Genomic DNA, 72089 nt, shown 5'->3' with positions numbered 1-72089 from the left:
CCTTTTCTTGAAACTAGTGGTCTTGTCAACCATCAACACTTGATGTTTTTCTTGATTTCTACCTTCGTCGATTTCAGCATCACGAAGAGCTTGGGAATCGTTTCCGTTATCCCTTGCATATTATAGTTCATCACGAAGTTCTAATAACTTGGTGATAGTGCGTAGAGAATTCTGTCAATCACTATCTTATCTGGAAGATTAACTCCCACTTGATTCAAGTGATTGTAGTACTCAGACATTCTGAGCACATGCTCACTAGCTGAGCAATTCTCCTCCATCTTGTAGGCAAAATATTGTCAGAGGTCAAATACCTCTCAACACGGGCATGAGTATGAAATACCAATTTCAACTCTTGGAACATCTTATATGTTCCATGGCGTTTCAAAACATTTTTGAAGTCCTGGTTCTAAGCCGTAAAGCATGGTGCACTAAACTATCAAGTAGTCATCATACCGAGCTTTTGTCAAACGTTCATAACGTCTGCATCCGCTCCTGCAATAGGTATGTCACCTAGCGGTGCATCAAGGACATAATTCTTCTATGCAGCAATGAGGATAATCCTCAGATCACGGATCCAATCCGCATCATTGCTACTAACATCTTTCAACTCAATTTTCTCTAGGAACATATCAAAATAAAATAGGGGAGCTAAACGCGAGCTATTGATCTACAACATAGATATGCTAATACTACCAGGACTAAGTTCATGATAAATTAAAGTTCAGTTAATCAAATTATTAAAGAACTCCCACTTAGATAGACATCCCTCTAATCCTCTAAGTGATCACGTGATCCATATCAACTAAACCATGTCCGATCATCACGTGAGATGGAGTAGTTTCAATGGTGAACATCACTATGTTGATCATATCTACTATATGATTCACGCTCGACCTTTCGGTTTTAGTGTTCCGAGGCCATATCTGTTATATGCTAGGCTCGTCAAGCTTAACCTGAGTATTCCGCGTGTGCAACTGTTTTGCACCCGTTGTATTTGAACGTAGAGCCTATCACACCCGATCATCACGTGGTGTCTCAGCACGAAGAACTTTCGCAACGGTGCATACTCGGGGAGAACACTTATACTTTGATAATTTAGTGAGGGATCATCTTATAATGCTACCGTCAATCAAAGCAAGATAAGATGCATAAAAGATAAACATCACATGCAATCAATATAAGTGATATGATATGGCCATCATCATCTTGTGCTTGTGATCTCCATCTCCGAAGCACCGTCATGATCACCATCGTCACCTGCGCGACACCTTGATCTTCATCGTAGCATCGTTGTCGTCTCGCCAATCTTATGCTTCTACGACTATCGCTACTGCTTAGTGATAAAGTAAAGCATTACAGGGCGATTGCATTGCATACAATAAAGCGACAACCATATGGCTCCTACCAGTTGTCGATAACTCGGTTACAAAACATGATCATCTCATACAATAAAATTTAGCATCATGTCTTGACCATATCACATCACAACATGCCCTGCAAAAACAAGTTAGACGTCCTCTACTTTGTTGTTGCAAATTTTACGTGGCTGCTACGGGCTTAGCAAGAACCGTTCTTACCTACGCATCAAAACCACAACGATAGTTTGTCAAGTTGGTGTTGTTTTGACCTTCGCAAGGACCGGGTGTAGCCACACTCGGTTCAACAAAAGTTGGAGAAACTAACACCCGCCAGCCACCTGTGTGCAAAGCAGGTCGGTAGAACCAGTCTCGCGTAAGCGTACGCGTACTGTCGGTCCGGGCCGCTTCATCCAACAATACCGCCGAACCAAAGTATGACATGCTGGTAAGCAGTATGACTTATATCGCCCACAACTCACTTGTGTTCTACTCATGCATATAACATCAATGCATAAAACCTGGCTCGGATGCCACTGTTGGGGAACGTGGTAATTTCAAAAAAAATCCTACGCACACGCAAGATCATGGTGATGCATAGCAACGAGAGGGGAGAGTGTTGTCCACGTACCCTCGTAGACCGAAAGCGGAAGCGTTAGCACAACGCGGTTGATGTAGTCGTACGTCTTCACGATCCGACCGATCAAGTACCAAACGCACGGCACCTCCGAGTTCAGCACACGTTCAGCCCGATGACGTCCCTCGAACACCGATCCAGCCGAGTTTTGAGGGAGAGTTTCATCAGCACGACGGCGTGGTGACGATGATGATGTTATACCAACGCAGGGCTTCACCTCAGCACCGCTACAGTATTATCAAGGTGGACTATGGTGGAGGGGGGCACCGCACATGGCTAAAAGATCAATAGATTAATTGTTGTGTCTCCAAGGGGTGCCCCCTCCACGTATATAAAGGAGTGGAGGAGGGGGAGGTGTGCCTAGCCAGGAGGGGAGCGCCAGGTGGAGTCCTACTCCCACCGGGAGTAGGACTTCCTCCCTTTTCCTAGTTGGATTAGGAGTGGAGGGGGAAAGAAGAGGGAGAGAGGAAGGAAAGGGGGGGTGCCGCCCCCCTCTCCTTGTCCTATTCGGACTAGGGCGGAGGGGCGCGCGGCCCTTCCCTGGCCGTCTCTCCTCTTCTCCACAAAGGCCCACTATGGCCCATTAAGCCCCCGAGGGGTTCTGGTAACCCCTCGGTACTCCGGTAAAATCCCGATTTCACCCGGAACACTTCCGATATCCAAATATAGGCTTCCAATATATCAATCTTCATGTCTCGACCATTTCGAGACTCCTCATCATGTCCGTGATCACATCCGGGACTCCGAACAACCTTCGGTACATCAAAACATATAACTCATAATATAACTGTCATCGAAACGTTAAGCGTGCGGACCCTACGGGTTCGAGAACTATGTAGACATGACCGAGACACGTCTCCGGTCAATAACCAATAGCAAAACCTGGATGCTCATATTGGCTCCCACATATTCTATGAAGTTCTTTATCGGTCAGACCGCATAACAACATACGTTGTTCCCTTTGTCATCGGTATGTTACTTGCCCGAGATTCGATCGTCGGTATCTCAATACCTAGTTCAATCTCGTTACCGGCAAGTCTCTTTACTCGTTCTGTAATACACCATCCCGCAACTAACTCATTAGTTGCAATGCTTGCAAGGCTTATAGTGATGTGCATTACCGAGTGGGCCCAGAGATACCTCTCCGACAATCGGAGTGACAAATCCTAATCTCGAAATACGCCAACCCAACAAGTACCTTCGGAGACACCTGTAGAGCACCTTTATAATCACCCAGTTACGTTGTGACGTTTGGTAGCACACAAAGTGTTCCTCCGGTAAACGGGAGTTGCATAATCTCATAGTCATAGGAACATGTATAAGTCATGAAGAAAGCAATAGCAGAATACTAAACGATCGTGTGCTAAGCTAATGGAATGGGTCAAGTCAATCACATCATTCTCCTAATGATGTGATCCCGTTAATCAAATGACAACTCATGTCTATGGTTAGGAAACATAACCATCTTTGATCAACGAGCTAGTCAAGTAGAGGCATACTAGTGACACTTTCTTTGTCTGTGTATTCACACAAGTATTATGTCTCCGGTTAATACAATTCTAGGATGAATAATAAACATTTATCATGATATAAGGAAATAAATAATAACTTTATTATTGCCTCTAGGGCATATTTCCTTCAGCTCTTTCACCGAAACTTCCGACCAATGGCAGCGGGAGTGGTTTTACGTCACGGAACCCCGTGGTACCAAGTGGGCAGCTATACCTGCGTTCCGATCTGGCCCTCCGTTACAGCTTGCATCATGGATTAACAACGGGCTGGACTGGGGATCAATTGACGAAGTGCAGACTCTATAGAGCCGCATCCGAAGCCTCCTTGAGAAGGACATCGATCTTATCAACGTGATTCAAGTAATGTTAGTCCGCCGGACCCTGCCGTGCCAGCGACGGCCTCTCCGCCTGTGGGAGTTTAATCCGGAAGGGCCACGGACACTTCAACACTTCTTCGGTACAACGCACAAAGGAATGTGGAAGTTATTTTTCGGGACACAAAAACAGTGGCCAGACACCACCGAGGACATCGGCCTCGACTGCAACCATCCGGATACCTCGGTAAGCGCTCGACGCCCGAACAATTTCAAATCCGGTACGCCATAGTATGATACTGAGCCAACTATCTCCTTTCAGGGCTGGATAAAGAAAGCGGAGTGAATTAGGTGTTCGGCCCCCCTTTCCGAAGACTCAGCAAATCCTGTGCTAACCAGGATGCTGGCCCCGTCACCGTACAAGGTGCCCGTGAAGGAGGACAGGGCAGAGAGTGGGAAGACCAAAGGTGGCCTCCATTCCGAAGGTACGTCAGACACTGTGCCCGAGGAGATCAAAGTTCCCCCGCCCGAAGACAAAAGTGAAGGAGAAGCCAACATCCCTTCTCCCCATGGTAAGAAAACGGTCGTGATAACCCACAAGTATAGGGGATCAATAGTAGCCTCTTTCGATAAGTAAGAGTGTCGAACCCAACGAGGAGCTAAAGGTAGAACAAATATTCCCTCAAGTTCTATCGACCACCGATACAACTCTACGCACGCTTGACGTTCGCTTTACCTAGAACAAGTATAAAACTAGAAGTACTTTGTAGGTGTTTTTGGATAGGTTTGCAAGATAATAAAGAGCGCGTAAATAAAAACTAGGGGTTGTTTAGATAAAGACACAAAAAAGTAAATATAGCGAGTGTGGAAAAGTGGTGGTAGGAGTTGCGAAATTGTCCCTAAGCAATTGACTACTTTACTAGACCGATAGCAAGTTTTATGTGGGAGACGCCACTGCTAGCATGTCGTCCCTGACTTGGAATTCTATGCACTTATGATTGGAACTATTAGCAAGCATCCGCAACTACTAACGTTCATTAAGGTAAAACCCAACCATAGCATTAAGATATATTGGTCCCCCTTCAATCCCGTATGCATCAATTTCTATGCTAGGTAGAAGATTCTGTCACTCTTGCCCTCCAAAACATAGTCCTATCAACATACAACTAACCCTATGGTGTGATCCACGCGCGCGCTCATATGATGGGCACCAAAAGATAGCAACATAACCACAAGCAAATTAAATCAACCATAGCAATTCATCAACCACCGCTAGGACAACGATAATCTACTCAGACATCATAGGATGGCAACACATCATTGGATAATAATATGAAGCATAAAGCACCATGTTCAAGTAGAGGGTACAGCGGGTTGCGGGAGAGTGGACTGCTGTAGATAGAGGGGGGAAGGTGATGGAGATGTTGGTGAAGATGGCGTAGGTGTTGGTGTAGATCGCGGTGATGATGATGGTGGCCACGGCAGCGTTCCAGCGCCACCGGAAGAGAGGCGAGAGGGGCCCCCTTCTTCTTCTTCTTCTTCCTTGACCTCCTCCCTAGATGGGAGAAGGGTTTCCCCTCTGGTCCTTGGCCTCCATGGCATGGGAGGGGCGAGAGCCCCTCCGAGATTGGATCTGTCTCTCTGTCTCTCTCTGTTTCTGCGTTCTGGTATTCTGCCCTTTCACCGTTTCGTATATATATGGAGATCCGTAACTCCGATTGGATTGAAACCTTCGCCCAGATTTTTCTTCGAAAATTAGCTTTCTTGCGGGGGGCCACGAGGGTCAGGGGCGCGCCCCCCTGCCTCGTGCCCCCCTCGGGCACCGTCTCGCGTTGATTCTTCTTCCCATATTCTCCAAATATTCCAAAAATATTCTCCGTCCTTTTTTTTCTCGTTTGGATTCCGTTTGATATGGGGTTTCTGCAAAACATAAAACATGCAACAAACAGGAACTGGCACTGGGCACTGGATCAATATGTTAGTCCCAAAAATAATATAAAAAGTTGCCAAAAAGTATATGAAAGTTGTATAATATTGGCATGGAACAATCAAAAATTATAGATACGACGGAGACGTATCAGCATCCCCAAGCTTAATTCCTGCTCGTCCTCGAGTAGGTAAATGATAAAAAAGATAATTTTTGATGTGGAATGCTACCTAGCATAATCTTGATCATGTATCTAATCATGGCATGAATATTAAGACACGAGTGATTCAAAGAAATAGTCTATCATTTGACATAAAAACAATAATACTTCAAGCCTACTAATAAAGCAATCATGTCTTTTCAAAATAACATGGCCAAAGAAAGTTATCCCTACAAAATCATATAGTCTGGCTATGCTCCATCTTCACCACACGAAATATTCACATCATGCACAAGCCCGATGACAAGCCAAGCAATTGTTTCATACTTTTGACATTATCAAACCTTTTCAACTTTCACGCAATACATGAGCGTGAGCCATGGACATAGCACTATAGGTGGAATAGAATATGATGGTGGAGGTTGTGTGGAGAAGGCAAAAAGGGAGAAAGTCTCACATCGACGCGGCTAATCAATGGGCTATGGAGATGCCCATCAATTGATGTCAATGCGAGGAGTAGGGACTGCCATGCAACGGATGCACTAAGAGCTATAAGTGTATGAAAGCTCAAACTGGAAACTAAGTGGGTGTGCATCCAACTTGCTTGCTCATGAAGACCTCGGGCATTTGAGGAAGCCCATCATCGGAATATACAAGCCAAGTTCTATAATGAAAATTCCCACTAGTATATGAAAGTGATAACTCAAGAGACTCTCTATATGAAGAACATGGTGCTACTATGAAGCACAAGTGTGGTAAAAGGATAGTAACATTGCCCCTTCTCTCTTTTTATCTCATTTTTTTATTATTTTCTCTTTTTTTTGGTGGGCTTCTTTGGCCTCTTTTTTTATTTGGGCTTCCTTGGCCTCTTTTATTTTGATAACCTCACATGGGACAATGTTCTAATAATGATGATCATCACACTTTTATTTACTTACAACTCAATATTACAACTCGATATCTAGAACAAAGATATGACTCTATATGAATGCCTCCGGCGGTGTACCGGGATGTGCAATGATCTAGCGTAGCAATGACATCAAAAAACGGACAAGCCATGAAAACATCATGCTAGCTATCTTACGATCATGCAAAGCAATATGACAATAAATGCTCAAGTCATGTATATGATGATGACGGAAGTTGCATGGCAATATATCTCGGAATGGCTATGGAAATGCCATGATAGGTAGGTATGGTGGCTATTTTGAGGAAGATATAATGAGGCTTATGTGTGATAGAGCGTATCGTATCACGGGGTTTGGATGCACCGGCGAAGTTTGCACCAACTCTCGAGGTGAGAAAGGGCAATGCACAGTACCGAAGAGGCTAGCAATGATGGAAGGGTGAGAGTGCGTATAATCCATGGACTCAACATTAGTCATAAAGAACTCACATACTTATTGCAAAAATCTATAAGTCATCGAAACAAAGTACTATGCGCATGCTCCTAGGGGGATAGATTGGTAGGAAAAGACCATCGCTCGTCCCCGACCGCCACTCATAAGGAAGACAATCAATAAATAGATCATGCTCCGACTTCATCACATAACGGTTCACCATACGTGCATGCTACAGGAATCACAAACTTCAACACAAGTATTTCTACTAATCCACAACTACCCACTAGCATTACTCTAATATCACCATCTTTATATCGCAAAACTATTGCAAGGAATCAAACATATCATATTCAGTGATCTACAAGTTTTATGTAGGATTTTATGACTAACCATGTGAATGACCAATTCCTGTCATCTCGCTAAATAGATATAAGTGAAGCAAGAGAGTTTAATTCTTTCTACAAAAGATATGCCCACGCTCTAACAAATATAAGTGAAGCAAAAGAGCATTCTACAAATGGCGGTTTTCTATGTGAAGAGAAACAGACAATCCAAACTTCAAATGATATAAGTGAAGCACATGAAGCATTCTATAAAGCCATACTCAAAAGATATAAGTGAAGTGCATAGAGCATTCTATAAATCAACCAAGGACTATCTCATACCAGCATGGTGCATAAAATAAAAATGAAAACTAAATGCAAAAGACGCTCCAAGATTTGCACATATCGCATGAACGAAACGAATCCGAAAACATACCGATACTTGTTGAAGAAAGATGGGATGCCTTCCGGGGCATCCCCAAGCTTAGACGCTTGAGTCTCCTTGAATATTTACTTGGGGTGCCTTGGGCATCCCCAAGATTGAGCTCTTGCCTCTCTTCCTTCTTCTCACATCGAGACCTTCTCGATCATCGAACACTTCATCCACACAAAACTTCAACAGAAAACTCGGTAAGATCCGTTAGTATAATAAAGCAAATTACTACTCTAAGTACTGTTGCAAACCAATTCATATTTTTTGGCATTGTAGCTACTGTAATATAACTTTTCCATGGCTTAATCCACTGATATAAATCGATAGTTTCATCAAAACAAGCAAACTATGCATCAAAAACAGAATCTGTCTAAAACAGAACAGTCTGTAATAATCTGAACATTCACCATACTTATGGTACTTGAAAAATTATCCCAAAATTAGGAAAAATAAACAATTTGTATATAAAGACAGTGAAAAAAGAATCAGGACCGTTTGACGTTCCAGTGAAAAATTAAAAATCGCGCACTACAGCCAAAGTTTCTGTCCTGCACTGCACAAACCAACAAGCATTGTAAACATCCTAAAGGCAAACCTTGGCACATTATTTTTATAATTCAATGGAATTGTACAAGGGGATAATTATTTTTGTTGAAAAGTTTCTGTAATTAAGATTCACAAAGTTTCCATGGGCATGAACAAAGTTCAAGGACGCCCCCCACTTTCACAATGCTCGTCTATCTAACTTTCACTTTCCTTTTTGAAAAGTTTTGGGTTCCCCTCTTTATTTTTATTTTGTTTTTATACTATATAAAAGCACACAACAGAAATAAATGGCTCTCTAAAACTTCCGTGTTGTCTCCCTGGCAGCGCTTTCTTTAAAGCCATTAAGCTAGGCATATAGTGCTCAAGTAGTGAATCCACCCGGATCCCAAGGTATATCAAAGCCAATTTTAATTAGCAATGATTTGGCATTTAATAGTGAGCACAAAGTAACATATATCATGTAATGACGAAGTCTAACTCTCTTCCTATGCATCGGCATGTCATAAAAGAATAATTCATGCACACAAAGTAAAGGCCAATGCATAGTATAAACAGTTTCTTGCAATTTTATCATGTTGGAAACATAGAGAGGCGGAGATGTAGTTCCTCTCTCATAATAATTGCAAGTAGGAGCAGCAAGCACATGCATATTATATTCATCAAAATCATCATGTGCAACGGTAAAAGGCAACCCATCAATATAATCCTTAATAAGGGTAAACTTCTCCGATATAGTATAATCGGGAGAATTCAAAAAGATAATAGGAATATCATGCGTGGGTGAAATAGCAACAATTTCATGTTTAACATAAGGAACTATAGCAAGTTCATCTCCATCAGCATAATTCATATTGGCATCTTGGCCACAAGCATAGCAAGCATCATCAAAAAGGGATATTTCAAGAGAATCAACGGGATCATAACAGTCATCATAGCAATCATCCTTTGCTAAGCACGAAGGGAATTTAAACAATGTATGAGTTGAAGAGTTACTCTCATTAGAAGGTGGGCACGGGTGATCAATCCGCTCTTCCTCCTTTTGTTCTTCGCTCTCCTCCTCATCTTTTTCATCCAATGAGCTCGCAGTTTCATCAATTTCTTCTTCCATAGACTCCTGCAAAATATTAGTCTCTTCTTGGGCAGCGGAGACTTTCTCAATAAATGCATCAATATCGGAATTGAATTCATAATTGGCATAGCAATATTTAAGGATAGCTAAATTTTCAGGTCTATAAACAACATCATAAAGATTTTCAAACTCTTTGAACATAGATTCAATTTCATAAGCACCCATAAAAGCAACAAATTCTTCTATTTGTTCCACATCATAGTAATCATATATACCTATAGCATAAGAAGCCAAGGTTTCATTATCATTAAATTCACATGAAAAGGGAAGGTGCGGAGCCTTCATCCTAGAGCAACAAGTATAATCATATCTCAAGCATAGTTGCTTAGCATACCAATGCAACATATGGATTTGATCTCATAATAGTTTCCCTTTTTGAGTCAAGCGGTAATCCCTAAAGTATTCACGTTGATCCAACGTGTTTCCCATAAAGTAGTACATAATATCTTTCACATAACGAGCATCGAGGGTTTTAGGAGGTTCCCCATCTCCATGAGTAGCATGTACACCTAATTTTTTTGGTATTTCGTGTTCCATGTCCATAACTAAAGATAAAGAACAACTAAGAACAGCAAATAAAAATTACTTAGTGATAAAGCAAACAAGCACACACGAGAATATTCACCGCATGCTATAACTCCCCGGCAACGGCGCCAGAAAAAGGTCTTGATAACCCACAAGTATAGGGGATCAATTGTAGCCTCTTTCGATAAGTAAGAGTGTCGAACCCAACGAGGAGCTAAAGGTAGAACAAATATTCCCTCAAGTTCTATCGACCACCGATACAACTCTACGCACGCTTGACGTTTGCTTTACGTAGAACAAGTATAAAACTAGAAGTACTTTGTAGGTGTTTTTGGATAGGTTTGCAAGATAATAAAGAGCGCGTAAATAAAAACTAGGGGCTGTTTAGATAAAGACACAAAAAAGTAAATATAGAGAGTGTGGAAAAGTGGTGGTAGGAGTTGCGAAATTGTCCCTAAGCAATTGACTACTTTACTAGACCGATAGCAAGTTTTATGTGGGAGAGGCCACTACTAGCATGTCGTCCCTGACTTGGAATTCTATGCACTTATGATTGGAACTATTAGCAAGCATCCGCAACTACTAACGTTCATTAAGGTAAAACCCAACCATAGCATTAAGATATATTGGTCCCCCTTCAATCCCGTATGCATCAATTTCTATGCTAGGTAGAAGCTTCTGTCACTCTTGCCCTCCAATACATAGTCCTATCAACATACAACTAACCCTATGGTGTGATCCACGCGCACGCTCATATGATGGGCACCAAAGGACAGCAACATAACCACAAGCAAATTAAATCAATCATAGCAATTCATCAACCACCGATAGGACAACGAAAATCTACTCAGACATCATAGGATGGCAACACATCATTAGATAATAATATGAAGCATAAAGCACCATGTTCAAGTAGAGGGTACAGTGGGTTGCGGGAGAGTGGACCGCTGTAGATAAAGGGGGGAAGGTGATGGAGATGTTGGTGAAGATGGCGTAGGTGTTGGTGTAGATCGCGGTGATGATGGTGGTGGCCACGGCAGCGTTCCGGCGCCACCAGAAGAGAGGGGGAGAGGGGCCCCCTTCTTATTCTTCTTCCTTGACCTCCTCCCTAGATGGGAGAAGGGTTTCCCCTCTGGTCCTTGGCCTCCATGGCATGGGAGGGGCGAGAGCCCCTCCGAGATTGGATCTGTCTCTCTGTCTCTCTCTGTTTCTGCGTTCTGGTATTCTGCCCTTTCACCGTTTCATATATATGGAGATCCGTAACTCCGATTGGATTGAAACCTTTGCCCAGATTTTTCTCCGAAAATTAGCTTTCTTGCGGCCAAAGTAGAGCAGCAACCGCCTTACAGGGGGCCCACGAGGGTCAGGGGCGCGCCCAGGGGGTGGGGCGCACCCCCCTGCCTCGTGCCCCCCTCGGGCACCGTCTCGCGTTGATTCTTCTTCCCATATTCTCCAAATATTCCAAAAATATTCTCCGTCCGTTTTTATCCCATTTGGATTCCGTTTGATATGGGGTTTCTGCGAAACATAAAACATGCAACAAACAGGAACTGGCACTGGGCACTGGATCAATATGTTAGTCCCAAAAATAATATAAAAAGTTGCCAAAAAGTATATGAAAGTTGTATAATATTGGCATGGAACAATCAAAAATTATAGATACGACGGAGACGTATCAGGCCGCCTCAGAAGGTTGGGAGGAGAAGGCTCCCAAGAGGGGCAAGATGCCACAGTCGGGCGGCTCGGGTTTCGAAGATGACATTGCCGCACTGTTCCACGGTGAGGACAAGCCTATAGCCAAATCGTAAGTAAACAGGGGTGTTTTAAACATAGCCCATTCTTTTCCTGTTACCAAGGTAATATCTAGAATATATATGTTTGCAGTTCGGCACACAACTTTCTTCAACAATCCTCCTCGGGAGATCTTCTCCCGGAGATGATGGAAAGCGAGACGCCTCCATCGGCCTCCCCGCCCAACAAGGCGGACGACTTAGAGGTGTCGTCCCGGAGGGTCTCTCTCGTTCAAGAAGTTGGTGCGAGGGATGATGACGACATTACCCGAAGGTGACGCTTCGGTTGCCCAGGGTTCGGGGGCCAACAATAAAGGCCCCGGACTATCCGGTTTACAGCCGGAGGCGACTCTAGGGGCGAATAAATGGATCCCTTCAGAGGAAGGCCACACTCATACAGCGGCTTCCGGAGATCAAGAAGCGTCGGATACCTTGACGAACATACTGCGACAAGCGTCCATCTCAGAGGAACATCGTACCTTGATGGGTACGGTGGTTGAGAGGGTTCTGTCCGCAAAAAGCGGGTTGAATGAAGCCTTCAGGAGCCTGCTAAGAGGCTTCGAGGTTTGTAATGTGATGCTTTCGATTGTGCTTTATTCGCAAAATGCACCTGTGTATAGATAGTAGCCCCTGAGACTCTGGTTGGCTTCCCAAGGGAGGCGATCAGAGGATCAAAAGAGGATATGCTCAGGAAATAATATGATCAATTGAAACACAGGTTGTCACCTCTCTGGCGTCCGCCCGGACTACAGAAGTTGCCGATCTACAGCGGAAGCTTGATGTGGCGGGAGATGACCTTACGCTTATCAACAGGCGTCTTGACGAGTCGCAAGGTATGTATATGGGGCAGTCATTACATGCATGTGCTTGTAATGTAAGCATGACGCTAAAGATTATATACTGAGATATGCATGACTGCAGATGGTGCCGCCGTAGTTGAGATCCTTCGGGCTGAGCTAGCCCGGGCTAAGGAGCAGGCTCGGTTTCGTAATGCGGCTGCCGAAAAGGCATCTGCCGAGTTGAAGGCCGAACAGGCTACTCATCGCCAATACGAGGAGAAAATATCCATGATGGCGCGTGAGCTAAAGGATGCCGATGGCCGCTGCGAATCCCTCGAGAAGGATAATAAAGCCAAAACAGCTGATCTAAACAAGGCTTTACGAGAGGCGAAAGAAGCGTGGTCCGAGTCTAGAGCGGCCCGGGAGGAGATCCGGCAAGCTGGGGAGATCGCGGCTGGTAAGCCCTTTTATTACAAACTAAGTTCGGCGATCCGAATTATGCCCCTCTTAATCAAGTGTGGAGTTCTCCAGACGCATTATTGGACTTGTCAAAGAGTGCTTCCGACGCGGCGCAGTTTTACCAAGCGCAAGAAGGGTATGCAACGGAGAAGCTTTTCTGGTCACAATTCAGTGTGTCAAAGCGCCCACTGTTGCTGAACGAACAGATGGCCCAATGGGCCGAGCTCCACAGACTGTCCGGTTCTGCCATGAAGGACATCGTGGTCGGGTTGCAGCCGACCGAGCCAATTCCGGACAGTTATTTTGGTTTGGTGCGGCGACTTGTTGATGGGTGCCACGTGCCGACATCGTTAAGCGGTCAGCGTGCATTGAAGGTGCACGGATGGCCTTTGCCCGTGTCAAGACATACTGGGCGAAGATGAAGGCCACCGATGTTGCAGCGAAGAGTCCACCCAAGGGCAAGGACCATCATGCACCAGAGCATTATTTCGAGGATGTCTTAGAGGGTGCCCGCTTGATAGAGGGTCAATGCTCGAAAAACATGATATTCGAGTGAAATGTATGGAAATTTGTAAAATACAATATTGTAATAAGGCTATTTTCTTTTTAGTTTTGCCTAAAACTTTTTGTTCCTCCTGTGCGGCTGTTTTTGTATAAAGTGAAAGTTTTCCAGTCGTCGGCTTCAGCCCCCTCATATAAAGTACGGGGGTGTTTGGTAAAGCATTTGATCACTCTTAACCCAACGTCTTGGTCCATTAAGGAGGTGTCAATGTGACGAACTAGGCAATCGGACTATAGGGAGTTAACACTTTCACTTAGCCATAGAATTTTTATGGTGGGTCTACGATATAGCCCCTGGTATGTACGCGGCTTTATTCCAATACGGGGCATTACATATATGACCTGAAGAGAACGTCCTTCGTAGAATACGGAGGGAATCGCGAAAGATTCTGATAAGTCATCGAGTGGTTGACCAGCTCTCGCCGCATCATGACAGTCAATTTTCGGCTTTCTCTACTGAGGTGCTTGACCAGATAAACCGGAAGCACAATCGCAGTAGTTCTCCCTTTACTACCCTAGCCGATAGAGCGGAACGTAAGGTAGAAAGCACAGGAGCCGGGCAACCCAACTATTGACCCAAGACATGATTCGGAGCTGATGCATATAAGGCCAAACTCGTGACGCCGAAGTATGCTATAAAGCTGTTCAGACTTGTCGGCAACTCATTTGTTCCCATACCGAGCCCCTGGCAAGTTATGCCGAGGTGTGTGTGAAACGACCAAAGGGGCAAAATTCAGTTCTTTAGAAAAAAGCGAATATTGAATACGGATTATGTTCACTGGGACCTGAGTGATATGCCAATCATTATTTTATGGATAACAACGCCACAACCCTGGCTATTTGACATGCCAGGGTCGAAGGCTGAGGAAAAAGGCACTTTACACGCTCGAAATAGAGAGTGCGGTCTACAAAAAGTTATTTTGGACCTCCTGTCGCACGTCTGCGCCACCTTTCCTCGATAAAGGGACTCCTTGACAGGAATATCCCTTGGGTGAGTGTATGAACCCGAACTCCGATGGAGTCCGTGAGATGACCAGCTTTTGAGCCACCTATGGGAAGGATAATAAAAAAAGAAGAAAGATTAGTTAGAAAAAGGGGAGGGGGTGATGAGGGTACTTGTAGGCCCGTTCGTGTTGTGCTTCCGCCGATGCCCAGGGTATTTTAAGTGCATAATTATGTATGCGCGGTACAAACTTCGCAGGTATATTAGGCATACGGCAGAAGCCGAACTGCTAGTCCAGTTTGGACATTGATCGGTCCTGCTGAATGGAGACCAGCGGCTTAATGGCCGACGAGGTATGCGGTTTGATAGGGCCGCTATGTACTTCGGCTGAGGTAGCTGTAGTATGATCTTCTGTACGGAGGGGGCGTTCCGTGTGCTCCCTTGTAGGGGTGTGTGTCGCGTATACCATGTTCACCGTTTTTACTTTGGGGGGAAACTGCTTCTGACCCCCGGTGTTTGGTTGGTGAGTCTCTTCATCGTCGCTGTCGTCGGGCGGTCTCTTCCCTTGTGTTCGGCATTTAACTTGCCAGCATGTTTGAAGACCCAACAGCTTCTGTTGGTGTGATTAGCTGGTTTATTGGGGTGGCCATGAATCTGGCAGGGCCTATCCAATATCTTATCTAAATTGGATGGTCCGTCTCTATTTGCCGTAAATGGCCTTCTCCGTTGACCGGGTTTGGGGCCGCTGAATCCGGCGTTGACCGCTGTGTCGTGCGTTCCCTCATTATTATTATGAAGTTTGTGTTTATTGCGTCATGGCTTCCCATTGCCGTCTCGAGCCTCGAAAGTGCCCGGATCGCTGGCGCTGTTGCTTCTACGAGCGAGCCAGCTATCTTCTCCCGCGCAAAAGCGGGTTATCAGAGTGGTAAGGGCTGACATGGATTTTGGTTTTTCCTGACCGAGGTGGCGGGCGAGCCACTCGTCCCGGACGCTGTGTTTGAAGGCCGCTAGGGCTTCCACGTCCGAACAATCTATGATTTGGTTCTTTTTAACTATGAACCTAGTCCAGAGCTTCCTGGCAGACTCTCCAGGCTGCTGGACGATGTGACTTAAGTCATTGGCATCTGGTGGCCCGACATATGTACCTTGGAAGTTGTCGCGGAAGGCGTCTTCCAGATCCTCCCAGCTACCAATAGAGTTTTCAGGCAGACTGTTTAACCAGTACCGAGCTGGTCCTTTGAGTTTTAGCGGGAGGTATTTGATGGCATGGAGATCATCACCCCGGGCCATATGGATGTGGAGAAGGAAATCCTCAATCCATACCGCGGGGTTCGTTGTCCCATCATATGATTCGATGTTCACGGGTTTAAACCCTTCTGGGAAGTCATGGTCCATTACTTCATCAGTGAAGCAGAGTGGGTGTGCGGCGCCTCTATATTGGGCCACATCGCGACGTAGCTCCGATGGAGTCCGTCTGCGGTTTTCGGCCCTGGTGTGACTAGGCTTGTCACGTTCGAATAGGTAGCCGTCGTCGCGTGTCGAGGCACGTCCTCGCGATCCATGGATCGATATGGTATGTTCTGCTCTACTGTCCAGGTCCTGCCGAAGGTCATATGTATAACCCCGAGCTATTTTATCTCTGTTTTTACATTTAGGTGGGGCGGGCTGCTGTTCGGCTTGAGCTGCCGCTTTATCCTGACCGCGTGGTGGTCGGTCAGCCGCATTGTCCCGACCGCGTGGTACAGGCTCCGGCGCCTCCTCATTGAACTGAGGTAGCAATTTGCGCTTCGGGTAACTCTTGGCTAGGCGCTTGAGGCTGTATTATTCGGCTGCCAGGATATCTGTCCATCTATCGTTGAGCAGATCTTGGTCAGCTTGAAGCTGATGCTGCTTCTTTTTCAGGCTCCTTGAAGTGGCTATTAGCCGGCGCTTAAACGCTCCTGCTCGAGAGGTTCCCCAGGCACGATGAAATCCTCGTTGCCGAGGCTCTCCTCATCCTTGGAGAGCGGAAGATAATTACTATCCCCCGAGTCTTTGTGTATGGCCTGTTCATCGGGGCTAACGTGCCCGCCTTCCCGTTCATCCTGTTCGGAAGTCGCCTCAACAGGATCTGCATTGTCTTCGGCATCGTTCGGAGTATTGTTTTCTCCCGTGCCGGTATTGCTGTTTTTTGCACGACGTGACTTAGAGCGGCGCTGCTGACGCCGGCGCATAGGCTGTGTCTCAGGAGGTTTATCCTCGACTGGATCCTCTTTATCATCGTCGTTAGGTTTTTTAGGTGTATCCACCATGTACACATCGTATGAAGAGGTGGCCGTCCAACGTCCGGTAAACGGCGGGTTTTGGCCCTGCTCCTCATCGGCATCGTCGTCCATACCGTCGATGTCTTCGGAGCCGTAATCGAGCATGTCGGTTAAGTCCTCGATAGTGGCTATTAAGTGGGTGGTGGGTGGGTAGCGAAGTTCCCCGTCATCAACCTCCAGTTCGAACCGGATAGAATTCGGTTGTGAGTCCCCCGCTAAGGATAGGTTTTTTAATGAGTTTAGCACGTCGCCCAAAGGCGAGTGCCAGAAGATGTCCGCGGCGCTGAATTCGACGATCGGTGACTGATCAAGCTCGACGTACGCGGGTGCACGTGGTTCAGAACTTATAGCCGGAAACAAGTCCGAGGTTCCGGTGACACAGATATCACGCGAGGTTAGGTCTGTGTGCGGCTCCCACGCCGCAGAGTCTGCGGCTTCGTGGCGGGGTTGAGCTTCCCGTCCTTGGATGGTGTGATCTGCTCCGGATCTAAGGCCAGAGCAGTTACAGGTGCAATTTCCTGGTTATGGTCCAATGACAGATTTAAGTCATGTTCATCGCAATGACAGGGAGCGGCTGCCGTGGTCTCGAATCCGTCGAAGATCAAGTCTCCACGGATATCCGCGACATAATTCAAGCTCCCGATTCTGACCTGATGGCCAGGGGCGTAGCTGTCGATCAGCTCCAGATGGCCAAGCGAGTTGGCCCGCAGTGCGAAGCCGCCGAATACGAAGATTTGTCCCGGGGGGAAGATTTCCCCTTGGACAGCATCATTGTTGACGATTGAAGGAGCCATCAAACCTTTTGGGGACGGCACAGTGGAACTCTCAATGAAAGCACCAATGTCAGTGTCAAAACCGGCGGATCTCGGGTAGGGGGTCCCGAACTGTGCGTCTAAGGTCGATGGTAACAGGAGACAGGGGACACAATGTTTACCCAGGTTTGGGCCCTCTCTATGGAGGTAATACCCTACTTCCTGCTTGATTGATCTTGATGAATATGAGTGTTACAAGAGTTGATCTACCACGAGATCGCAATGGCTAAAACCCTAGAAGTCTAGCCTATATGACTACGATGATGAGTATTCGGCCCTACGAGCCTAACCCTCCGGTTTATATAGACACCGCAGGGATCTAGGGTTACATAAAGTCGGTTACAGAGAAAGGAATCTTCATATTTGGTCGCCAAGCTTGCCTTCCATGCCAAGGAGAGTCCCATCCAGACACGGGTAGAGTCTTCGGTCTTCGTATCTTCACAGCCCATCAGTCTGGCCCATGTCAAACAGGCCGGATGCCCGAGGACCCCTTAGTCCAGGACTCCCTCAATGGGTCTGCAACATTTAGATCCATATGTATCTTGCAAATCTCTATGTCTCCCTCCTTGACTTGATCGTGGATGGAATTGAAGCGTCTCTCGATGTGCTTGGTTCTTTTGTGAAATCTGGATTCCTTTGCCAAGGCAATTGCACCAGTATTGTCACATAAGATTTTCATTGGACCCGATGCACTAGGTATGACACCTAGATCGGATATGAACTCCTTCATCCATACTCTTGCTGCTTCCGAAGCAGCTATGTACTCCGCTTCACACGTAGATCCCGCCACGACGCTTTGCTTAGAACTGCACCAACTTATAGCTCCACCGTTCAATATAAATACGTATCCGGTTTGTGACTTAGAGTCATCCGGATTCGTGTCAAAGCTTGCATTGACGTAACCATTTACGACGAGCTCTTTGTCACCTCCATAAACGAGAAACATATCCTTAGTCCTTTTCAGGTATTTCAGGATGTTCTTGACCGATGTCCAGTGATCCACTCCTGGATTACTTTGGTACCTCCCTGCTAAACTAATAGCAAGGCACACATCAGGTCTGGTACACAGCATTGCATATATGATAGAACCTATGGCTGAAGCATCGGGAATGACTTTCATTTTCTCTCTATCTTCTGCGGTGGTCGGGCATTGAGTCTGACTCAACTTCACACCTTGTAACACAAGCAAGAACCCTTTCTTTGCTTGATCCATTTTGAACTTCTTCAAAACTTTGTCAATGTATGTGCTTTGTGAAAGTCCAATTAAGCGTCTTGATCTATCTCTATAGATCTTGATGCCCAATATATAAGCAGCTTCACCGAGGTCTTTCATTGAAAAACTCTTATTCAAGTATCCTTTTATGCTATCCAGAAATTCTATATCATTTCCAATCAACAACATGTCATCCACATATAATATTAGAAATACTACAGAGCTCCCACTCACTTTCTTGTAAATACAGGCTTCTCCAAAAGTCTGTATAAAACCATATGCTTTGATCACACTATCAAAATGTTTATTCCAACTCCGAGATGCTTGCACAAGTCCATAGATGGATCGCTGGAGCTTGCACACTTTGTTAGCATCCTTTGGATTGATAAAACCTTCGGGTTGCATCATATACAACTCTTCTTCCAGAAATCCATTCAGGAATGCAGTCTTTACATCCATTTGCCAAATTTCATAATCATAAAATGCAGCAATTGCTAACATGATTCGGACGGACTTAAGCATCGCTACGGGTGAGAAGGTCTCATCGTAGTCAACTCCTTGAACTTGTCGAAAACCTTTCGCAACAAGTCGAGCTTTGTAGACAGTAACATTACCATCAGCGTCAGTCTTCTTCTTGAAGATCCATTTATTCTCGATGGCTTGCCGATCATCGGGCAAGTCAACCAAAGTCCACACTTTGTTCTCATACATGGATCCCATCTCAGATTCCATGGCCTCAGCCATTTCGCGGAATCTGGGCTCATCATCGCTACCTCATAGTTCGTAGGTTCATCATGGTCAAGTAACATGACCTCCAGAACTGGATTACCGTACCACTCTAGTGCGGATCTTACTCTGGTTGACCTACGAGGTCCAGTAGTAACTTGATCTGAAGTTACATGATCATCATCATTAGCTTCCTCACTAATTGGTGTAGTAGTCACAGGAATTGATTTCTGTGATGAACTACTTTCCAATAAGGGAGCAGGTACAGTTACCTCATCAAGTTTCTACTTTCCTCCCACTCACTTCTTTCGAGAGAAACTCCTTCTCTAGAAAGGCTCCATTTTTAGCAATGAATGTCTTGCCTTCGGATCTGTGATAGAAGGTGTCCCCAACAGTCTCCTTTGGGTATCCTATGAAGACACATTTCTCCGATTTGGGTTCAAGCTTATCAGGTTGAAGTTTTTTCACATAAGCATCGCACTCCCAAACTTTAAGAAACGACAACTTGGGTTTCTTGCCAAACCACAGTTCATAAGGTGTCGTCTCAACGGATTTAGATGGTGCCCTATTTAACGTGAATGCATCTGTCTCTAAAGCGTAACCCCAAAATGATAGCGGTAAATCAGTAAGAGACATCATAGATCGCACCATATCTAATAAAGTACGATTATGACGTTCGGACACACCATTATGCTGTGGTGTTCCGGGTGGCGTGAGTTGCGAAACTATTCCAGTTTGTTTCAAATGAAGACCAAACTCATAACTCAAATATTCTCCTCCACGATCAGATCACAGAAACTTTATTTTCTTGTTACGATGATTTTCCACTTCACTCTGAAATTCTTTGAACTTTTCAAATGTTTCATACTTATGTTTCATTAAATGGATATACACATATCTTCTTAAATCATCTATGAAGGTCAGAAAATAACGATACCCGCCGCGAGCCACAATATTCATCGGACCACATACATCAGTATGTATGATTTCCAACAAATCTGTTGCTCGCTCCATTCTTCCGGAGAACGGAGTTTTAGTCATCTTGCCCATGAGGCATGGTTCGCAAGTACCAAGTGATTCATAATCATGTGATTCCAAAAGTCCATCAGTATGGAGTTTCTTCATGCGCTTTACACCAATATGACCCAAACGGCAGTGCCACAAATAAGTTGCACTATCATTATCAACTCTGCATGTTTTGGCTTCAATATTATGAATATGTGTGTCACTACTATCGAGATTCAACAAAAATAGACCACGCTTCAAGTGTGAATGACCATAAAAGATATTACTCATATAAATAGAACAAACATTATTCTCGGGTTTAAATGAATAACCGTCTCGCATCAAACAAGATCCAGATATAATGTTCATGCTTAAAGCTGGCGCCAAATAACAATTATTTAGGTCTAAAACTAATCCCGAAGGTAGATGTAGAGGTCGCGTGCCCATGGCGATCACATCGACTTTGGAACCATTTCCCACGTGCATCGTCACCTCGTCCTTAGCCAATATTCGCTTAATCCGTAGTCCCTGTTTCGAGTTGCAAATATTAGCAACAGAACCAGTATCAAATACCCAGGTACTACTGCGAGCATTAGTGAGGTACACATCAATAACATGTATATCACATATACCTTTGTTCACCTTGCCATCCTTCTTATCCGCCAAATACTTGGGGTAGTTCCGCTTCCAATGACCAGTCCCTTTGCAGTAGAAGCACTCAGTCTCAGGCTTAGGTCCAGAGTTGGGCTTCTTCACTTGAGCAGCAACTTGCTTGCCGTTCTTCTTGAAGTTCCCCTTCTTCCCTTTACCCTTTTTCTTGAAACTGGTGGTCTTGTTGACCATCAACACTTGATGCACCTTCTTGATTTCTACCTCCGCAGCCTTTAGCATTGCGAAGAGCTCGGGAATCATCTTATCCATCCCTTGCATGTTATAGTTCATCATGAAGCTTTTGTAGCTTGGAAGCAGTGATTGAAGAACTCTGTCAATGACACACTATCAACCAGAAGATTAACTCCCAGCTGAGTCAAGAGATTATGATACCCAAACATTTTGAGTATATGCTCACTGACAGAACTATTCTCCTCCATTTTGTAGCTATAGAACTTATTGGAGACTTCATATCTCTCAATCCGGGCATTTGCTTGAAATATTAACTTCAACTCCTAGAACATCTCATATGCTCCATGACGTTCAAAACGTCGTTGAAGTCCCGGTTCTAAGTCGTAAAACATGGCACACTAAACTATCGAGTAGTCATTAGCTTTGCTCTGCCAGACGTTCACAACGTCCGGCATTGCTCCTGCAGCGGGTCTTGCACCTAGCGGTGCTTCCAGGACGTAATTCTTTTGTGCAGCAATGAGGATAATCCTCAAGTTATGGACCCAGTCCGTGTAGTTGCTACCATCATCTTTCAACTTAGCTTTCTCTAGGAACGCATTAAAATTCAAAGGAACAGTAGCACGGGCCATTGATCTACAACAACATAGACATGCAAAATACTATCAGGTACTAAGTTCATGATAAATTAAAGTTCAATTAATCATATTACTTAATAACTCCCACTTAGATAGACATCCCTCTAATCATCTAAGTGATCACGTGATCCAAATCAACTAAACCATGTCCGATCATCACGTGAGATGGAGTAGTTTCAATGGTGAACATCACTATGTTGATCATATCTACTATATGACTCACGCTCGACCTTTCGGTCTCAGTGTTCCGAGGCCATATCTGCATATGCTAGGCTCGTCAAGTTTAACCCGAGTATTCTCGTGTGCAAAACTGGCTTGCACCCGTTGTATGTGAACGTAGAGCTTATCACACCCGATCATCACGTGGTGTCTCGGCACGACGAACTTTCGCAACGGTGCATACTCAGGGAGAACACTTGAACCTTGAAATTTAGTGAGAGATCATCCTATAATGCTACCGCCGAACTAAGCAAAATAAGATGCATAAAGGATAAACATCACATGCAATCAATATAAGTGACATGATATGGCCACCATCATCTTGTGCCTTTGATCTCCATCTCCAAAGCACCGTCATGATCACCATCGTCACCGGCGCGACACCTTGATCTCCATCGTAGCATCGTTGCCGTCTCGCCAACTATTTCTTCTACGACTATCGCTACCGCTTAGTGACAAAGTAAAAACAATTACAGGGTGATTGCATTGCATACAATAAAGCGACAACCATATCGCTCCTGCCAGTTGCCGATAACTCTGTTACAAAACATGATCATCTCATACAATAAAATTTAGCATCATGTCTTGACCATATCACATCACAACATGCCCTGCAAAAAACAAGTTAGATGTCCTCTACTTTGTTGTTGCATGTTTTACGTGGCTGCTACGGGCTGAGCAAGAACCGTTCTTACCTACGCATCAAAACCACAACGATTTTTCGTCAAGTGTGTTGTTTTAACCTTCAACAAGGACCGGGCGTAGCCACACTCGATTCAACTAAAGTTGGAGAAACTGACACCCGCCAGCCACCTATGTGCAAAGCACGTCCGTAGAACCAGTCTCGCGTAAGCGTACGCGTAATGTCGGTCCAGGCCGCTTCATCCAACAGTACCGCCGAATCAAAGTATGACATGCTGGTAAGCAGTATGACTATTATCGCCCACAACTCTTTGTGTTCTACTCGTGCATATAACATCTATGCATAGACCTCGCTTGGATGCCAATGTTGGGAAACGCAGTAATTTCAAAAAAATTCCTATGCACACGCAAGATCCATCTAGGTGATGCATAGCAACGAGAGGGGAGAGTGTTGTCCACGTACCCTCGTAGACCGAAAGCGGAAGCATTATGACAACGTGGTTGATGTAGTCGTACGTCTTCAGGATCCGACTGATCCTAGTATCGAAAGTACAACACCTCCGCGATCTGCACACGTTCAGCTCGGTGACGTCCCACGAACTCTAGATCCAGCTGAGTGTCGAGGGAGAGCTTCATCAGCACGACGGCGTGATGACGGTAATGATGAAGTTACCGACGCAGGGCTTCGCCTAAACACTACAACGATATGACCGAGGTGGAAATCTGTGGAGGGGGCACCGCACATGGCTAAACAATCAACTTGTGTGTCTATGGGGTGCCCCCTCCCCCATATATAAAGGAGGGGAGGAGGAGGCCGGCCGGCCCTAGAGGGCGCACCAAGTGGGGAGGAATCCTCCTCCTAGTAGTAGGATTCCTCCTTTCCTAGTCCTACCAGGAGAGGGAAGGAAGGAGAGGGGGAGGGAGAGGGAAAGAGGGGCCGCGCCCCCTTCCCCTAGTCCAATTCGGACTCCCTTGGGGGGGCGCCACCTCCTGGCTGCTGCCCTCTCTCTCCCCTAAAGCCCACTAAGGGCCCAATAACTTCCGGGAGGGTTACGATAACCCTCCGGCACTCCGGTTTTATCCAAAACCTCCCGGAACACTTCCGGTGTCCGAACATAACCGTCCAATATATCAATCTTTATGTCTCGACCATTTAGAGACTCCTCGTCATGTCCGTGATCACATCCGGGACTCTGAACTACCTTCGGTACATCAAAACACATAAACTCATAATACCGATCGTCACCGAACGTTAAGCGTGCGGACCCTATGGGTTCGAGAACTATGTAGACATGACCGAGACTCATCTCCGGTCAATAACCAATAGTGGAACCTGGATGCTCCTATTGGTTCCTACATATTCTACGAAGATCTTTATCGGTCAAACCGCATAACAACATACGTTGTTCCCTTTGTCATCGGTATGTTACTTGCCCGAGATTCGATCGTCGGTATCTTAATACCTAGTTCAATCTCGTTATCGGCAAGTCTCTTTACTCATTCTGTAATGCATCATCCCGCAACTAACTCATTAGTCACATTGCTTGCAAGGCTTATAGTGATGTGTATTACCGAGAGGGCCCAGAGATACCTCTCCAACAATCGGAGTGACAAAGCCTAATCTCGATCTATGCCAACTCAACAAATACCATCGGAGACACCTGTAGAGCATCTTTATAATCACCCAGTTACGTTGTGACGTTTGATAGCACACAAAGTGTTCCTCCGGTATTCGGGAGTTGCATAATCTCATAGTCATATGAACATGTATAAGTCATGAAGAAAGCAATAGTAACAAACTAAACGATCAAGTGCTAAGCTAACGGAATGGGTCAAGTCAATCACATCATTCACTAATGATGTGATCCCGTTAATCAAATGACAACTGATGTCTATGGCTAGGAAACTTAACCATCTTTGATTCAACGAGCTAGTCAAGTAGAGGCATACTAGTGACACTCTGTTTGTCTATGTATTCACACATGTACTAAGTTTCCGGTTAATACAATTCTAACATGAATAATAAACATTTATCATGATATAAGGAAATATAAATAACAACTTTATTATTGCCTCTATGGCATATTTCCTTCATTTACCTACTATTTTTGTGTGTTCCCATGATTATGCTACTTTAGTAATCATGTTTTATTGCTTTTCTTTCAATAAAGTGCCAAGTAAAGCCTTTGGGATAGTGTGGATGATAGTTGACTTGAATCTGTGCAAAAATAGAAACTTTTGCGCTCAGTCCAGGAATTTTGAAAATTCACTGGAACGTGCTCTTGATCTGAATTTTTTACAGGTGATAGATATACAAATTCTCTATGTTGTCCTCATTTTTCAGAATTTTGGGAGTAGCAGAAGTACGGTTGGAGTACAGATTACTACAGTCTGTTCTGTTTTCGACAGATTCTGTTTTCAATGCATAGTTTGCTTGTTTTCTAGTTTCTATGGCTTATATTGCTCAATATAAATTGTAGAAATGATATGCTACAGTAGGCATTGTGTGGAAACAATTATGAATCTTGTCTTTGACAGTACCAAAGTGAACTGGTTTGCTCTTTATCATACTAACCTATCTCACGAAGTTCCGTTAAGTTTTGTGTGATTGAAGCTTTCAAGTTTTGGGTGAGATGTCGATATGAGGAGAATAAGGAGTGACAAGACCCTAAGCTTGGGGATGCCCAAGGCACCCCAAGGTAATATTCAAGGAAGATCCAAGCAACTAAGCTTGGGGATGCCCCGGAAGGCATCCCCTCTTTCATCTCCAACATTATCGGTAACCTCACTTGGAGCTACATTTTTATTCGTCACATGATATGAGTTTTGCTTGGAGCGTCATTTTCGTTTGCTAGGATTTGCTTGCTGTTATTTAGAATAATGTTTTGCATCTTTCTTTTAAATAAAAATGTCAAGGATAGTCTTCACCGTGCTTATTTTGCAAGTATACATGTTGCTGTTTCAAAACAGAAAGTTTAACGCTGTTGCAAAAATTCCCTAGGAAAGTAAGAATGTGATAAAATGTTGAAAAGTTTCGCAAAATAAGCTCTGATAAATTTTCTGTAGTGTGGTAAATTTTTAGAATTTTTGAAGTTACAGAAGTATGATTGCTCTTGCATTCTTTACAAACTGTATTGTTTTGGCAGATTGCTGTTATGTTTGCATATGTTTGCTTGTTTAATGATTCTATTTGAGGATAGGAGTATTAAATATGCAGAGGCATTTAGTATGCAATTTTGAATAACAATTTTAGTGATTCGCTACAGTAGAGAATGATAAGGTTTTTGCATTGGTTTATACTAACTTATCTCACGAGTTCTTGTTGAGTTTTGTGTGGATGAAGTTTTTAAGATTTAGAGAAACCGTGATATAAAAGGAATTAAGGAGACACAAAAACTCTAGCTTGGGGATGCCCAATGCATCCCAAGATAATATTTCAAGAAGTCTCAAGCATCTAAGCTTGGGGATGCCCCGGTAGGCATCCCACCTTTCTTCATCAACAATTATTGGTTAGTATCGGTTAATCCTAAGTTTTTGCTTCTTAACATGAGTTGTGCTATCCTTGAAGTGTCATTTTATTTTCATTTTGCTTGCTGTTTTAATAAAATACTTAGATCTCAAAGTTTTAAATAAGAGAAAGTCCTCACATAGCTATCTATTTACTTAACTACTCGCTTGATCCTCACTTATATCTTTTTGGAGTAGCTTGTCATTTACTCTTGTGCTTCACTTATATCCTATGAGTAAATTGTTGAATAAATAGAATACCATGAAGTTGAAATTATATCATGCCTAGTGGTAGCTTCACATTGGGTTTAGAAAGTGAAATCTTTTGAAGCTTGACAATCACAATATTGGTAATACGAGCAATTCATGAATGATTAATAGAAGGAAGAGAACTTTCACATGCAAATACACCATCTTGGAAATCTTTTGTGATTATGAGCCCCCATCAAAATATTATATGCCAAAATTGTTGACGTTGGACAAGGAAGACAACGTAATGATTTATGTCTGTTCATATTCACATAGAAGTTATATTGTCATAGATCCTTCAACATGTGGTGCTTGCCCCCCATCTTTGCTAGCCAAAAATTCTGCACCAAGTAGAGATATTACTTGTGCATCAAAAAACCCTTAAACCCAAATCTTATTTTCAAGAGTCCACCATACCTACCTAAGGATTGAGTGAGATCCTTCAAGTAAGTTGTCATCAGTGCAATAAGGCAATAAAAATTGCTTCTAAAAGTGTTAGATCATTCAGTGTAAAAGAAAATTGAGCGTTGTACAAACTTGTGATGGCAAAGAATAAAAGCGACAGACTGCATAATAAAGGTTGCTATCATAAGGGGCAATATAACGTGACGTTCTTTTGCACTAAGGGGTTGAGCATACAAACAAATAAGCGCATGGCAACCTCTGTTTCCCTCTGCGAAGGGCCTATCTTTTACTTTTATGTATTTACTTTCATGCAAAGAGTCAAAGTTTTTCTCTCTATTCCTTTTTATTTTTCTCTTTTGGCAAGCATCATGTGGTGAGGAAAGATCTAGGCACATATATCCAGTTGGATATGGGTAGCATGAGTTATTATTGTTGACATCACCCTTGAGGTGAATACGTTGGGAGGCAAAATAATAAGCCCCTATCTTTCTACGTGTCTGGTTGAAACGTTTTGCTCATGTGTATGCGGTGAGTGTTAGCAATCATAGAAGACTATATGATGGTCGAGTATGTGGAGCTCTTACTTAAAATCTGTTGAATAAGTTGAATTGCAATTGCTTGGTGACTGAAAACATAGGTTGTTGAGTTTCAAGAAAATTCATTGCTTGAACCTTAACATGTGAATTGGTTGCTACTTTAACATGAGAAATTTTATGAGAAAGAATTGTTGTTATGATGCTAGGAAAAGTGATTGAAATTTTCATTGACCAAACTTGTGCACTTTGCTAGCATTCACACTTCATAAATTATTTCTTTTATCATTTATCTACTCGAGGACGAGTAGGAATTAAGCTTGGGGATGCTGATACGTCTCCAACGTATCTATAATTTATGAAGTATTCATGTTGTTATATTATCATTCTTGAATGTTTTACAATCATTTTATAGCAAATTTATATCATTTTTTGGAACTAACCTATTGACCCAGTGCCCAGTGCCAGTTTTTGCTTGTTTTTTACATCGTAGGAAATCAATATCAAACGGAGTCCAAACACCGCGAAACTTTTTGTGGATTTTTATGGACTAGAAGACTCCCGATGGGCCAGAGCAGCACCTGGGGGTGCCCCGAGGGGGGCACAACCCACCAGGGCGCGCCTAGGGGCCAGGCACGCCCAGGTGGGTTGTGCCCACCTCGGCGGTCTCCCGCACCCCCTCTTTGCCCTATAAAATCCCAAATACTCCAAAAACCCTCGGGGTTAACCTAGATCAGACGTTCCGCCGCCACAAGGCTCTGTAGCCACCGAAAACCAATCCAGACCCCGTTCCAGCACTCCGCCGGAGGGGGGAATCATCACCGGTGGCCATCTTCATCATCCCGGCGGCCACCATGATGAGGAGGGAGTAGCCCCCCTCGGGCCTAAGGGTTTGTACCAATAGCTATGTGTTTAATCTCTCTCTCTCTCGTGTTCTTGAGATGGCACGATCTTGATGTATCGTGGGCTTTCTCAATAGGGATAATTAGATTTATGCCCCTAGTTGTTTCCTACTTGTCTGTTTTACCCCTAATTTCCAAAAGTCACCGGTTATGCCAAAGTCACTTTGCTCCTCTTATGCTTTTGCCCTTTGACTGTTTGACCGCCAGTTTATAAACTTCATAACTAATTCATACTAAATCAAAAAAATGCAAATAAGACACCAAAATATTCAGAAAACATTACCTATATGTCAGTGTCATTTGCATTCATGAAGAAAGTGTTGGAAAGTGCACATCCGAGTTTTAGCTCTTTTGGTACCACCATGAATAGTAAAATCTAAAAAAATTCAAAAACTTCAAAAAAAAATATGGTGGCAAAGAACGACAAATGTTCTAAGTGCTTGCCAAGTTTCAACAGGGAATGACATTCGTGGAAGTCGTGGCAAAAAATTAATCTATTTTGGAGTGTTGATTGTTTTTTTTTGCTGGGGCACCCACGAATGTCATTCCCTGATGAAACTTGGCAAGCACTTAAAACAGTTGTCATTCTTTACCACCAATATTTTTTTGAATTTTTTGATTTTTTTTAGATTTTACTATTCATGGTGGTAGCATAAGAGCTAAAACTTGGATGGGCACTTTCAAACATATTTTTCATGAATGCAAATGACACTGACATATAGGTGATGTTTTTTCGAACATTTTGGTATCTTATTTGCATTTTTCTGATTTAGTATGAATTAGTTATGAAGTTTTCAAACTGGCGGTCAAACGGTCAAAGGGCAAAAGCATAAGAGGAGCGAAGTGACTTGGACAGAAGCGGTGACTTTCGGAAATTAGGGGTAAAACAGCCGAGTGGGACACAACTAGGGGCATAAATATAATTATCCCTTCTTAGGATAGTCGGATCGTATGGTGTTTCTCCCTCTCTATCTTGTTGTGATGAATTGAGTTTTCCCTTTGAGATTTCATTTTATCGGATTGAATACTTTTATGGATTTGAGAGCACTTGCTATATGTCTTGCATATGAATACTCGTGGTGACAATGGGGTATCATATTGATTCACTTGATATGTGTTTTGACACTCAACTCGCAGATTCCCGAGGTGACATTGGGGTAATCTACGCATAGGGGTTGATGCACGTTCTTGTCTTTCTTTCTCCGGTAGAAATCTTGGGGCACTCTTTGAGGTTCTTTGTGTTGGATTGAGTATTATGAATATGAAATTATTTGGTGTTATTTTAGTACGAACTCTTGGATAGATCGATCGGAAAGAATAGCTTCGAGGTGGTTTCGTACCCTACAAATGATTTCTTCTTATGTTCTCCGCTAGATAGAAACTTTGGAGTGATTCTTCGTTGCACGTTGAGGGATGGTTATATGATCCAATTATATTAGCATTGTTGAGAGATTGCACTAGTGAAAGTACGGACCCTAGGCCTCATTTTCAAGCATTGCAATACCGTTTTGTGCTCGTTTACTATTTGCTACCTTGCTATTTTTATTTATTCAGATTATAAAAATATATTTCTACCATCAATATTACACTTTTATCACCATCTCTTTGCCGAACTAGTGCACCTATACAATTTGCCATTGTATTGGGTGTGTTGGGGACACAAGAGATTTCTTGTATTTGGTGGCAGGGTTGTTTGAGAGAGACCATCTTCATCCTACACCTCCCACGGATTGATAAACCTTAGGTCATCCACTTAAGGGAAAATTGCTACTGTCCAAGAAAACTCTGCGCTTGGAGGCCCAACAAGAGTCTACAAGAATAAAGTTGCGTAGTAGACATCAGCGGCCCATCTTTTCTTTACAAACAGATAACGGGCGCGAGTTCGGCAATGCCGCCGTGCGCATGCTCCTCGCTCACCACAGTGCTCACTTCCGCCTCACTTGTCCATACACAAGCCAACAAATCGGCAAGGCTGAGTGTGCTCTCCGTACGCTCAAGGACAGCGTTCGTGCCCTGCTGGTTCGTGCCTCCATGCATGCCTGATGTCTACTACGCAACCTTCTTCTTGTAGACTCGTGTTGGGCCTCCAAGCGCAGAGTTTTGTAGGACTGTAGCAATATTCCCTCAAGTGGATGACCTAAGATTTATCAATCCGTGGGAGGTGTAGGATGAAGATGGTCTCTCTCAAACAACCCTGCAACCAAATAACAAAGAGTCTCTTGTGTCCCCAACACAACCAATACAATGGTAAATTGTATAGGTGCACTAGTTCGGCGAAGAGATGGTGATACAAGTGTAATATGGATGGTAGATATAGGTTTTTGTAATCTGAAAATATAAAAAACAGCAAGGTAACTAGTAGTAAAAGTGAGCAAAAATGGTATTGCAATGCTTGAAAACAATGCCTAGGGTTCATACTTTCACTAGTGCAAAGTCTCTCAACAATGATAACATAATCGGATCACATAACAATGCCTCTGCAACAAAGAATCACTCCAAAGTTTCTACCGAAGAACGTAGGATGAAAACGTGCATCAACCCCTATGCATAGATTACCCCAATGTCACCTCGGGAATCCGTGAGTTGAGTACGAAAACATACAACAAGTGAATCAATAGAGCATCCCATTGTCACCACAGATATCCCATCGCAAAACATACATCAAGTGTTCTCAAATCCAATGCTCAATCCAACATAACGAAACCTCAAAGAGCAAGACTCAATTCATCACAACAAGATAGAGAGGGAGAAACACCGTATGATTCAACTATAGTAGCAAAGCTCACGGTACATCAGGATCGTGCCAAATCAAGAACCCGAGAGAGATCAAACACATAACTACTGGTACATACCCTCAGCCTCGAGGGTGAACTACTCCCTCCTCGTCATGGTGTCCGCCGGGAGGATGAAGATGGCCTCCGGTGATGGTTTCCCCCTCTGCCAGGGTGCCGAAACGGGCTCCCGATTGGTTTTTCGTGGCTACAGAGGCTTCGGCGGCGGAACTTCCAATCTAGGGTTATTTTTGGAGGTTTTTGTATATATATAAGAGTATTTGGCATTGGAAACAAGTCAGGGGGACACCCGAGGGGTCCACAAGCCCTAGTGAAAGTGCTAGTTATCGACTGGAGGGGGGGTGAATAGGCGATTTTTATGAAAGTATTCAGAACATTTCGAAGGCAAACAATAGAAATGAACCTATTGATATGCAGCGGAAGGTAGACTACACTAAGCAAGCCATAGTCAAGTATGCAATGAAGTGAAAGCACGAAGACTAATAGCAGATAGGTAGTAAAGATCAGGATGGAAGATAGTATGAAGCCAAACAATGATAGTAGTCACACAGTGAAGTCAAACAGGTAGTGCAAGCAGGCAATGACTTCACGAAGACAGACTGTAAGTAAAGAGAGGGAGAGGATAGAACCAGTCACTTGGTGAGGACACAGGATTTGTTGGACCAGTTCCAGTTGCTGTGACAATTGTACGTCTGGTTAGGGAGGCTGAGATTCAACTCAGAAGACCACGTCTTCACCTTATTCCCCTTGAGCTAAGGACACCCAGTCCTTGCCCAATCACTCTAGTAAGTCTTCAAGGTAGACTTCCAAACCTTCACAGACTTCGTTCACCGGCGATCCACAATGACTCTTGGATGCTCAGAACGCGACGCCTAACCGGCTGGAGGATTCACAGTCCTCAAGTGTAACAAGTCTTCAGGTCACGCAGACAGAAAGACTTCAGTGATGCCTAACACTCTTTGGCTCTGGGTGTTTGGGCTTTGTCCTCGCAAGGATTTCTCTCTCTCAAAAGCTTCGGAGGTGGGTTGCTCTCAAACGACAGAAGCCGTGCACTAACTCTGAGCAGCCACCAATTTATGGTGTAGGGGGTGGGCTATTTATAGCCACTAGGGAACCCGACCTGATTTGTCCGAAATGACCCTGGGTCACTAAGGAACTGACACGTGTTCCAACGGTCAGATTTCAACCAAACGCGATAGCTTGACTTGGGCTGCAAGTAAGCTGACTCATCCAGCTCTGGATAAGATTTGCTCTCATTGTCTTCGCTCAAAGACATAGGATTTTGGTTGAGCATCACTTCAGTCACTCTGACTTTGTTCACTGGGACCCCACTTAACAGTACGGTGGTTCCTATGACTCAACAAAGAAGAAAAGGAAACAACAAAACAACTAAGTCTTCGCGCTCCAAAGTCTTCACGCAATGTCTTCTCTTGTCATAGTCTTCAATGTGAATATCTTCACATACCACCATTGTCGTCAATGTCTTCATACATTTTTAGGGGTCATCTCCGGTAGGTAAACCGAATCAATAAGGGACTACTACCCGTGTTATCCTGCAATTCTCACAAACACATTAGTCCCTCAACCAGGTTTGTTGTCAATACTCCAAAACCAATTGGGGGTGGCACTAGATGCACTTACAATCTCCCCCTTTCTGGTGATTGATGACAAACTGGTTGAAGTTTTCAACGGGGATAAAAGTATGTGGAATTGTAAAGGATTTAGGTATTGTCTTCATAAGTAGCAAAAGGCTCCCCCTGAAGATGTGCATACAAGTAATTTGCTTTTGGAATGCAAATGCACATGGCAGGTTGTACTTGTGGAGATCCTCTTCAACTTATGAAGACAATTCATCATGCATGATTTGATATAACAAAGATAATGACATGCATAATGAAAAATGGACGTCTGCAATATGACTTCGTGCGGGATTTATCATCGCACATGCGGAATTTATCATCGCATCACAGAATAGCAAACAAGTAGCAAACAACCATCAAGTTTAAGTGTTACAACTCAAAGAACCAAATGTATCAAAAGCGAGAGTTGTAAACACTAAGCAAAATATAAAGCAACCGCCCATATGGACCCGCTTGAAGACTATCAACTCATATGCTTCTCCCCTTTTGTCAGTAAGGACCAAAAAGGTTTGAAGACACAGAGCATCTACTCATTCCCAGAAGGAGTAGGAGAAGCTGCAGGGTCGGCGTCGGGGTTTGGCGGTGCAGAAGAACTTGGTGCACTGTCGATACGCGCTGAAGTTGGAGGTGGTGAGGTAGCATCATCTTGATCATCAATAACTCTGGCATTCACCATTGCAGCTGAGGAGGAATAGTCAGAGTCTTCAAGAGATGGAGTTCGACGCAAGACAGCATTCCTGGGAGGAGTGGAGTCAAACTTGAATCTTTCAGTGAAGCCATCGTCTTGAAGATCTGCTTCAGCACTCAGCAATGTCAAACTTTTCCATGACCTCCGACAGGTTTCATGAGTAACAAAGGCATTTTTGGTGGCAAGATTGCGAATGCGATTGACGTCCACCAAGAGGCTTTGCATCTGCCGCTTCAGCCAGTAGTGATGCTTATCCTGTTTCTGATGCAGGGCAACGAGAAGCTCTCTGTCATTGAGAACACGAGATCGCTTCCGAGGCCTTTGAGCAATAGTGCTTTCAGTGGCTTCAGTTTGAGCACGGTGAGGTAAGCGTGTATTGCCAGCCAACGGATAAACGCGAGTGACTGCCTGGACTCCTTCAATGGGCTGTGTGAAGCTTTGGTGATCAGCATTGTGAAGATAAACAGGCTCCTTGGCAGGCTCGGGGTACATGGCTTCAACTGACATATCAACCTCTGGCAGAAAGATCAGATGGTTGCGAGCAGAGGGCTGATAGTTGACAGCTGAATGAAGCTTGATGAGGCGCATAACCCATGGAGCGTAGAACTTCAGTCCAAAGAGATCAGAGCCTGATGCAGCCAACTGCCTGATAAAGAAGTCTTGAGCATTGAAGCTGATGCCATTGAAGATATAAAAGATCAAAGTCTTCATTGCTCCTTCAAGTTTTGCTGCAGAAGAATGTCCTTTGACAGGCCATAGAGTTCGCCTGATGATATGATAAATAGTGCGGGGCAGATACTTTAGGTCTTCAACAAAGAACTCCTTTGGGTAATCAGCATCATGTGGCAGAGGCTTCATCATGCTCAGCATTTGGCTCATGTTTGGCTCTGGCTTCTGAAAGATGCTCTCCAAGGCATTGCGGTGAAGCTGACAACCAGGTTCATACAGTTCACCTGGAGTGGGCAGACTAGTAAGCTCAATAATGTCAAAAGCTTTAGCTTCATGGTGTACGTTGCCTGTCATCCACTCAAGGACCCATGTCTTCGGATCCCTGTTGTATCCGCGAATGTGGAGTGTGGCATAGAATTGCAGCAGAAGCTCTTCATTCCAATGCTCCTTATCAGTCACAAAATTCAGCAATCCAGCATCACGGAAGCAGTCAAGGGCTTCTTCAAGGCATGGCAGTCCAGCAATGGCTTCACAGTCAAGATGCATATGAGGGAAGATGCGCCCTTGGTCATAAAGAACACAAGAATAATAACTGCGCTGCTGATAGCTCTAGAACCGATCAGATGAAATCCTTGGCTTGGAATAGGGGTTCTTGGCGCTATCAAAGAAGGTGTTGTGCGCAATGAAGTCATTGGCATTGAAGAACCCTGGTGAAGTGGCAGTACCTGGAAACCTGGGCAGTCTTGGCTTAGGCTTCTGGATCTGAGGCCTGTGCTCGACATGGTAATCAAATTGCGGACCAGCAGCAGGTGGAGGAACCAGAATAGGCCATCTGACAGTGACCAGCTGACCATAATTGTATGCTTGCTCGATAGTATGTGGCCTGGGAGGTGGTACAGGAGCAGTGGCAGTGGCTTCAGGCTGCAGATTTGCATCAGGTGCAGCATTGACTTCAGGTGCTATCACTTCGGGCACCACATTGACTTCTGGCGCCACATTAGCTTCAGCCATGACAACGTCATTGGCTTCTGTGTTGGTGTTGGTGGTCGCCTCAATGTTGTTAACCTCCACTTGAGTAGCTAGAGGGTCGGACACGTTCTCCTCGAGAACAACTTCAGGGTAGGTTGGGGGTGTGGCAACACGAACGTCTTCAACTCTTGGTTCTTCTTGGTCATCGGCTGATGCAGCCGGAATATCTTCAGCTGCGTTGGCTTCAAACTCAGGGTTGTTCACAGTTGGAGAGGCTTCAAGAAATACTTGGCGTGAAACCGATTGGCGCTCTTCTCCTTCTGGAACACTCGACAAGGTGACTTGAGCCCTTGGTCCCTTGCAAAGCCTGCGGAAAGCTGGCGACGCTTGTGGAGATGGAGTAGGTTGAACCTCAAAGTCATCATCTTCAAGCACCGAAGCGATGACTTGAGTTGGGGGAGTAGTTGGTGTTTCTTCTTCACGGGGTGAGTTTTGTGGGTGATCAGCCCATGAGTCATCCTGAGCAATTGGCGTCAAAGGACGACCAATGCTGATGAGCTTGATGTTCGTAAGAACAGGCGATGATACCACATTGTGTTCGATCTGAGGAAGGACTTCATCATCTTCAACATTGTCTTGATGACCAATGTCTTCAGCTGTGGTGGGGTCAATAGCTGGAATGTCTTCAGCTTCAGGAGCCTCTGGGAAGCAGGCTCATGAACTATCAAATGACGTTCTTGTTGTGCAGATGCAGGACGAGCAACAGAAATTGGCTCGACGACAAGGGGCTCTGTGGGAGCAGCCCGATCTCTCTTCTTGGTCTTGCGCTTCTTGGTGGGTGGAGCATCGTCAGTGGTGTTCTTGGTCTTGCGCTTTCGGGCTTTGGCTTCAGCTGCCCTTGTCTTCTGAAGCTCTGAAGCCACTGTGGGGACCTTAGGCTTCACGCCTGTCATACTGGCGGGGAAGACAATGTGAGGTTCTTCCCGACTGGATGGTTCATCTTGGTCCACAGTAGGCTTCTTCTTCTGCTTGGCAGCCATCTTAGGGTCGATGCCAGGACGCCCAAGTGCCTTGCGCTTCTCAACTTCATTGTAAGCTTGAATGCACTTTGCAGCCAGAAGCTTCATTCGCTCTCAAGAACCTTTGGCTTCCTCACGTTTCTTGTGAAACGCTTCCTTGAGCTCATGCAGCCTGACCTTGAAGTTCTAGACGTCTGTTACGATGAGCTTGGCCATGTGCTTCTTGAACTGAGCCTTTTCATAGTCGATCTTGTGCTTCAACTCAATAATTTTCTGTGCAAGAGCCAGTTCAGGAGCAATGGCGCCATGGAAGGAGATGCTTAGCCCAATGGGAAGTTGCAGATCATCAAAGCTGAGATTAGGGGTGTCAAACCACTCATCAATGAAGTTGTTCAATACTTCCACGTCAAAGAGAGGCAAATCATTGAAGATCTCCGCCTCTTGCTTGCTCTTTATCAGCTGCTCAAGAGCGTCATCAGCAAGATCGTCGTCACTCGACAGATCAATGGCATCGTTCTCATTCCTCAGAACAGCAGCAGGGGTCAGAGCTGGACCAGGAGTGTGGATGGGCTTCTTCTTCTTTTTCTCAGACTTGGAGATGCGTGAGAGATCTTCTGACTGCACACTTGGTGCAGGAGGAGCAGTGGCCAGAGGCTTCGCTCGCGAAGCTTTTGGTGCAGTGGAAGGCTTCGAAGCCTTGGGTTTCTTCAGCTTCTTAGGCTTCGGTGGTGCAGGCGCTTCGTCAGAATCAGCGTCATCTGCAGGTTGATCCACGTCTGTCCCTTGAACCATAATATGAGTGATGAGACCTTCTAGGTTGTAGAAGGGCCCAACAAGATTGGGTTCAGCTTCGCGTGTGCCATCGGCACGAGGAGCAGAGGGACCTGGGTTGAAGTCTAATCCCCGCGACTTCTTGTTTTCTTTGGCCGAGTTCTTGGCAAACTGGAAGTTGCGCTTGAACAGATTGTCGTCACGACACCATAGCAATGAAGATGGGTCGGCATCTGCAGGCTGTGGTCCACGGACCATGCAAGGGTAGAAACCTTGTTCAATGGCTTCAGCTCTGGACCTGGGTGGAAGATTTTTGTACAAGATGTCTCCCCAGGGTCGCTTGATGGCATTCTTCTCAGCATATTCCTGGGTCACGAACCTGTACTTGTACCATTGTTCTGCCCAATATCTTCGAATCCATTGGATTCGGGTTTTTCGCTGATTGTAGTCCTCCTCTGGATCTGTCTTGTACAGCTCATAGAGGTCTGGTGGCAAATCCTTTGATGTATTCCCACGGCGCTGTCTGCCACCCTTCCTTGCAGACTTATCTGTTGCCATGAATTTCAGACTGAATGGCTTCAACACTGTCAAAGGCTTCCGTCTGCTGGTCAGACAGGAACTGGCTTCGGGAGAGTTGATATGATGCTGTAAGAATTCTGCAAATGAATGCAGACTATGAGAACCAAGGGATTCTCCCACGGACATGTACCTGTGACAGCATTAGAGATGCGAGGGAAGGGGAAGAGGTCATATGCATTCTCAGAAGATTTTGAAGATAAATCAGTTTAGAAGACATTGACCTCATAGCGCGAAGACATTCACTTATATGTTGAGAGTTGGTTCCAGATTTGTACGAATCCAAGAATAAGTACAAGTGAGGAATCTAACTACGTGTGAAGCATAAGTGAATATACTAGGCATCATATGAGATGCAGACAGGATAGATCCAAATTTGTGGAGGCAGAAACCACTTTTGGTAGAAAGGATGAATCTATAGGATCAAAAAGACGGTAAAAAGAGGGTTTTAATTTACCACACGATGAACTGCTAGACAGAGTAGAAGATGAGGCTGAGCAGTTCGATCTTCCGCGCCCTAACTTGGCGACGGAGGACACCTACGGCGGCGGCGGAGAAGATGATGGCCGCGGCCGGCGTGAAGACGGCGTCGGAGAGGTCGCGGCAGCTAAGCGCTTTGTCGCCGGTGTCGTCGAGAGCAAGCGGTGGCGCTAGGGTTTGTCAAGGTGGAGAGGTGGAAGAAAGATTTTGATAGCGATTGGATGTGCATTTATAGGGAAAGGGACGGCACAACGCAATTACGCAGGTGCCCCTGGCGGTTCACATCTGAGTGACACGTGGCGAACATGCAACACATTTGGAGTTGTCCCACGTTCCCACCCCCGCCTGGACTGTCGGGTGGTCGTTCCAGCTTCTCTGGGTTTCAGGCAATAAGAATTGAGCATTTAAAATAGTTTTAATGTTTGTCTCTGTATCTTCTGCTGACAAGGACGCAGAGAAGACATTCGACAGTTTCAACCGAATGCATATGATTTGGATAGATAGAGTTTGAGGTAGAAAGCATAGAGAGGTTAGGGTCCGATCACATTCACTTAGTTCAAAGGATTCAAACGAGAAGACATAGCTATAAGTGAATGTTGTAGAGGACAGAACACTAATATATGTACATATCAGAATAAAACCAAATCATCATTGTGAAGATAAACATGAAGACATGTTGATATTGAAGACAAACCAAATGCGAAGACATAGCAAATGTAACGCCATGAGAAAAACACTTCAAAAAGAAGAATTTGGTGGTGGCGTTACCCACCGTATAGGAAGTATTAGACCCAGACACGGCGCACAATTATCGTGGCGCTCCGAAGTCAAATTCCGCGTTAATGTATTCACACTTAGAGTGTAAGTCTTCATTGATTGAAGATATACTTTACTTCGTGTGTTGCACATCTAAGTCATCAACATGCATAAGTGTTAGGATGTGTGCCTGATCACAGGACATTCGAGGATTCCAAGATATTTAGCTCACACCGCAACTTGCAAAACCTTTTCTCATCCAAGGGCTTTGTGAAGATATCTGCCAATTGCTCTTCAGTGTTGACGTGAATGATGTCAATATCTTCCTTCATAACATGATCTCTGAGAAAGTGATGACGAATTTCAATGTGCTTTGTCTTCGAGTGCTGAACTGGGTTGTTGGCAATCTTGATGGCGCTTTCATTGTCGCAGTAGAGTGGTACTTGTTTCATATGGATGCCATAGTCCTTGAGTGTTTGCTTCATCCATAGAAGCTGAGCGCAGCAAGATCCAGCAGCAATGTATTCAGATTCAGCAGTGGAGAGTGATACACAGTTCTGCTTCTTTGAAGACCAACAGACAAGTGATCGTCCCAGAAAGTGACATGTGCCTGATGTAGACTTGCGATCCACCTTGTCACCAGCATAATCAGCATCCGAGAATCCAACTAGATCAAACTCTGAGCCCTTTGGATACCATAATCCTAGTGTTGGGGTGTAAGCCAAATATCGAAGAATTCGCTTCACAGCTAAGTGATGCGATTCCTTTGGTGCCGCTTGAAATCGAGCACACATGCAAACACTAAGCATAATATCTGGCCTAGATGCACATAAATAAAGTAAAGAACCAATCATGGAGCGGTATACCTTTTGGTCGAACTCTTTACCATTGGCGTCAGGACCCAGATGACTCTTGGTTGGCATTGGCGTCGTATAACCTTTGCAGTCTTGCATTCCAAACTTCTTCAGGCAATCTTTGAGATATTTCTCTTGAGATATGAAGATGCCATTGCTTTGCTGACGGATTTGAAGACCAAGGAAGAACTTCAGCTCACCCATCATGGACATCTGATATTGCTCTTGCATCATGTGTCCAAATTCATCACTGTATTTCTGGTTGGTGCAGCCGAAGATAATGTCATCCACGTATATTTGGCACACAAACAGTTCACCATCATATGTCTTCGTGAAGAGTGTGGGATCCAGGGAACCAGGTTTGAAGCCTTTGCTCTTCAGGAAGTCTTTGAGTGTATCATACCAAGCGCGAGGGGCTTGTTTGAGGCCATACAGTGCCTTGTTTAGCTTGTACACCATATCAGGATGTTTTGGATCTTCAAAGCCAGGAGGTTGTGCAACATACACTTCTTCTTCAATCTTTCCGTTGAGAAATGCACTCTTCACATCCATTTGATACAGCAGGATGTTGTGATGATTTGCATAGGCTAGCAATATGCGAATAGCTTCAAGCCTAGCGACAGGAGCAAATGTTTCATCGAAGTCAATCCCCTCAACTTGAGTGTATCCTTGAGCAACGAGGCGAGCCTTGTTTCTGACAACTTGACCATGCTCATCTTGCTTGTTGCGATATATCCATTTTGTGCCTATTATGTTGTGCTTGCGAGGGTCAGGACGCTTGACAAGTTCCCAGACATTGTTCAGCTTGAACTGTTGAAGCTCTTCTTGCATAGCTTGAATCCATTCAGGTTCCATGAAGGCTTCAGCAACTTTCTTGGGTTCAGATATTGAGACAAATGCAAAGTGCCCACAGAAATTTGCTAGCTGTGTTGCTCTTGAACGAGTGAGTGGACCAGGCGCATTGATGCTATCAATTATCTTCTCAATCTGTACTTCATTTGCAACACGAGGATGAACTGGACGAAGATTTTGTTCTTGCTGATCATTGTCATCGTTAGGAGGATTGTCTTCGGGCTGAGCATTGTCTTCAGGTTGATTAGGTGCAGAAATGATAAGTTCCTCTTCAGGCTGTGCATCAGACGGTATGATTTCTCCAGTTCCCATTAGCTTGATGGATTCACTAGGTGGAACTTCATCTAGCACATTTGGCAGGTGCTCTCTTTGCGAGCCGTTAGTCTCATCGAACCGCACATCCACAGTTTCAACCACTTTATAGTGAAAGAGGTTGAAGACTCTGTAGGAGTGCGAATCCTTTCCGTAACCAAGCATAAAACCTTCATGTGCTTTCGGTGCAAATTTTGAAGTGTGATGTGGATCCTTGATCCAGCACCTAGCACCAAATACTCTGAAGTAACTGACATTTGGCTTCTTACCAGTGAGGAGTTCATAGGATGTTTTCTTCAGAAGCTTGTGAAGATAAACACGGTTGATGACATGGCATGCAGTATCAATAGCTTCAGGCCAGAACTTTCTTGGAGTCTTGTATTCATCAAGCATTGTCCGTGCCATCTCAATGAGCGTTCTGTTCTTGCGCTCCACGATGCCATTCTGCTGAGGTGTGTACGGAGCTGAGAACTCATGAGTGATGCCCAATGTATCCAGGTAAAGATCGAGGCCGGTGTTCTTGAACTCTGTGCCGTTGTCACTTCTGATGTGCTTGATCTTGACGCCATAGTTGTTCATGGCACGGTTGGCGAATCGTCTGAAGACATCCTGCACTTCAGTCTTGTAGAGAATTATGTGCACCCACGTATATCTTGAGTAATCATCAACAATGACGAAGCCATAAAGACAAGCAGTAGTAGTGAGAGTAGAGTAGTGAGTAGGGCCAAATAAGTCCATGTGTAGCAGCTCGAAGGGTTGTGATGTCGTCATGATTGTCTTCGAGGGATGCTTGGCCCTTGTCATCTTTCCAGCTTCGCAGGCACCGCACAAGTGATCCTTCTTGAACTTGACGCCCTCGATGCCTATGACATGCTTCTTCTTTGCGAGAGTGTGTAAGTTCCTCATGCCAGCATGCCCTAGTCTCCGATGCCAGAGCCAGCACTCTGAAGCTTTTGCAAGAAGACATACGGCAAGCTGTGGTCCTGCTGAGAAATCTACCATGTACAGATCATCTTTCCGGTACCCTTCAAAGACTAGAGACTTGTCAGATTCCATTAGTACAAGGCAACGATATTTTCCAAATATCACAATCATGTTCAAGTCACAAAGCATTGAGACAGACATTAAGTTGAAACCAAGGGATTCAACAAGCATCACTTTACCCATGTGCTGATCCTTTGAGATTGCAACTCTACCTAGACCCAATACCTTGCTTTTACCAGTGTCAGCAAATGTGATGTGACTCTTGTCAGATGGACGTAAAGTTGAGTCCATGAGAAGACTTCGATCACCAGTCATATGATTAGTGCATCCGCTGTCCATAATCCATTCTGAAGCATGAGGTGTCATACCCTACAGTACAGTTAGGGGGATAGGCTTCACCAAGAGTATTGTGAAGCATAAACATTTGACGCACAAGAGGATTATCAAAGCTCAGATCAAGATTAGGACTGATAGGATGATTGGCAAGCGATTCAGGAACAAAATACATAGTAAGACCATTTGGGCATTTGATCTTGCGCCCTACAAGATGTTTTAGGTCCCCAGCAATAGCATCAGACGCCTTTGATTTCCGGCTGGAGACCTTTCCCTGCAAAAGAAAGTTAATTCTTCTTAACCACCCACATCTTCAGGGGTGGCTTAGAAGCAATGAGTCTAAGTGCAGCATCTGAGAACTTCGGCTTTGGAGCCCTAGCAAATAGCCTTGCAGGAGATGAATGATACTCATATGAATAAGCAGAAAAGTTCTTAGTTTTATGAACATAGCGGTTTGAAGACACACGCTCATATTCATAAGTCTGAGTACGATTTCCCTGCAAAACATTGGCGTTAGGGTGACTCAGTTGAGTCCTGTATCTGTATGAAGCCTTTGGACCATATGAAGCCTTTGGTCTGGGATTTGTCTTCTTCCCAGGTGGTGTCATGATGACATTCACAGGAAGATTCTCAAGACAACTTTTGGGAACCCAGATCTTCTTCATAGGTGGCCCATTCCTGCAGTTAGTACCAATATACCTGGCAAACACTTCACCATTCTGATTCTTAAACAGTTTATAGTTTGCATCAAAGGATTCATCAATGATAATAGGGTTAGCACAAGTGAAGCCAGATAAGGTGGATGGATCCACTGAAGGTCCCTTTGCAGCAACCCATGTGGTTTTGGGATACTGCTCAGGCTTCCAGTAGGAGCCATCAACATTCATTTTCCTCTCGAACCCAACACCCTCTTTCCTAGGGTTTCGGTTCAGAATCTGCTTTTTGAGGACATCGCACAGTGTCTGATGCCCTTTGAGACTTTTGTACATCCCTGTTTCAAGCAATGTCTTCAACCTAGCATTTTCATCAGCAATAGTAGTGGTATCCTCAGCAGAGGGGTTAGTTACCACATCAACAGTTGAAGATATTGCAACAGTAGCAGCAGTAGAACATTCAGCAACAGAAGTAGCGTTATCACGCTCAAGGCATTTTAGACATGGTGGTTCAAATCCTTCCTGAGCGGGACTGATCTGTTGAGCGCGAAGTGACTCATTCTCTTTTTGAAGATCTTCATGAGCCGCTCTCAATTTCTCAAGCTCTTGCTTCCTTTGAAGATAATCATAGGAAAGCTTTTCATGAGTGGTTGAGAGCGTTTCATGACGACCTTCAAGTTCCTGGTACTTAACATGAAGATTTTTTATGTCTTCAATTAAGGACTGAGAACGGGTCATTTCTGCGTCCAACAGGTCATCGCTTTTGTCTAACAGTTTTTGAGTATGTTCCATAGCTTTCTGTTGTTCAGTTGCAATTTTAGCAAGTGTTTTGTAGCTGGGTTTGGATTCACAATCAGAGTCATCTTCACTTGATGTTTGAAAGTAAGCATCGCGTGATTTTACCTTGGCACCACGTGCCATGAAGCAGTAGGTGGGAGCAGAGTCGTCCTTGTCATTAGCATCAGCGTTGGTGACGGGGCCATTGTCTTCAGTGTTGAAGATGGACTTGGCAACGTAGGCTGTAGCTAGAGCCAGACTTGCAACGCCAGGGTCGGACTCCTCCTCAGACTCCACCTCCGCCTCCTCAGAAGCAGACTCCTCCTCTGAATCCATCTCCTTGCCAACAAAAGCACGAGCCTTGCCAGATGAGCTCTTCTTATGAGATGAAGACTTGGATGAGGACTTGGAAGAAGACTTTGAGGATTTCTTCTTCTTCTTGTCATCAGAATCATATTCCTTGCTCTTCTTCTTCTTCTTGTTCTCATTGTCCCACCGTGGACACTCAGAGATGTAGTGTCCAGGCTTCTTGCACTTGTGACATGTTCTCTTCTTGTAGTCATGAGTGGAAGCTTCATCATTTCTTGAGCTGGATCGTGAAGACTTTCTGAAGCCCTTCTTCTTAGTGAACTTCTGGAACTTTTCACAAGCATAGCAAGTTCCTTTCCAATGTCTTCAGGATCATCAGAACTGCAGTCAGCTTCTTCTTCAGATGAGGAAACAGCTTTTGCCTTCAAAGCACGAGTTCGGCCATAGTTGGGACCATAGATATCTCTTTTCTCAGATAGCTGGAACTCATGTGTGTTGAGCCTCTCAAGTATGTCAAACGGATCGAGTGTCTTGAAGTCAGGGCGTTCTTGTATCATCAGGGCAAGGGTGTCGAACGAGCTGTCAAGTGATCTCAGCAGTGTCTTGACGATTTCATGCTTGGTGATCTCAGTGGCGCCGAGAGCACGAAGCTCATTTGTGATGTCAGTGAGGCGATCAAACGTGAGCTGGACATTCTCATTGTCGTTTCTCTTGAAGCGATTGAAGAGGTTGCGAAGAACACTGATCCTTTGATCTCTCTGGGTTGAGACGCCTTCGTTGACCTTGGAGAGCCAGTCCCAGACTAGCTTCGACGTTTCCAGAGCACTCACACGGCCATACTGTCCTTTGGTCAGATGACCACAGATGATGTTCTTGGCAGTAGAATCCAGTTGAATGAACTTCTTGACATCAGCAGGAGTGACACCTTCACCAGTCTTGGGAACGCCATTCTTGACGACATACCAGAGGTCGACATCAATGGCTTCAAGATGCATGCGCATCTTATTCTTCCAGTAGGGATATTCAGTTCCATCGAAGACGGGGCAAGCAGCGGAGACTTTGATTATCCCTGCAGTCGACATAGCTAAAACTCCAGGTGGTTAAACCGAATCACACAGAACAAGGGAGTACCTTGCTCTGATACCAATTGAAAGTGCTAGTTATCGACTAGAGGGGGGTGAATAGGCGATTTTTATGAAAGTCTTCAAAACATGAGAGTTTCGAAGACAAACAATAGAAATGAACCTATTGATATGCAGCGGAAGGTAGACTACACTAAGCAAGCCATAGTCAAGTATGCAATGAAGTGAAAGCACGAAGACTAATAGCAGCTAGGTAGTAAAGATCAGGATGGAAGATAGTATGAAGCCAAACAATGATAGTAGTCACACAGTGAAGTCAAACAGGTAGTGCAAGCAGGCAATGACTTCACGAAGACAAACTGTAAGTAAAGAGAGGGAGAGGATAGAACCAGTCACTTGGTGAGGACACATGATTTGTTGGACCAGTTCCAGTTGCTGTGACAACTGTACGTCTGGTTAGGGAGGCTGAGATTCAACTCAGAAGACCACGTCTTCACCTTATTCCCCTTGAGCTAAGGACACCCAGTCCTCGCCCAATCACTCTGGTAAGTCTTCAAGGTAGACTTCCAAACCTTCACAGACTTCGTTCACCGGCGATCCACAATGACTCTTGGATGCTCAGAACGCGACGCCTAACCGGCTGGAGGATTCACAGTCCTCAAGTGTAACAAGTCTTCAGGTCACGCAGACAGAAAGACTTCAGTGATGCCTAACACTCTTTGGCTCTGGGTGTTTGGGCTTTGTCCTCGCAAGGATTTCTCTCTCTCAAAAGCTTCGGAGGTGGGTTGCTCTCAAACGACAGAAGCCGTGCACTAACTCTGAGCAGCCACCAATTTATGGTGTAGGGGGTGGGCTATTTATAGCCACTAGGCAACCCGACCTGATTTGTCCGAAATGACCCTGGGTCACTAAGGAACTGACACGTGTTCCAACGGTCAGATTTCAAACACACGCGACAGCTTGACTTGGGCTGCAAGTAAGCTGACTCATCCAGCTCTGGATAAGATTTGCTCTCATTGTCTTCGCTCGAAGACATAGGATTTTGGTTGAGCATCACTTCAGTCACTCTGACTTTGTTCACTGGGACCCCACTTAACAGTACGGTGGTTCCTATGACTCAACAAAGAAGAAAAGGAAACAACGAAACAACTAAGTCTTCGCGCTCCAAAGTCTTCACGCAATGTCTTCTCTTGTCATAGTCTTCAATGTGAATATCTTCACATACCACCATTGTCGTCAATGTCTTCATACATTTTTAGGGGTCATCTCCGGTAGGTAAACCGAATTAATAAGGGACTACTACCTGTGTTATCCTGCAATTCTCACAAACACATTAGTCCCTCAACCAGGTTTGTCATCAATACTCCAAAACCAACTGGGGGTGGCACTAGATGCACTTACACCTAGAGGCGCGCCCCCTAGCTTGTGGCCTCCCTGGTCACCTCCTGGCATAGCTCCAGTGCTCCATGGGTTTTTTACTAAGTTGACTCAGGCATGCTATTGCTGGTCTGGGACAAAAGGGCAACGCCATAGCTAATAACAGCCGAAATAAAAAAAGACTAAGATTAATGATAGACTTGACAAAATAAAAGACTCAAAATTTGAACTGGTAGCAAAGAAATAAAAGTCCTAAATGATAAAAACACTAAAAATAATGATGAGTACATATTTTGTGGCTAGTATAATCATTAAATACTTAAAACACTTGATAAAATTGAAAACCAGTTTCTAGCGTGCATAGAAAACAAACGCCAACACTAACAAATTAACTATGGCATACATACAGAACCAACGCCACCACTACATTCCAAATGGTGAGTACATATGGGCCGACAAATTTGTGGCGTGTCTAGGAAAAGCTACGCCAACACTAAACAGTAAAGCTGACGTGCTAATCTTGACCTCGTCAACACTATTTGGAAAAAAATAGTTGTGACGATGATGGGAAATGGTGTGCCACCAACGAAAGTTGTGGCCAATCGTTTTTCCACTAGTGATAGGGGTGAAGGCGATTTATATATATGATTTTCTTCGAGTCAGGCAAAGACTTCGAAGAGGCGGAAGCAAAATAGTAACTAGACATGATATAACGGAAGATAAACTACACTATACATGTTGTCATAACAACACAACCGAAGTGAGATGTGAAGGCAGACAACAAACTAGTTAGCAACGAATAGTAGGAACAGTTAATGTGAAGACAAAAAAAGATGTAATCAAAAGGATTATCTTCACGTAATGTCTTCAAACAGAATGAGCAAGCAAAGGCTTCATGACACAAAACAATAAGTAAAGGGGTGAAGTGATAGAACCAGTTGCTCGGAGAAGACAATTGATTTTTTACCAGTTCCAGTTGTTGTGATAGTTGTACGTCTGGTTAGGGAGGCTGAGATTGAACTCATAAGACCTAGTCTTCACCTTGTTCCCCTTGAGCTAAGGTCACTATAGACCTCGCACAAACACTCATGTAAGTCTTCAAGGTAGTCTTTCAAATCTTCATATACTTCGTTCACCGGTAATCCACAATGACTCTTCGATGCTCGGAACGCAACGCCTAACTGTCTGAAAGATCACAGTCTTCAAGCGTAACAAGTCTTTAGTTCACTCAGAACAGAATGTCTTCAGTGATGCTCAATCACTTTGGGCTCTAGGTGTTTGTGTTTTTCCTCGTAGGAAATTTCTCTCAAAGGTTTTGGAGGTGGGTTGCTCTCAAACGATAAAAGTTGTGCAATAGCTCGGAGCGGCCGCCAACTTATGATGGATGGGGTGGCTATTTATAGACAGGAGGCAACCCAACATGATATGACCGATCTGACCCTGGGCCAATGGCCAACGGTAGCTAGGTGTCATAACGGTCGGATTTCAAACACACGCGACAGCTTGGCTTGGGCTACAAGCAAAGCTGACTCAACCAACTCCGGAAGAGGTTTTCTCTTATTGTCATCGCTGAAAGACATACGATTTTAGGTTGAGCATCACGTCAGTTTCCAACTTTGTTTACTTCGACCCACTTAACAGTACGGTGATTCCTATGACTTAAGAAAGAAGAAAATGAAACTACCAAAGACTATGTCTTCACACTCCATTTTCTTTAGGCAATACTCTTCGCATTCCAAATTGTCTTCAATGTCTTCATACATTTTTAGGGGTCATCTTTGATGGGTAAACCAAAACTCCAAGGACTTCTATTTGTGTTCTCCTGTGAATCTCACAAACACATTAGTCCCTTGACGAAGTTTGTCATCAATACTCCAAAACCAATAAAGGGTGGCACTAGATGCACTTAAAGAAGATAAAATTTAGCACATAATATAAATGTTTCCTTACATTCCGTTTGGATGTATATATTGAGCCCCAGAATTAGGATTTGGTATTCGGCAGCCCGAATATCGCTGTTTGGATGGTCACGGCATTCGGGCGTGGCATTCGAGCTGAATATCTCTCGGCCAGCGATAACACTCGCGCGATCCTCAATTCAGAGTTGAACCCCTCTGTTTACCTCTGTATTCGCTCGCCTCGCGTAACCCTTCGCTAGTAGGAGTAAACAGAAGCAAATCCTCGACGGCGGCACATGGCAGTGTGTCTCCTGCACTCCTCTTCATTCTCTCCTATCGACGGCGATGCGAAGCGAATCCCAGGCCGACAGCCTATCCGACAAATTGAGGCCGAGGGCAACGTCTTGGATGGGGAATCGGGGATGGGCGCAGCGGTCCCGCTCCTGCCGCCGGCGTAGCCGTGCTCGACGCTGGATGACTAGGGGTCGAAGGCCTGCTGCTCGTCACATGGAGGCAACGACCGGCTCCCACACTGGCAGCGAGGAGCGCGGGGGCATAGGCGGAGCGGGGGCCGATCTAGCGCGAACGCGGCGGAGATGTCGACAGTCAGCACTGACGCAGGCCACACATGGAAGCTTGTATTCACGGCGAAGGTTGCGCTGGTGCTCCCGCTTATCTCTATGCTCGCCTTCGTCTACGAGCTGCACGACTTCATCAACCCTCCCTCTAGGCACAGATGTGCAAACTGCAATACAATACTTGACCATCCAAACAAGATTTGGCATTGTTGCTCCTCTTGGATTCCAAGTATGAAATACCTAAACATCCAAACACTAATATTGGCATTGAAGCTCAATACCAATGTCTTGAGTATTTGGCATTGGAGCCAATACAATGCCAAGCCCTTGAATGTCTACATCCAAACGAAGCGTTAGCAATTTCCTCTTACCAAAAGCGCGTCACTCCCCGGCAATGGCGTCGGAAAAGAGTCTTGATGACCGGCAAGTATAGGGGGTCAATCGTAGTCTTTTCGGTAAGTAAGAGTGTCGAACCCAACAAGGAGTAGAAGGAATTGATAAACGGTTTCAGCAAGGTATTATCTGCAAGTGTTGTAAAGTAGTAGTAATAGATAGTTTGATAACAGGATAATTGATAACAAGTAACAAATAACGAAAGCAACAAGGTGCAACAAGGTCTCTCAATCCTTTTATTGCGAAGGACAAGCCGAAAGTACTTATAGTGAGCAAAGCGTTCTCGAGGACACATGGGAATTTCGTCTAGTCACGTTCATCACGATTCATCGACTCGTGTTCACTACTTTGTTAAATTTTTACGTGGATGGACCGGTGCTAGGGTGCTGTTCTTACTTGAAAAACAACCCACTTATGATTACCCCCTCTTGCAAGTATCCATAATTACGAAAGAAGAATTAATATAAATCTAATCATAACATGAAACATATGGATCCAAATCAGCCCCTTACGAAATAGTGCATAAATTAGAGTTTAAGTTTATATCAGTCTCACAACCCACCATCATCTACTTACTAATCCCACAATGCGTTTTCCTAGGCCCAAGCACGGTAATGTGTCATATAGTCGACGTTCACATGACACCACTAGAGGAAGAACAACATAACACATTATTAAAATATTGAACGAAGACCAACTTCACATGATTACTTATAACAAAACTCCTTCCATGTCCTCAATAACAAACAGAACTATTCACAAATCATATTTGTGTTCATAACCAGAGTAGATAAATATATGATTATCAATCAGAACATGTAATCTTCCACCAAATAAACCGATTAGTATCAACTACAAGATGTAATCAACACTGCTAGCAAACCGCAGATACTAATATGAGGTTTTGGACAAAGATAGAATACAAGAGATGAACTATGGTCTGGATATGAGATGGTGTTAGTGAAGATGTTGATGAAGATGAGTCCTCCCACGATGAGAGAAATGCTGGTGATGACGAAGGTTTCGATTCCCCCTCCCAAAGGAAAGTATTTCCAACGGAATCGCTCCGCCGGAGAGCAAAAGTGCTAATGTCAATGTTTCGTATTGAGACGGCGGCGCTTATCCCAAAAATCTCCTTAATTTTTTCTAGCGCAAATGGCTTCATATATGAGAAGATGGGACACAGAGGCCTGCTGATGGGCCCACAAGCTCAGGTGGCGTGGCTCACTGGTGGGTCCCCTCATAGTGATTATTCTTCCAGTATTCTTTTTTATGTATTTTAAAATAAATCTCCGTTAAATTTCAGGCCATTTGAAACTCCGTAGAATAGCTAAGCTATCTCTGCTGTACCTCTTTTCAGATCCAGAATTCCAGCTGCAGGCAATCTCTTTTTTATGATAAAATTTATAGTTTAAGAGAGAAAATGCATTAGAATGACACCTAAAAGTAGTTTTAAAACAATATAAATAACCGTAGGAAAACATGATGCAAAATAAACGTATCACATCTTCACTTTGCGGGTCTAATTTACATGGGACATGGCCATTGAAAATGCAATGAGGTACTTCGATTTAGATGAAAATCATTTACTCCCTCCGTTTCTAAATATTTGTCTTTTTAGAGATTCAAAATGGACTACCACATACGGATATATATAGACATATTTTAGAGTGTGGATTCACTCATTTTGCTTCGTATATAGTCATTTGTTAAAATCTCTAGAAAGACAAATATTTAGGAACGGAGGGAGTAGTTTGCATGTAATTTATCCGGCTTGTTCAAATTCGGTTTGAAATCGTCCGTACGCATCCGCAAACGAATACCGCGTCCGTCTCGAAGGTCAGCAAGACGTCGGTCGTTCCCACCACCGGCTCGGTCGGACCAGCCCAGCCAGCTAGACCAGCACACAGCACCCACCAAATCCAAATTGGCGGTTGGATCCAGCGATCCAGCAGCCACCTCTCCGCAGCACTTCACCGTTCCAATTGCTCCCCACCCTGACCGCAGTGCTCGCCGGAGATCTCACTAGCACGGCCGCGAGCCCGCCACGCCCGCGGCCATGTCTTCCGGGCATGACTCCTCCGGGACGACGCTGATGGATCTCATCACCTCGGATCCGTCGGCCGCCCCGGCCGCCGGGGCGTCGTCGCAGCAGCCGTCCTCGGGCGGCGGCGGCTCGCTTGGGAGGCCTGCCCCGCCGCCGGCGCCGGCGCCAGCGGATCGTAAGTCGAAGAGGGCGACCCTGATGCAGATCCAGAGCGACACCATCTCAGCAGCCAAGGCGTTCAACCCCGTCAAGGCCCTCCCCCAGCGCAACCGGAAGAAGAAGGCTCGTCTCCTACGCCGCTGCGTCCCTCATTTCTACGCTCTACGCACTCTGATTCCGGTCTCATGCTGAACTCTCTGTTTCTCTGCAGCCCGTCTCGTACTCGCAGCTGGCGCGGAGCATCCACGAGCTTGCGGCGACGTGCGACCAGGTTCGTTGTGCTGCTTCGGTTGAATCGAATTGCGTGTCGTGAGCTTGGATCTGTTGGCTTAAGTTGCTCTCTGCTGCACTACTTTGTACAGAAAAAATCCCAGAGGCAGCTCGTGAACAGTGTGTTCCCCAAGCTCGCGGTGTACAATTCTGTGGATCCTTCGGTGGCTCCATCTCTTCTCATGGTAAGTATGCCATCTTTTAGTGCCGTAGCTGTCTCTTTGCCTCCATATTCCTATATAGGCATCCCCTTTAGTTCGTACAAAGGGAAATGAGCCCACTCCCGGCAAGTTCAGAATATGTGTTCTAAGACTGAAATCAGCCTCCATATTTCTTCATAGACATCCATTTTAATTAGTACAAAGGGAAATGCGCCCTTCCATTCTCACAAAAGGAAAAGAAATGCGCCCTTCCCATAATTCTGCCATGATACTTAAATATGTGTCTTCAGTTGTAACTGAAACTAGATACCTATCGTAGTCTATACTAACATCAGCCTAATGTTTTTGTTTTACTTCAGCTACCTTTTCTCTTACATCAAGTTTATTTCTGTATTTACAGCTCCATCAGCAATGTGAGGACAGAAATGTTCTGCGCTATGTGTACTATTATCTTGCACGAATTTTGTCAGATAATGGCTCCCAGGGTTTAAGTGCTGCTGGTGGAATCCCCACACCAAATTGGGATGCTCTTGCGGACATTGATGTTGCTGGAGGAGTGACTCGGGCAGATGTTGTGCCCAGAATAGTTGATCAGCTTTCAGCAGAATCCACCAGCGACGATGTTGAGTGTAAGCTTCTATACTGTGATCTCAGTGTACATCAAATCATAGCATGCAAAATCTGTGCCCTGGTACAGCTTTTTCCTACTGATTACCAATATTTCATCGGTGCTGTTCCCCATTTGCACCAAAATTAGTCATGTTTATTTTTCTCAAACCCTATGACCTCACTTTTTGGAAACCGATCTCCTCATGGAGGTATTTTGCAGAGGCGTAGTTGGAATTCCATATTCTTGGTAATCATGTCCTGAATAAAAATGGCACCTTATGACCGAGCAAGTTTGTGCAACGTCTTAATTGAAAGTAGGCATACTGGCCATCTATTTTATGACCAAAGAAGCATTTCAAATATCTTCATGTTAGGATCCACAAAAAAAAGAAATATTTATGTCAACCAAATGTTTTCAGCCTTTTGCCTTCTCATTTCAAGTTGTGGCAAATGATTTTTTATTGTGCTTAATTATTAATTTAAGGATTCTGATATTTGAAGTTCATGCGCGGAGACTTGCGGCTCTGAAGGCCCTAACCTCCTCTTCTACAAGCAGTTCCGAGATGTTGGAGAAGCTTAGTGAGATTGTGTTTGGCATTTTGGAAAAGGTTCGTTATACAAGTCCCCCAACTGCCAACATTGTACTTCTTTGAGCTCCTTTTCAGTGTCCCTGGACTCTGGCTAGAAAGCTCACAAGTGTTCTCTTTATGATATATTTTGGATGCTTTCAGGTCGCAGATACTAAACAAAAACGGAAGAAAGGGATATTTACCAAGCAAGGTGGCGATAAGGAGGTACTAGTTGGATCCAAGAGTGTGCATTTAATTTATACACTGCTAAGTACTTTTTGTGTGGGTATATACACCCAACCCTTCTCAAAGAGGCGCAGGGGTATTCCCGTTATGTACCTTCCTAACCTAATGATGGGCACTAAAACTTAGTAATTACATTTATTCATTATACCTCATCTGACACTTTTTCTACCTTATATAGCTAAATAACAACAAACATGATGGCAGGACTTCAAATATTTTGAGATTCCTTATTATGAATGCGAGCTATCCTTATGTTTTTCTTGTATCAATTTGGCAGTCTATTTTACGAAGTAACTTGCAATATGCTTCTCTAAGTGCCCTGAGAAGACTTCCACTTGATCCTGGTAATCCAGCATTTCTGCACCGAGCTGTCCAAGGGTGAGTATAACCTTATTGTCTCTGGGAAGATAAATTAGTCTTATTTTCCATCTTGTATTCATTTTTGCACCTGTTTTTATTCCATGAATTCCCAAGAGGTTGGTGCTTCACATGGACACAAATAGATTTGACGATTTGTAGCATTGTTTCATGATTCTTTTCTTTGGTTGCAATAGTATCTCTTTGTGAGAAACGAAGAATGATGCATGACTCATGTAGTTAATGTTTTTATTGTTTTATTATGTTCTGTTCTATTTCTGTATTAAATTTATTATCTTTTAACATATGTGCCAAAATTAAGAGTTAATTTGCTGTCTATCTGTACAGAAAACTGTCTGCTTTTGCAATGAATTTACAGACATGATAGTACTGTCGCATATCGTCATCTGCCAATAGTAGTTAATAGGAACATGCTGCTGCATAACTGTCATTTTGTTCTCATCGGCGTGATACAACTGCAGGATTGAATTTTCTGACCCAGTTGCAGTGAGGCATGCCTTGTCAATAATCTCAGAAATTGCTGTTAGAGATCCATACTCTGTTGCAATGGCGCTTGGTTAGTTTTCGCTGCTGTTAATTGTTTGAAATTTCTATTTTTATTTGGTAAGATAAAAGCCATACATCGTTATAATTTAGAATGATATATGCTCAAAAAAGTGGGCAACAATAGAGATGTCAACATAGAAATTCCAGTTAATATTTGTACATTTAGTTAATTTCTAACTCATCTGGTTTGATGCTAGTTCTGTAGTTTCTCACTCTCATGTATGACTTGATGTTTTGCAGGCAAAAACGCACAACCTGGTGGTATGCTTCATTATCCTTGTTTTTTAGTCCAGTTTTGATTTTTGATTTGAACATAAATACGCTTGGTCTTTCAGCTTATGTAAAACTCCCTCCGTGCTTGAAAAGAACAAATATACAGTTTGTCTAAAGTCAAACAGTGCAAAAGTGACTGAGTTTATACACACAGAAAAAAAAAACTATCAACAACTGCAATAACAAATTAGTATTGTTGTTCTTGATAGTTTTTTTCTACAAACTTTGCACTGTTTGACTTAAGACAAAACTTATACGCCTTCTTTTCAAGCAGAGAGGGAGTAATTGATAACTTTATTGTGTGCCTGTACGATTCAAGAATTGCAGTTATAGTTGAATTTATCTTAGTTTGAAGAATTAAGTTTCCGCAAATACTTTTTGATTTTTTTTCCTTTTTAGGGAATATTTCTTGATACTCCTTCTGTATTCAAAGTACAGGTAGTGCTAGGAATTTTATTTTCTGGATAACTGCATACATGTTATCTCCAGTTCGTAGATCCATAAGTTACATTTACTTGATACACATCCACATGAAACTGTTATGTGGATAAGTAGTTACCTGGGGAAAAACGTTTCCTTCTTGGCAGTTGCAATAATATCACTTGTTATAGGTTTAAAATGGCAATTCAGTGATACTCGAGGATCTAGGTTGCCTTAAGTGCAATAAATTGTCTGTTTTGAGTTTTGGACTATGATAACCATTTTTTTGGGAGGTTTTTAATTCACCAACAGTATAATTGTGTACAAATAGCTTTGATTCCACCCTGAGACCGAAGGGCATTAGAGCAACTCTTAACAGAACGCCAAATTGGCAGCCTCCAAAACTGTTTTGGGAGTGCACCCCATGATTTTTTGGAGGCTGATGAGCCTACGTGCAAACTCAGATTCTCAAAAATGCAGCCTCCATAATTTGCCCACTCATTTTTGTTGCATCAACTCAAAATTTGTACTAATATTTGGCATAGATTTTTAACTGAACTTCGGTCAGATCAACCTCAAACATTTGAATAACATTGCAAACTAATAGTTCATTTATATGTGTGTGGGCGTGGGGGGGTGGGGGTGGGGGGGATTAGGCGCCTTAGCGACATTGTACATATCAGCGTTTTAGAGAAGGGGAAATCTTCATACACAACTATAGATAACTAAACTAGATGCCACGGGACTTGCCGATGCTGGATGTGGCTTTGGAGTCGCGGGAGGCGGCCTTGCCAGCGCGGAAATGGGCAGGGGGCTCAGCTTCCCATGCCGGCCAGGCACCCTCTTCAGCGTCGGGGCGGTGCCTTCCTAGATGGCGCGCTCTTTTGGCATCCACCGCAATCAATGCTGCCAAGGCTTTGTTGAATCCTGCCCAGCCCGCGTTCTCGTTGAAAACTGAGGCGGGTAGGGCGAGATAGGCGGTGTGGGGGGCGTCTCAAGCCTCCCTAGTCCCTACAGGTGAGGGCGCGACGTTGGCGGCTGTCTCGCGAGACTCCGCAAGCACGCGCTGGATGACGGGATCCTTGTTATCCAAGATCTCTATGCCGACAATCTCAACGGTGGCGTCGTGTTCCTCTTCAGCGGCGGCTTGCTCCTCCTCCTTGACAGCGGCGGCCATGGCTTCAATGGAGGTCGTCTCCTGCTGCCATCGCAGCTCCTCCTCTGTTGGAGGCCAGCGGAGCCAAACGGCGGCCATGCTCCTGAGGGGGTGGCGAGGCGGATGGCGTCGGCGGAGGAAATGGCGTGGGTGGATCTGTGGAGGGGATGGGGAGAGGCTGAGAGATGAGTGGGGGAGAGTGGAGGAGTGGCGACAGATGCGTCAGCGGGCGGCTTTTATAGCTGCGGGCAGGAGATCGTGGCGGGAAATCATGGTGGCAGCGGGTGCGGGCAGGTGGAGACGCGAACGGCTGCCATGAAACTTCCCTCCCGCCACAGCCAAATATGGATGCTAGGACCCAGTTTTTGGATTTCCCTCCATATTTTTTGGAGGCCGAGGCACGTATTGGGAATCTGCTAGTGTGTGTTTTCCCACTCATATCCTCCATATTGGCAGTTATTATGGAGTTTGGGTCCCTTTGCCGAATCTGCTAGAGTTGCTCTTACCTGCCTTTGTCTATAAATGATCGTTTCCTGTTTTGTCAACTTCAATGATGTCACTCGTTTGATTGCGTGACCTGTCAAATTGGAACAGGCGCTCTTCAGGACATCCTTCATCTGCATGATGTTCTCGCAAGAGTTTACCTTGCAAAGTTGTGCCATTCAATATCTAGGGCACGTGTATTGGATGGTAAGTGCAGTTTGCTTTTGTTTTTTTACCGAGTCCACTTTGCAATTCCAGAGTGCATGTATTGATCTGTGCCCCTGACATAATATGATTTACACAGAGAGGCCTGACATAAAATCACAGTACAGTTCTCTCCTTTATCAACTCCTTTTGGATCCAAGTGACAGGGTCTGTTTTGAGGCAATACTCTGTGTTCTGGGAAAAGTTGACAACACAGAAAGGTGGCAATGATGTTTCATCAAGTTATTCTTTGATGTGATGTGCTTTCTGTACCAAAGTTGGAGTTGCATGTTGTGTTGTTAAATCAATTATCATGTGTTGCAGCACTGAGGACAGAGCTGGCGGATGGATCCGGTTAACTAGAGAAATTCTCAAATTGCCTGAGGCCCCATCTGTAGCATCAAAAGGTCTTCTGTCAAAAGCTAGTGAAAAATCTTCTAAAGCAAGGCGTCCTCAACCCCTCATCAAACTTGTAATGAGAAGGTTTGTCGTATCTTTTTATGGATGTTCAAGTGGTTGGTTGGTCTCTCTGTTTTCCTCTATGCTTACCGTTTGGTTCTTATTCTATCAGGCTGGAGAGCTCTTTCCGTAGCTTTTCTCGCCCTGTTCTTCATGCCGCTGCAAGAGTAGTCCAGGAAATGGGTAAAAGCAGAGCAGCTGCTTACTCTTTGGGTGCTTATGATGAGGGAGCCAATCTTCAAGCTTATTCAGATAATGTCGAATCTCTTGATTCTGATGAGAACTCACAACCTGAAGGTACTACGATTCTATCATAGAGTCGAGTCATTCAGTTACATATGAACACATGGAAAACCACATGCACTTTACGTTGGTTAGAAGTAATGTTGAGTCGGAGTCATGCATGTTGGTTCTGTCAATTCGTTCCGGGCCAAGTTTACTGGACAACTAGGAAACTAGAGATGATACCCCGCGCGTTGCTGCGGGAATTGGTTGCAATTATTTCAGTGAAATTGGGTGTATGAAACATTAGTATTAGACTAACAATATGTGAATTGAAACTAAAATACATATACCTTATTGTATTTGATTATTTTATAGGTGTAGAATATTTCTTGATATGAGTAGCATGCATAGTGCTTGGTCGTCATATGAGAATTTTCTCTTGCATGATGAAGTGGCATAGGTGCATGTTTAGAGAATTGAAGTTAGTGGGTATTGAATATGAGTAGCATGCATCGTGCGTGTTAATATAGGTGTTCTCCCATGTATGGAGACATGATGAGGTGGCATAGTTGCATGTTGAGAGAATTGGAGTTAGTGGGGATCAACTTTTTTGGTATATAGGATTGGTAAATATCATGTCTAAACATCTCTTTTAAAATCAAACCTGGCAATAATTCTTGTATAAGCATGATTCCGAATGTATTCGGGCATGCTTACAGAGGTTCATTAGTGAGTTACCTTAGGCCCCTCCCTTGTTTTGTTTGGCATAAAATTATGTGTCCTATGTTTTATGTTATTTCATTTTGCAATAAATCATGTAACTGTTCTGGTGCATGTTGTAGCCACCCGGAAAGCTAAGCCACTGTCGAATGGACATGGTGGAATGGACACAGTAGCAGGGTTATTGGCATCACTAATGGAAGTAGTGCGGACAACTGTAGCATGCGAGTGCGTATATGTTCGAGCAATGGTCATCAAAGCTTTGATATGGATGCAAAATCCACATGAGTCCCTCGATGAACTAAAATCTATAATTGCGTGTGAGCTGTCTGACCCAGCCTGGCCTTCTTCTCTACTGAATGATGTCCTGCTAACCCTACATGCTAGGTTCAAGGTATTGTATCCCTTTCGCTGTTAAATATTATGCAGGTTGCCTTGTTTTTCTTTTTATAAAGGTGCTCTTTCGTCCACATTTGATGGCTTTTTATCAGCCATGTGCCTGAAATCATTTTGAAACTGGAAGCAACCTTAACTTTCTGTAGTCACTTCGAGTTTCTTACGTTTCAATTATTTTAGAATAACACTGTTTCGAAAAATAATATATTATGACACCTTTTTTATCTTGGTATTTCTCTGCCTTCTTTTATACAGGATTATTGTTGCAATTAAATATGGTCTAAACTATTTTTATTTTTTGTTTTGCCCCCTTGTTTATGTGTTTTATGGTTATAGTTAAGAGTATATGCATTTTGCAGCTATTATTTTAATTACTTGTAATATGTTCTCATTTTTATGGATTTTTGTTGAGTGATCTATTATTCTGGTTTGTTCTTACATGATAGGCAACCCCTGATATGGCTGTGACTCTGCTTGAGATTGCTAGAATTTTTGCTACTAAAGTTCCTGGAAAGATTGATGCTGACGTTCTACAACTGTTATGGAAGGTAGGCATTTTTTCATAAAATATTTACTAATGTTTTTCTGAACCGCCAAGGTTTACTTGATGAAAGGGGCCCCAACCATCTGAAGTCATTTGCAAAGCTGCAACGTATTGTATCATATAATCCCTGGTTTCTACAGCATTTTGGTGCTATGTTATGCAATAGTTTTCATGACATTTTTGTATAATGGGGCTAATAACTTGAGTACAAAATAACAATTCTTGTCTTCCCAGACATGCCTTGTGGGAGCAGGACCAGATGGGAAACATACAGCATTGGAAGCTGTGACAATTGTCCTTGATCTGCCACCACCTCAGCCTGGTTCAATGTCTGTCCTCACGTCTGTTGATATGATATCCGCCTCTGATCCAAAATCTGCAATGGCACTGCAAAGATTAGTCCAAGCTGCTGTAAGAGCAAAACTTTGACTTGGTTAGTTTATTCATTGAGCATGGAATCAAAATATGTTTATGTTTTGGCCCTTCAAATGATCAACAGGTTTGGTTTCTGGGAGAAAATGCAAACTATGCTGCATCTGAGTATGCATGGGAATCTGCGACGCCGCCTGGTACTGCTCTAATGATGCTTGATGCTGATAAAATGGTTGCTGCAGCTAGCTCCCGTAACCCTACACTTGCTAGCGCTCTGACGCGGCTCCAAAGGTGTGCATTTAGTGGCAGCTGGGAGGTATGTGCCTGATTTTTTTTTTAGTTTCCTTCCCTTTAACTTGGCAATTTGATCGAGTGAGACTGAGATGGTACTGCATCTCCTTATACACGCCTTCGCATTTTCCCTAGCTTATGGTTTACATTTTGTAGATCCGTATAGCTGCTGTCCAGGCCCTAACTACCATTGCAATAAGGTCTGGTGAACCTTATAGACTACAGATATATGAGTTTCTTCATGCTTTGAGTCTGGGGGGTGTGCAGTCAAACTTTTCGGAATTGCAGCTAAGTAATGGGGAAAACCAAGGTGCTAGTGGTACTGGTCTTGGGTCTTTGATCAGCCCAATGCTCAAGGTCTTGGATGAGATGTATAAAGCTCAAGACGACCTTGCTAGGTATGTTGTCCATAAAATTCCTCTTGCCTGCTCTGGAATTGTCCTTGAAATGGCTGCTCTATGGATTTTTGTAGGGACATCCGTCAGCATGATAATAGCAAACAAGAATGGAGTGATGATGAACTCAAGAAACTTTATGAAACCCATGAGAGGCTTCTTGATTTCGTTTGTTTATTCTGTTTCGTTCCAAGGATTAAGTACTTGCCTTTAGGCCCTACCAGGTATGTATTTGTAATATTTGGGGTTTTAATTTCCTACTAGTGCAGTCAAGTTGCTCTTGCTCCTGATTTGAAGTGCTACTTCATTGTGGAAGTCATCTATGAAGTTAGAGCTGTACAATTCATCACTAAGGATTGTAAACTTTACCATCCGCTAAATCTTTAGTGTTGTTTGGCGCCATACAATAGAATTTTTTTTTTGGGGGGGGTGGTGTTATCTTGGACAAGCTGGATCATTTGCTCCATATGATGCAATTAAGTGTACTGTTGGACCACCACGTGCTGGTTATTGTCCATACTTTATATGGGCCTCACTGCTGTACCATACGGTTTTCTTCTTCTTAATCCAAAGTGACAGTCTTAGCAATCCTCCTTTATTTGTAACTTCTTTTCTCAATCATTTATGTCATCCGGGAGACAGTGGGAGGTCTCACATGTTATGATGTTTTTGTAGTGATCATAGCCCTACGACAAAAATGTTTGATGTTAGTTAGCCATCAGCTTTAATTTAAAGCTTTCTGATCCACATAATTTTCTTTACGTACTGCTAGTTTGCAATTTAAACTCTGTATGCGAAGGCCTATATTCTCAAATGTCTTTCACCCTGGAAAATACAATATTTGGAATTAAGTTCTGAATTGCTGTTGAATAAGCTGCAATTTTTCATTTGTAATTGCTTAGGGTGTAGGTTAAGTGCTATTTATTGCTGGCTTGTGCAGTTCATGAAATCTGCTTGACTATCGTATTTGTATCATAAGGAAGAGAAATGTTGTAGCATTCCATAAGAGAAAGTTGAGTGTAAATGGCCTGCCTGTTTCCCCTTGTTTTTGGCTGGGATGCATGTATGATGTTGAATCTTATGTACAGTGCCAAGCTAATTGAGATCTACCGCAATCGGCATAACATTAGTGCATCGGTCGGTCTAAGTGACCCTGCTGTTGCTACTGGAATATCTGACCTGATGTATGAGTCGAAAGAAGTACATAAAGAGACCAGTACTATGCAATCCGGAATTGACCCTGATCTAGCTATGGCCTGGGCAGCAGGTTTGGAAGATGATGCCTGGGCAAACGATGCCCCAGGTGTGGACAAAGTAAGCATCTTTTGTGTTGATTCATAAAGGTTCCTGATACCTATCAGTTCAGCTAAGAAGGCTTGCTGTTAACTGTGGCAGATAGCCTGGTTGCTTAATCATTTCCGTACCAGCTCCCCTTTTCTTCATTGCTTGTGCTCAATTAGAGAATGTTGCTTTTGATACACTTGCTTCCTTCTTCTTTGATCATATAATAGGTCAAGGATTTCCTTTCTGGTGCTGGAACTGATGCTCCTGATGTGGATGACGAGGAATACATGAATTCTAGGCCATCAGTCGGTTATGATGATATGTGGGCCAAGACAATTCTTGAAGAGGTGGATGCAAGTTTTATGACAAACCACTCTACTCCGTATACTTATTTAAAAATTAAAGATAAGTAATTCGTTTTGTTTTATATGTTGCAGGAAGATGATGGGAGGTCTTCTGGTGGGTCCTCTCCTGACTCAACTGGTTCTGTGGAGACGTCCATATCATCCCATTTCGGTGGCATGAACTACCCGTCTTTGTTTAGTTCAAAACCACCAAGTTATGGGGCTTCACAACAAACGGTATTTTGCTTCATCCATTATATTATTGTTTCTGTTACTGCATCTTACAATGCAGATATCATATTTGTAATGTTTAAATGTTTGTCTTAGGGAAGAGCACTATGCACTTAACTATGAAAATCATTTCTTAAATCCTATGGCTCAAATGTGTATGCTGATATGGACGTTGCATACTATATGCGCTGCACCAGCTAGAGCTGGAGACTAAAAGTGTGGTTCACCAGGGCTTGTGTTTTTTCCTACCCTGGTGGTCTCTTTAATTTATTTTTTTGAATCAAGGACATAGGCACAACATCTATGTTCTGTGACATAAGCTGTTAATCTGAATCCAAAATACTCCTTGAGAAACAAAAGAGAGAATTTGCACCGCAAATAGTAGCTAATCCAGATTGGGCTGTAAATTATATCAACACTCAATTTGTCTTTTTGTTTCTTGAGCTGTGTTTTGAATTTAGACTTAAAATTTTGTAACTTGATTTTTTTAGAGGTGCTAGGGTGGTTGGATGCACCTGGGTGCACCAGAAGACCTGGTGCACCAGATACACTCTCAGTTTGAAACACTTTGCAGAAAACACAGGCGCCAGAGGAATACAAGAAGTCACCCAGTTTGTGCCTCGCTCATATTGCCTGTGTTCCCTTCACTGTTAGGATGCTACTGGGGTCTCACCACTGGTTGGGTGGCTCCTGTGTTCATCCTTGGAAGCATCATATAATTTATGATCAGCTTCAACTAATACTGGAGCAGACGAGTTACAGTAAAATCACTTCATATTTAATTATAATCGAACTTTCAGTATTTGGATATTATAAAAGCTATATTTTTCCAGTTTCTGCAAGCATGTCCTCAAGTATTGTATTGGTGTAGTATCTTTTGTTTGCTGCTTCTACCCTGTGATTTCAGATGCCATTTGTTTAAAGAAGACTATTCCTTATATCCATTTGCATTTTGTGTCAGATACGTGAAGAACCACCATCATATTCAACATCTGTCCTACAGAAGCGTGAGTCGTTTGACAACCCCCTCGCGGGGCGTGGGGGTCGAAGTTCTGGATCTGGATCCCACGAGGATGTTGAGAAGAGTTCCGGGAACCCTCAATCTGGGAAAGCATTGTATGACTTCACAGCAGGCGGTGATGATGAGGTATGGAGGCTGTAATTCATGGCTACGTCTTATAACTTTCTGAAGTCCAATGCTTTTCTTTCTCCTGAGTTTGTGGGGTATTGCTTATTGGAAAACACGTTTTCTTTTCCAGAGAGATAATTATTAGTTTCCTAAATTAAATTTAGTTGGTGTGTTCATCTGACGCTGTTATTGTGCTTTTTTAACTGGTTGAAAGTATTGTCCGCATATTCTTTAGCATGCCGGTTAATTTAAAAAAAAAACTTATGCACCAAAACTGAATGGATGCGAATGTCAAAATAATCAAGCTGTCTCTTCTTTCTTGTCTTGGGGTGCAAAGAAGATAACACATACTCCCTCCGTTCCAAATTAGTTGACTCAGATTTGTCTAGATACGGATATATGTAGACATGTTTTAGTGTTAGATACATCCGTATCTAGATAAATTCAAGTCAACTAATTTGGAACGGAGGTACTAATTTATGCAACTGTTTTCAGCTGAGTTTAAACTCTGGAGAAGATGTGGATATTGAATATGAGGTTGATGGTTGGTACTATGTAAGTTATTATGACCTCACCATTTATTTAAACTTGTTCCCTGGCTGTGGATGATAACAATTTCAAATGTGCAACCGTTGCTATTTGCTCAGGTGAAGAAAAAGAGACCAGGAAGGGATGGGAAAATGGCAGGTCTGGTCCCTGTTTTGTATGTGAGCTCGTGATAGCCATGAACCTTGTGACATACTACTCTGAAGAGCTGGGTGGAGCAAATGGGCCTGAGAATGAAACGCGGGTTAGTTTTGATGCTATCCTGTGGACGCAAGGACATACCCAACCCTCAGTGTGCGGTGATATTGTTGCTGGTCTTTGTGTGCTGATTTTGTTTGCTATACATACGGCTAGGCCATTCAATTTATTGTTTACATGGGTGGATAGGAATTTGGGACACTCCATTCCATCTTGCCTGCGCCGTTCTGCTCCACTGGTTATGCTTGGAAGGTTTCCGTTACTCCCGGTGTCCAGTTCTTGCATCGGCTGTGCAATACATCCCATTGTAATTGTATAACTATTTAGCTGTGAAGAGGCTGTTGTAAACTGTAGGCTCAATTTTTTTTTACCCCACGATTCTTTTGGTATTGTGTATGGTATGGTTTGAACTGTGTGAATCAGTAGCAAGTAGTAGTGCTGTATTTTTTTTATGGTTTGTGTAAATTTTTGTTTTCCGGTGTATCTAGGATACATGAAAATATACCATAGTGAAACAACAGGCACCCGTTCTTTGCATTTTTTCTGAACACGCATTCCATGTGTTCTGCTAAGTTATTTGTTGGCAATAGTTTGGCTCATACGTGAGTGCTCACGTCTGCAGCAATGCTGAGGTACCAGCGCGCAGGAGATCGCCATGTTTGATTAATCCACTCATCCATATCCCTCTTGGAGCGTATCGCCCCGTCGCGTTCACGCCGTCTAAACTGTGTTGTGCGTCAGACCGGCAAATGCATCAGATTCACCGGACCGTCATTAGAATCACGACTTGTTCAATAAAAATAGGCAGCGCAAGTCAGTTGGTCGCCAGCCAGCCAGCCTCCTTATCATCTTGAACCCCGCAGAGAAAGTAGTAACCGCAGCCCGCCCAAGCAAATAGTAGAGGCGATGGGAGGAGGAGGGGCGAGGGGGAAGGAGTTCGGGAGCATGGAGGAGTTCTGGGGGTTCTACCTGGGCCAGCACTCGAAGCCGGCCACGCGGCGCTGGCACTTCGCCGGCACGCTCGCCTCGCTGGTCTGCGCGCTGCTGGCGGCCGCCACCGGCCGCGCCGCGCTCCTGGTGGCCTGCCCCGTGCTCGGCTACGGCATGGCCTGGTACAGCCACTTCTTCGTGGAGGGCAACCGGCCGGCCACGTTCGGCCACCCCGTCTGGTCCTTGCTCTGCGACTACCGCATGTTCGCCCTCATCCTCACCGGCCGCATCGACGCCGAGCTCGCCCGCCTCCGCATCCACCCACGCCTCGCCTCCGACTGACCGATCAGCCCGTCTCTTCGCCGTCCGTTCCGTGCCAACATCAATCAATCAATCAGTAAAAATTCCGCAGGTGTGGATTCCTCGGGGAAAAAACACTTGCAGGAGTATTTACCTACTACTGAGCTTCCTGGTGTATGTGTACTTGCTGCATATCTCTCTACGCACAGAAAAATAATACCATGTGTCTTCGCCTCTCGTGAATTGTGATTGCTCTAAGGCTAATCCTATCCTATGGTTTCTCTTCTGCTTGGTATGGGGGCAGTTCTAACACAAACTGAACATACTTCTGATTTATTTCCTGTACCTCATTCAGTTCCACAACACAGGTTCCCAAAATGACCCACGAGTTTGACAAGTAGATAGAACCTCACAAGAATCCCAATAACAAATACACGAATACGCGCCCTTAATTTTTTAATAGCCGATTAAACCGGAAGTCACACGCATCTGATGTAGTATGATGTTGGCTGTAGACCATTGCCCGGCTCAGCTGTCGCTTCTGTTGGGCTTGTCTGACTCCTCCTGATACACCTGAAACAAGCACAAAGCGTGTCAATCGTCGATGAGAACTGCAGAAATAGAAGAGGGGGAGAGGGGCAGTATCTGTCCTCCTACCGTGTCCGCTGACGGGATCCACTCGTTTGTGGCGGGGTTTCCCTTGGAGGAAGCATGGCGCTCCGTCGCATCCGGGTCTTCGGAGAGCTCGAACGAGGCGCCGGCCGGCCTGTCCACCTTGATGAAGCCCGTGCCAGTCTGCACCACGTCCATCGACCACGATTCAGTTCAGCGGCTCATATAATTCAGAGAAAAAATCAGTACAATGCAGGGGAAGAAGGAAGTGACCGTGTGATGCTGCTTGCCGACGCAGCCGAGGTCCTTGTAGTACTCCGTCTCCACGAACTCCTCGCCCGCCTTCCCGCCCTCGCACACCAGTTTCTGCGACAAGAAACCACACGCACAGCGGCATCAGCGGCTCCGCTCCGGCTTGTAGATTCTATGTATCTACGAGAGGTTTTGATGAACAGGAGGAGATGGTGCGACCGCACCTCGGAGTGGGCTTCCAGGTCCTGGAACTTGTCGAGCTCGGGGTGGGAGCCGTCGGCGCCGGGGCCGGCGAGCGCGTCGGTGTACACGGCGGAGTGGTCGCTGCGGGAGGGCTTGGAGTGGCGCTTGGGCGCCGCGCCGTCGTAGTACCCCCGCACCTCGTCCACCCTCACCGCCTCGTCCACGGGGGACAGGTGCGCGTCGCTCCTGCTCGGCCTCGACATGTCGGTCGGTCGACCGCTCCGCACAAGCTCGCCGGCCGATGCTACTGCTGCCGGAGCGTACCTCGGTGTTGTGTATTGTTATGCGGCGGCCGCGCTCGTTAGCGGTGGTGTTAATTGCGCGGGCGGTGCCGGTGGTGGTGGAGGAGGCTGAAAGCGCCGTGCTATTATGCCGCGCGCGACGGTGGCCTGCCCTGGCAGCGAGATGCTTGTGAGGAGAAAATATCCGCGGGGAGCTGGGTGGATAGAGAGGTACGTCGCTGGGTTAGTGAGAAGATGGACGGACCACGGACGAGAGGCCAGGAATGCGCAGCCGCTCGGCCGTCACGTCGGAGACGGCGAGACCGGGGCCCTGGCCGTGGCCGTGGTTTATCCGCAGGCGTTCAGACACGGCGTTCTGCTCAAATGCGTGGGGTTTATTTTATTTTTATTAGAAAAGGAGGATTACCCAGCCTCTGCATGAGTAAAATGCACAAAACCACCACGTTAGCGTCGCAGCTCTCGTAAAACCATTACTTTACAAAATGTGACACTTTGCACCGCGACATACTTTTGACAGTGGCAAAAACACTGATTCGTTTTCTAAGAGCGTTTCGACGTGGCCGATCACTCACGGGTCGACAACGGTGACGGCGAGGCACTAACGGCCGTTAATGGCCGTGTCCGAAGCGATTGGGCCGGCCCTCACTCCCATCCCTAGTTGTCTATCTCTCTCCTCTCTCGCGCGAGCAGGGCGGCGGTGGCGGTGGCTCCGGATCCATCGGCGAGGGAGTGGTTATTGAAAGTATGCCCTAGAGACAATAATATTGTATTATTATATTTCCCTTATTTATAATTAAGAGTTTATATTTTATGCTATAACTGCTATGATCCTGTAATATGCAATTTAGTGGAAAACTTATATGCACGTGTGAAATGATAAACGGTAAACAATAGGTTCTTGGTCTCACCTCTAAGACCGGCTCAAGTGTTGATGGTGATCACGTTTTCCGGATCTTAGGATATCGTTAAGTGTAACGATAGTCCTAAAACAACATTGAGGGTATGATGTTAGAAGAACGATCATATTGAATCGACCCAATACTTGTCTATTATACTATGTGATCATATCGTCTAAAATCATCTGTTATAACACGAAGTGCTAGCATGTATTTTTGTTCCTCAGATCATGAGAGTGTCTTGGTCACTTCATACCGGACGGTGGGCTTTGGGATTGCTCAAACATCATCTGTAACAAGGTGATCATAACGACAACTTCGAGGCTCACCGAAAAGTTTGACAAGTTACTAGACAACTCAAGATTGGGATTTGCTCCTCCGACGATGGAGAGATATTCTTATGGCCCTCTCCGTGTGACGGCATCCATCATCGTCTGGCAAGACACATGTGACTACGTCACGGGAATGCCGAAGCACATCAACGAGAAAGAAGAACAAAACCAGTAGCGGGAACAAAGGTATAGTGAGCATGGTGATGACTCAAGAGGATACCGATGCACACCGAGTTTTGTAAAGTATCGCAAAGCAAAGGGAACATCACATGATAACCAAAGGTTCACTCGAATATCATTCGTGTAATCATAGGGACCGATATGGATGTCCACAGTTCCGCTATCGGTCGTTGAACGAAGGGTTTCGGTCATGTCTATGGTTTACCGAACCTACAGGGTCACAATCTTAAGGTAATAACGATCTGCTGAGTGTTAGTAGGATGGGAGTAATGAGAATATATTTGTGGAATTGTTTCATTAATACCCGGAATAGTTTCGAGAGGTTCCGGAAGTGTTTCGGGGTCACCGGAAGGGTTTCGGTGAATATCGGGTAATATCGGGTATTACCGATTAATATATATATATATATATATATATATATATATATATATATATATAGGTGGAAAATGTTTCCGGAGATGTTAAATTTTATATATAATTCTCTGAAAATGTTTAGAACAAAAATATATTTAATTTAATATCAACGGGCCAAATAAGGCCAAGAGATGGAGAAGGAGTTGGGCCACAAGGGCCTAACAATGGAGCCCCCCTTTCCTATAGGGGGGGGGGAATCCTACTTGGAGGGGGAGTCCTACTCCCCCTCCCTTGGTGGCAGCCCCCCCTTCCCCCCAATCCTATATATACTAGAGGATTTCCACCCTAGTGGTACACAAGTTTTGGAGCCTCCTCTAGTTGATCTAGTTTTAGTTCTTGTTGGTCCTAGTTGACTAATTAGAGCTAGCCCTAGCCACCTCTAATCCTCATAATTAGAAGCCCCGTGTGGTTCTAATCTCCTCCCTCTAATTCTCTGGCGACGATTAGCTTTGGCGAAGCATTGCCGGATCATGAAGACCGTACGCTTGCAACCAAGTAGAGAGACCGTGCTTTCGGTCTTCCGTTCGAGGGATCGTTCACGGGCAGTTCGCGGGATCGTCATCGATGTTCGAGGGAATCCAAGTACGATTTACACCGACTTGTCTACTTCTGCTGCACTCCCGGAGTCAGTAACGATCGTTGATCACAACCCGTTATGCATCTTCATATTATTCCTGGGTGATTGTAGGGCGATTTTTTTTGTTTTCTACTATGTTTCCCAACAGTGGCATCATGAGCGGTTCCATGAGTAGATGCAGGTTGCGATCTAGATCACATGTGGATGTGAGAGTGATGTTCTTGCTATGCTTCCCTCGGGTGTTGCTTCGGTTCAGTTCATTGACGGCATGGTGTCGCCTTCTACAAGTTTCTGACAATCGCTCGGCTCTGGCTGTCGACGATATGCTAACAGTTCCTTGGGCTTCACCATAGTCAAGAATAGTGAACCACCGCTGTGACGCCCCCGATTTGACCGTACACTAATCATGCACGCAAATGTGTACGACCAAGATCAGGGACTCACGGGAAGATATCACAACACAACTCTACAACATAAATAAGTCATACAAGCATCATAATACAAGCCAGGGGCCTCGAGGGCTCGAATACAAGTGCTCGATCATAGACGAGTCAGCGGAAGCAACAATATCTGAGTACAGACATAAGTTAAACAAGTTTTGCCTTAAGAAGGCTAGCACAAAAGTAGCAACGATCGAAAAGGCAAGGCCTCCTGCCTGGGACCTCCTAACTACTCCTGGTCGTCGTCAGCGGCCTGCACGTAGTAGTAGGCACCTCCAGTGCCGTGGGAGTCGTCGTCGACGGTGGCGTCTGGCTCCTGAACTCCAGCATCTGGTTGCGACAATCCGGTATAGAAAGGGGAAAAGAGGGAGAAAAGCAACCGTGAGTACTCATCCAAAGTACTCGCAAGCAAGGAGCTACACTACATATGCATGAGTATATGTGTAAAGGGGCATATCAGTGGACTGAACTACAGATTGCCAGAATAAGAGGGGGATAGCTAGTCCTGTCGAAGACTACGCTTCTGGACATCTCCATCTTGCAGCATGTAGAAGAGAATAGATTGAATTCCTCCAAGTAGCATCGTATAGCATAATCCTACCCGGCAATCCCCTCCTCGACGCCCTGTTAGAGAGCGACCACCGGGTTGTATCTGGCACTTGGAAGGGTGTATTTTATTCAGTATCCAGTTCTAGTTGTCATAAGGTCAAGGCACAACTCCGGGTCGTCCTTTTACCGAGGGACACGGCTATTCGAATAGATAAACTTCCCTACAGGGGTGCACCACATAACCCAACACGCTCGATCCCAATTGGCCGGACACACTTTCCTAGGTCATGCCCGGCCTCGTAAGATCAACACGTCGCAGCCCCACCTAAGCACAACAGAGAGGTCAGCACGCCGGTCTAACCCTATGCGCGCAGGGGTCTGGGCCCATCGCCCTATGCACACCTGCACGTTGCGTACGCGGCCGGAAGCAGACCTAGCCTAGTGGCGTTCCAGTCCAATCCGGCGCGCGCCACTCAGTCGCTGACGTCAAGAAGGCTTCGGCTGATACCACGACGCCGGGATACCCATAACTACTCCCGCGTAGATGGTTAGTGCGTATAGACCAAATGGCCAGACTCAGATCAAATACCAAGATCTCGTTAAGCGTGTTAAGTATCCGCGAACGCCGACCAGGGCCAGGCCCACCTCTCACCTAGGCGGTCTCAACCTGCCCTGTCGCTCCGCCACAAAGATCCACTTGCGGGTACTCCTACGAGCCGACCCGACTTTAGTCATCACATGTGTCATGTATGTAGTATATAAGTATATACCCGTGATCACCGCCCAGGTGATCACGGCCCGATAGTATAGCACAGCAGACGGACAAGAATGTAGGGCCACTGATGGAAATCTAGCATCCTATACTAAGCATGTCGGATTGCAGGTAAAGGTATCAACAGTAGTAGCAAGGATAGGCTATGCATCAGGATAGAATATCGAAAAGCAGTAACATGCTAAACTACTCTAATGCAAGCAGTATAGAGAATAGAGTAGGCGATATCTGGTGATCAAGGGGGGGGGGCTTGCCTGATTGCTCTGGCAAGTAGGAGGGGTCGTCGACTCCGTAGTCGAACTGGGCAGCAGCAGTGTCGGTCTCGTAGTCTACCGGAGAGAAGAGGGGGAAGAAACAGTAAATACAATGCAAACATAAGCATGACGATGCGTGACATGACAGTGAGCGGTGCTAGGGGTGTCCTAACGCGACAGTAGGTGGTACCGGTGAAGGGGGGGAACACCCGGGAGGTATTCCCGATGTTTCACGTTTTCGGACAGACGGACCGGAGGGGGAAAGTTGCTAGTTCGATAGGTTAGGGAGGTGTGGTGGACGAACGGACTGCGTATTCGGATTCGTCTCGTCGTTCTGAGCAACTTTCATATAGAAAACATTTTCATCCGAGTTACGGTTTAAAAGATATGAATTTTCAAAGTTTATTTGAATTTCTGGAATTATTTAATTAACAGAAAAAGGGATATGACGTCAGCATGACGTAGGAGTGACGTCAGCGGTTAACAGTCCGGGTTGACTGGTCAAACTGACAAGGGGGACCCACCTGTCATAGACAGTGGGTTAACAGAGGATTAACTAATTAGTTTTTTAGTTAATTAACTACTGGGCCCACCTGTCAGTGAGAGATTAATTAAACTAATTATTTTTATTTATAAAACATTTTCTTTTTCTTTTCTTTTTTTTTAATTTTTGCGGCGGGGCCCGCATGTCAGTGACTGGGCCTGCCCAGTCAGCAGTTGACTGGGTCAACCCAGTCAACTGGGGCCCGTGGGGGCCACTGGCAGGGACACTGGGGGTGGGGCCAGGCCAGCCACGTCGGCGGCCGGCGCCGGCGCAACTCCGGCGACCAAAACCGCGGCGGTCCCTCGCCGGAGTTGGCCGGAATCGCGCTACGGGGCTCGGGGAGGAACGGGGCTAGGCCCATTCGAAAGAACTCGCAGCGCCGCATCCAGTGGTGGCCGGGGCTTCG

The 72089-nt window shown here is 44.7% G+C and overlaps 3 protein-coding genes across 3 annotated transcripts; 2 read left to right on the top strand and 1 right to left on the bottom strand.

The window, feature by feature from the left end:
• Positions 1-51403: 51403 nt before the first annotated feature.
• LOC123097960 (uncharacterized) lies at positions 51404-64694 on the top strand. Its single transcript, XM_044519823.1, has 25 exons — positions 51404-51820; positions 51909-51968; positions 52060-52152; positions 52529-52757; positions 53239-53345; positions 53469-53531; positions 53830-53930; positions 54392-54486; positions 54717-54737; positions 56920-57015; positions 57113-57233; positions 57337-57495; positions 57584-57768; positions 58539-58810; positions 59259-59360; positions 59591-59767; positions 59856-60044; positions 60176-60417; positions 60492-60638; positions 61503-61728; positions 61926-62045; positions 62136-62279; positions 63235-63420; positions 63898-63957; positions 64050-64694. Exons 1-25 carry the CDS (start codon positions 51551-51553, stop codon positions 64119-64121), a joined length of 3537 nt encoding a protein of 1178 aa, XP_044375758.1. The 5' UTR covers positions 51404-51550; the 3' UTR covers positions 64122-64694.
• A 308-nt stretch (positions 64695-65002) lies between these two features.
• On the top strand, positions 65003-65613 carry LOC123097962 (uncharacterized). Its single transcript, XM_044519825.1, has one exon. The coding sequence runs from the start codon at positions 65053-65055 to the stop codon at positions 65416-65418; it is 366 nt and encodes a 121-aa protein (XP_044375760.1). The 5' UTR covers positions 65003-65052; the 3' UTR covers positions 65419-65613.
• Positions 65614-65683: 70 nt separating this feature from the next.
• LOC123097961 (uncharacterized) lies at positions 65684-67036 on the bottom strand. Its single transcript, XM_044519824.1, has 4 exons — positions 66465-67036; positions 66262-66354; positions 66034-66171; positions 65684-65949 (listed from the first exon to the last, which is right to left on the bottom strand). The coding sequence occupies exons 1-4, from the start codon at positions 66684-66686 to the stop codon at positions 65905-65907; spliced, it is 498 nt and encodes a 165-aa protein (XP_044375759.1). The 5' UTR covers positions 66687-67036; the 3' UTR covers positions 65684-65904.
• Positions 67037-72089: the final 5053 nt, after the last annotated feature.

Source organism: Triticum aestivum, chromosome 4D (genome assembly GCF_018294505.1).
Source record: "Triticum aestivum cultivar Chinese Spring chromosome 4D, IWGSC CS RefSeq v2.1, whole genome shotgun sequence".
Lineage (NCBI taxonomy): Eukaryota > Viridiplantae > Streptophyta > Magnoliopsida > Poales > Poaceae > Triticum > Triticum aestivum.
Note: the sequence above shows the minus strand (reverse complement) of the source record. Positions and strands in the feature narration are given on the sequence as shown.

Bases quoted from the DNA above. Each gene is read 5' to 3' on its own strand.
- LOC123097960 (XM_044519823.1), top strand. From the start codon at position 51,551: ATGTCTTCCGGGCATGACTCCTCCGGGACGACGCTGATGGATCTCATC. The intron at 57,496-57,583 runs GTTTGTCGTATC...TTATTCTATCAG, and splicing joins ATCAAACTTGTAATGAGAAG to GCTGGAGAGCTCTTTCCGTA. The intron at 58,811-59,258 runs GTATTGTATCCC...CTTACATGATAG, and splicing joins CCCTACATGCTAGGTTCAAG to GCAACCCCTGATATGGCTGT.
- LOC123097962 (XM_044519825.1), top strand. From the start codon at position 65,053: ATGGGAGGAGGAGGGGCGAGGGGGAAGGAGTTCGGGAGCATGGAGGAG.
- LOC123097961 (XM_044519824.1), bottom strand. From the start codon at position 66,686: ATGTCGAGGCCGAGCAGGAGCGACGCGCACCTGTCCCCCGTGGACGAG. The intron at 66,355-66,464 runs GTGCGGTCGCAC...TTCTTGTCGCAG, and splicing joins ACCTGGAAGCCCACTCCGAG to AAACTGGTGTGCGAGGGCGG. The intron at 65,950-66,033 runs GTAGGAGGACAG...TGCTTGTTTCAG, and splicing joins GGATCCCGTCAGCGGACACG to GTGTATCAGGAGGAGTCAGA.